Source organism: Eucyclogobius newberryi, unplaced genomic scaffold (genome assembly GCF_026437365.1).
Source record: "Eucyclogobius newberryi isolate DKJ021-1_F unplaced genomic scaffold, fEucNew1.0.hap1 SCAF_5, whole genome shotgun sequence".
In the NCBI taxonomy this organism is placed as follows: Eukaryota; Metazoa; Chordata; class Actinopteri; order Gobiiformes; family Gobiidae; genus Eucyclogobius; species Eucyclogobius newberryi.
The window spans coordinates 22,809,184-22,881,272 of record NW_027316167.1 but is presented as its reverse complement, the minus strand read 5'-3'; the positions used below and the strand labels follow the sequence as shown (position 1 = coordinate 22,881,272).

The 72,089-nt window shown below is 39.9% G+C and overlaps 2 long non-coding RNA genes across 2 annotated transcripts in view; one reads left to right on the top strand and one right to left on the bottom strand.

Moving 5' to 3' along the window:
* The window catches only part of LOC140381599 (uncharacterized), a 2,125-nt gene extending 138 nt beyond the window's left edge, over positions 1–1,987 (top strand). Inside the window, exons 1-2 of the long non-coding RNA XR_011931254.1 lie at positions 1–4; positions 208–1,987. The exon at positions 1–4 is cut by the window's left edge and continues 138 nt beyond it. This is a non-coding gene — a long non-coding RNA (uncharacterized lncRNA). The remainder of the gene's footprint in view (positions 5–207) is intronic.
* Positions 1,988–29,331: 27,344 nt separating this feature from the next.
* Positions 29,332–53,753, bottom strand: LOC140381566 (uncharacterized). The gene is made up of 3 exons (XR_011931252.1): positions 53,252–53,753; positions 41,935–41,969; positions 29,332–29,401 (listed from the first exon to the last, which is right to left on the bottom strand). It is a non-coding gene; the product is annotated as an uncharacterized lncRNA (long non-coding RNA).
* Positions 53,754–72,089: the final 18,336 nt, after the last annotated feature.

Sequence of the window (72,089 nt, the reverse complement as noted above, 5' to 3'; positions counted from 1 at the left end):
AAAGGTGGATGATCCCAACACAAAGACAGCGTGTCTGTTTGTTGTTTGTAGGCCTTTGACCTTAGGTTATGAGAGGTTAAGGAAAGCCCATGGGACAAAACATTTCCACAGATACAGTTGCAAATATATTTTAGAACAGCTCTTACAGCCTAACATCTTTAGCCCACACTATCAAGAAACATTTCTGATCCCTATTTCTCACATTAGGTTTCCTCTGCACGTGCCACCCGCCGAGTGTTACCTAGAGGGAGATAGTCCACTGTAGAACGGCTGTGTGTAGCACGGAACACTGCTACAAGACGCGGAGATGGCACCAGCTCACTTTGCCACAGTGAGAGACAGACCGCGGGAATCTCGAGGATTTGCGGCGTGTCTGCTGCTCTCTCGGGAAGAAGAGATTGTAAAAATGAATAGGTTTAAATTCGCGTGTGAGGGGAGTTAAAGGGGCTCGCAGATAATAAAAGAGTTTGGTGTAATTTGAGGCTTGGTACGAGGCTGCTTTGAGTGAGTCAGTCGCCTAGAGCCGAACAATGCAAACGTCAGTTTACACATTTATGCAAAGGCCTGATTGGCATTGCTCCATCAGTGACCGTATTGCGCATGGCGGAGCTGTATCAAGCGAGGAGCAGTCAGACAGAGGCCCGGGTGCTTTTAGGGCTCGTGCATCTCTGAAAGGGAAAAGGGGGAACTGACAGGGTCCGGGCTTTTGTGTTAGCACCAGTGAATTGCGCCTCTCTGTGGGAAGGATAACTGTCCACGTGCCACTCTCAATAGGCATACATCGACGAGTGGCATTGCAAATTCAACACAACCTGTGGCCATGACAGCCCGTGGATATGACAAAGAAAGGCAGAGTGGCTTAAATGCAAAATGCTCAGTGGATGTGGGGCTCATTAAAGCGCTTGACCATCACTAGACCTGCACCGAACAAAATGGTGAACTGGGGCGCGGGCAAAGCGCAATCATCGTTTTAACCACTGCTCCAACAGATGTAATGATAATGTCACGTAAACTCTGACAAAAATAATGATAAACAAATTTGAACCACGTCGTGTACGCACACGAGCCACGCGCACGCACAGAAATGGGGAAATGCAGATGTGGAATGTAGAAAATGAGCGAGTATGGCATTTAAAGATACGATACAAGAGAAGTCACATCCCCTCATGAAGAGCTATGGTCAGTGAGGACTTATTATTTTATGCAGCAAGAAAAATAAGGAGGCTGTGACTCATCTGTCAATGATAAACACACAGGAACAGCATCTGACTGTCTTTGGGAGAGGCTACAATAGCTTATAATGAAACAAAACAACACCAGATACAAACATAGTCTTCCACGACATGTGCCATTAAACTATATATCTTTTTTTTTGAATTTTCAGTGGGTTTATAGATATTCCCATGCGTTAGTTTGCAATTAGCACAAAATACACACGCACATTGTTTTAGCCTATGCGCGTTTCCAGCATGTTTTCCCTGTCTCTCATGGGTCCACGTTAGCACAGCATGCACGCGTGTTAAAGAGAAGTCGATGCAGCTGAAGCGCTCTTGAGTGTGATGTCCGGCTCCCTGTGCGTCTCGGGTGGATAGGGCAGCGCAGCCAGGTGCAATGGGAGCGCCCTCTTATGTTCAGGCTGTGACCACAGGGATCAAGCAGCGCATCTCCTCTTTATAGAGCCCAGCGCCTGTGGATGAGCTGAGCCTTCACACGCACTCACGGAGGACTCGCTGCAGCAAGTGATTGGGAGATGAAAAACCCTTGTGTTGAACGTAGTAGTGTAATTCCTGGTCCAATACCGCACATACGAGCAGCAAATCACGCAGCATTTTAGGGAGGGAACGCGCGCGCTGCGAATTTTAGCATGAACAAAGTGTCGAATTAAACCAAGCAAAAATTGTAGGTTTAGCTTATTAAAAAAATAAAGAAAGAATGAAAAAAGGCATGCAGCCACGGTAATTCTTTGTCAACAAAGACAAGCCTGCAATGGAAGATCAGAGCTGTAGGGTTGTTTTATTTGCTTTTATAATAAACAGGCTATAAACGGGTGGGAAACAACAACAACAAAAATAGCTTTGAGTGTTGTTTACAAATTTAATCAAGTTAATGTTTTATTTTTTTCATTTGCTACTTTTATTGTTGAAAGTACTCACTTGTAAAAATACAGATTTATTGTGTACATTAGAGAAGGTGTATAAGGGGGCTTGTTTTGAGTGTAACTGTATGTAAAACAACCAAATTGTGTAATTATATTATTATAATTATTTGGAATAAACTCCTGTCAATGCATGTGTATTGTGTTGCCTTTTGTATATTAAAAATATGTATATTTTTAGGTTGTGTGACAGATCCAAACACTTGTTTAATTTTACTCTCAAATTGAAAACCTGTTTTAAAATAAAATGCCAATGACTATTGTCATGGACCAGTGTCTCTTGTTCTTCCATGTGTGGTGTCAGTTCCTCGTCAGGGTGCAGGCTTTGGGCGGACGGTGTGAGCGGATGCACATGTCTGCTACTGCAGCTCGACCTGATTTTTGCACTGCTCTTGAGATTTGAGTAAACGGAGCACAGCGTCTGTCTGGTCAGTTTTATCCATTTACATGAGAAACAAGACGCATATCAATCCTCTGCTGCCATCACTACTTTATTAATGATCTAATGCATTATTCAGCCATCACTTTTCACGTCCATCGAAAGGAAATAAACGTGTAAGCATCACAACATCAAGCCAAATGTGATTCCTGAATAATAATAAATAAATACAAATCATTAGGCTATGCTATTATAGCCTATATGCAATATGTAGTGGACCCTATATGAAAGAAAGAAAGAAAGAAAGAAACGTTATATTGTGCCCTTTTCGGAGATAATATAAAAAACGAGTTGTTCCAGGGAGCAATAAAGGTAAAGAAAAAGCAAGAAGATGAAGGTGACACATTTTATTTTTGCCACAGACAAAAAATATAATAGAAAAATTATAATACAAAAATTATAATACAAAAAAATAACAGAAAATTATAACCATGATATGCATGAATATTATTGTTATTATTATTATCATCATCATCATTACAATTATTATTATTATTAAACAAATCTATTGCGCACTTACTAAATTATGCAATGGAACTATATTTTGGAAAATGAAAGCACAGAAATGTGGCTGGAGTCACATGAAGAACAATTTCGGACACAAACAAGCATAATTAGATTTGTGTTTGTTTAGGCTGTAATAAATTAATATGATTCTAAAAAAACTAATTAAACATCATAGGCCTACATGTTTTTATTTGACGGTTGGAATTCACGATATTTTGTCGATGTAAATTTATACTCACGTTTAATGACAATTGTTAATTTGTTTATCTTATTAGCCTAATTATAGTAATAATTTCAAGCAGGCCTTATATTGCTTAAACAGGCCGACCAATTTTAACGGAAGTAAATCCAAATAGTCTTGTCTCCGAATGTGGCTCAAGGCTGGTTTTATTTCTTCTTCTCTGTTCTTTCCTTCTTCTTTTTGTTCCCCTGTTTTTTCTTTTTTTTTTTTGCGTGCATTGCGTAGTTTCCAAAATCAGAGACAACTGACCAGTCCAGGCAGCTGCAGCGCGAGTGGTTATAAACCAACTCAAAGCGTGCGTGCGTCAATGTTCGAAAGGCCTGCAATATCCTGCACACGAAACAAAGCCAAGTGCGTTATTTCCCTCCACGTGAAGAAGATGCGAGTTAAAAACGCGACGAGATGGAACATGACAAGTGGAAATGACACAGAAGTCACGTTGAAGAGTAAAGCCAGCGGTCGAATCCAAGTCCTGCATCACAGCCTCGTGCTCCGCGAAACAAGCTTTGACTATGATTATTCAGACAAAATCAGAAAATAAAAAGGGGTCATGGTAAAAGCTATACTGTAATTGTTATTGAGACCTAGTAAATTTATCTTCAAATTAAAGCAACAGAAGGAAAAAGAGATGCTCAAAATGACCAAAGCGTAACACCAAAATTGTCAGATAATCCTGTTCTCCTTTTAAGATTTAGCTCTTGCACCAGATTTTGTAAACCACAGCAAAAAGACTGACCAGCCCAAAGCACCTGCAGTGAACACACAATCATTTCACTTGGTCAAAGCATCCTGTAGCAGAATTATCTCCCCATGAGCTCTGGTGTATGTGCCATAAACTCAAATAGCTAAATTTCAATCTCCAACAGTTCTCATCAAGCATAAGTACAAAGGTAAAAAAAAGCAATAGAAATTGAACTGACTAGAGAATTATTATATGAATGCAAAATAAATTTACACATTTGTCACAACTGTCTGAGTTGAGTCGACAGTGTTAAAATGCTTATCACAAGTGTATTGTGTAGGCACTTAAAATTACACCTGCATTCACAGTACCTGCACTTATGAGCCTCATGGCATGCTCCAGCTGTGATCCCCTCGGCTTTATGAATTTCCACATGTGTGCACCAGCCCACTGACCTCATTCCTGTAGTGAACTATCCCTCAAACACAAATAGTAGTTTTGTTTAGTTCAGGCACTTCCCTGGCTGAACACACAGAGGGGGATAGCCACTACACTGGTCAATAATGGAGGCAAATGGAAGCTTGTGGAGTTCTATTTTTCTTTGCTTTTTATTTAGTTAATGGTATAGAGACCCCTATAGGACATACTGGAGGTGGGTTACAATTTATCCGTATAAAATCCACACAAGAATCCAAAGGAAAAGTATGTTTAAGGTAAGGAATAAAAATATATATATATTACAATGTTAAATTTCAGTAAAATCTCCTCTTTCAAATAGAATGTGTTTCTGCTTCAAAAAATATCAACATCAAAGATAGGCCTTGAATGGTAAAAGGTCACCTACTCCCAGTGGTCAAATGAAAGTGATGTGATCTCTCCTATTTGTGACAGATGAGAAAAGGCACACTGGATCAGCATCAGCTTATTCTTATTTCACCAAAATAGAAAAAGCTTCAGTTGTAGTCATCTGGACTACAACTGAAGCTTTTTCTACTATGGAACACGCCTGGACGAATGAGGGATTACACCGACATTTCACCAAAAGCATATTTTTATGCTTCAGTTTATTAACCAGTAAGGCCTCGTTTTAGTTTTTACAGTTGATGATGACATCAATGGGGAATAGAGCAAAGGTATAATTATAAGTGCTAACAATAGGATCAAGGGCTTATTGCATATTTGAAAGTTTTACATGCATGTTAGATGCATATTTATTCAAATTAACCCATTTAAAAAATTGTTTCATAAATATTTCAAGGCATAGTAATAAAGGCATCCACAATCATTGCATTAACATTTTAGATGGTGTTTAATTAAAGAATTTATAAAGTATTCCTTTTGACGTCAACAGAAAGAGATTCAAGTGGTAAATTACACTCACAGAAGGATAACCTGCGTTTTGTCTGTCTTTTTTTCTTTCTTTCTTTCTGATCTTATGTTTTTATATGTACAAATGCATTTCCTCAGGAGGGTGCTGGGTTTGGGCTGTTTAGAATTGTAAATGTATTGCATAGGCCATCCTGTCCAATTACCTATATCTTTCATGTATGAAATCATGCATGTCTCGCTCAGAACAGGGGGGTGTGGGCACAAAGGGACCAGCTCAGAATACCGCCCACATGAAAAATAAGGTCCAGTGTCAAAGCCCTAAAGGCCATGGAGGGGAGCTGCGCAGCCAGACCTGCCCACTCCTCTTTTCACTCCACTGCACTGTGCTAGTGCTGACCGGCTGACCTATGGGCATCACCAACTCAAATTTCTGATTAAATACTTAATGACATCCACATCTGAAATGTTGTTTTCTTAACTCTATAGGAAAATGTTGCTGTTGTTTTTGTATCATGAACGGCTACATATTTATGGCAATTACACCATATGAGGCTGTTATGCTGTGATATTATAATAGTGATAGTGATAGCTGGACTTAAAATGCGCATACACATATATGTGTTCACATTAAAGAAATTGTAAGCATAGAGTGACATGCAAATGGTCTTTTTGACAAAAATAAATATGATGAAAAATAATTACTAATGATCAAAATAATTGTGTTTAGCTGTTAAAGTATTAAAATTAAAATGAGCCAACTGAGTACAGTTTGTAAGTACCAAGAAGCACCCTATGCTTGACCCCAACCCAGAGGCTGAGCTACCTGTGTTCAAAGTATAGATAGTCTTAAAGGGCTAATGGCACAGACAGCAGGAGCAGTAGAGACTTCACAAACTTACCTGATGATAGGGTTTTGGTCTGAGTCCACCACACAGAAGCCTCTCCGACACCGTTTCCGTTTCAAGTTTGTGTTTGAAGTCCTCAGGAAGAAAGGTCACGCCCTCTGGGTCACAGCAGGTTGGTCAAAGCCATGGTGAATGACAGTAGCTATTGCTAATGTCCAGACTTTCGTCGTCTTTGTATTCACAGAAGATAATTAAGTATAATAAAGCTATTTATGTGGTGCCTGGGCACCTGAAACATTTTGGTGAGATTCTCCTAGAACTCCAGGTAATTCCAGGGTTTCCAAAGCCATATGGTTTTTGATTTGGGGACTCCCAGGTCAAACGGAGAGCCAGTCAGCACAGAACCATCACCTGAAAGAAGGCACAAAAATAAACAGGTTAGCAACAACTTTGGAAGACATTAAAGAGTGACAGATTTATTCATCATGAAAGAGAAGCCACTATTTCAGTATCCCAACCAAAATACAACTTAATGAATGTCTCTCAAAGAAAACAAACCAAAGCAGAATGACTTCCATCAACATCTCAGAAATAATTAGCGGTTTGGAGAGAGCAAAATTAATCAATTTTTTTTTGTAAGTATAGCCTCTTGAGACTTAAAATAAAATTTAATGGCAAATAATTTGCTGTGAATAGTTTCCATTGTTATAAGAAAGGCAGAAGAGAAAACGTAAGTCTTTGTGTTCAGAACAAGACGTATTCCTGTATTGACATATTTAATTGACTGCTATGCAGAGGATCACTCGAATATGACAACAAAGTCTCTTAGACAATACATATTTATTTGCTGTCAATTCCAGTTAAAATGTGTAAGAAAGAACTTTGAATTCCTCATGGGCCTGGTGTGTGTAGACCGACACTTGTCATATGTTCCAATAATTCCACCGTGACTGAAATTTGGTTCAGAAAACAGGCGCGCACAAGCAGCGGGCGTTTGCGATAGCTGAAACGCTCTTTGAAGCCTCTTCTATTTGGAAACTGTGGATGATTATTTTTACCTCTATGGTTAAAACCCGTGTTTAATTGTTCCCAAGAGTTCTTACTGTGGTGGTGATTTGGAGCTCTGGGAGTAATATTTAAACGGCAACAAAAATAACTGAACTTGTGCTCTTTAGCCACAGGTCTTAACGGGTGACAGCAGGTCTGTCCAAGAAAAACATGTGAAAACAGTGTTTCATCTTCTCCAGAGTTGTATGTTTTAATTCCTCAGCACTCAGATAGTCCATATTGATTGTTTACATTTGTGGTATAAAGAGTACACAGATGAGTCCATAAATGATGTGTACAGTGGCAGGGAACAGTAGCAGCAGATGCTGTTAATTTGTTGTCTCAGTGCTTTAAAGGGCATGACTTACAGGTTTGTGGGAGCGACCTGTGGGAGTGAGTGTGTCGGATCAATAGCCCACCCACAGCAGAGCCGCGGGCCATCCCTGACCGGGCTATTGATTAGGACTGGCTCAGCTGCCAATAGCAATGTGCTGGATGTGACACCAGGCTTAGACAGAGCTGAGGAAAGGGGATTCTGAATTGCCAGTGGCAGCCCCACAGCACACCGTAGATAAAAGTCAATTCCACTTAACCAAATCACTGACAACTAAATAGTTAGAAGACAGAAGAATGCCACGAGTCTCTGATGGCAGCAGCTGGATGGCTTTGGGGATTTCCTCCACTCTGACCTGTGTCACAGAGCTCAATAGGCCATGGGAGAAACACTGTGACTTAAGCATGTGTGTAAGCAGCCTGACCTTTCTCTATCTGTCTAATTTAATCACTTTTCAACACATAAGTACACTGTTTTAGATAGCCATTAAGGTCAGGGCATACAGATCTCCATATAGCATCACAGCTGTAATGGCAGACATTCACCCATACAGCTGTATATCTGTGTTTTATAATATTGTTCATATCCCTCTATATTCTGAATGCATTAAAGTATACTGCAGGCACTTGTTCATTCAGCCTATTAATAGCTCCATATGTCTATGTAATAGCTGAGTGACAGAAAGGCAATATTGATGACTTCATTACAGGATTGTCAGAGAGGATGGGCACCGCCTGGAGGTCACTGTGGTCAGACAGTTGTGCCCATCAGCCATCAAGGTCATCTTACAAAATGTAGGAGTTTAACAAACAGCTAGCAAGCCAGCTACTTCATTGACTACAGTTGATTGATTAGTTTTTGTGCTTGTTTACGGTTTTAAAACAGAAAATGGAATATGTAGGTCGTCTGGGAAAAGTAGAGTTTAGCATAACAAATCCCAATTAAATAAAAGAAAATATATGTGAATAATAATAAATATAATGATGTCAATTGAAAAAATAAAAATAAAATACATACATAATTTACAAGTGGCTAACAAAGAATTGTAAAACAAAAACAGGATTAACATAACTTAAAATTACTTTAATATATATTTTATAGTTGCAGGTTTAAGCTTCATAATTATTTTATGACTATAAACTATTCCAATTGAAATACTTTTTCTTCAACCATTTAGAATTAGAATATATGAATAAAAAGCATTCTTATTTGTCAGCTGCATGTGCAGTCTGGGTTCACGTCTGTGTAAAGCCTTTATGTACATACTAAAAGAGTACTGACGCTCGTTAGATCTTCTCTCTCGGCAGTTGCTTGGCACCGTTCATATTAAATCACAATAATGGCAGATGAGCACTCACACTGCACAGACAGACGCCTATTTGAAACTGCTTTTTACTACACTTTGTTCCACTTAATCAAAAAATGTGAAAAGATAACATAGTTTTTTAAAAAATCCCCGATAAACGGCAACCATTGCATCTTTAAATAATAGATGATCCACTGCCTCTTACAGACAGGAATATAACTGAAAATAATTGAAGACAACAATGTCCTATAAGTGCAGTATTCGAGCAGTGCTGATTCAGAGCCCTTCAGAACTTCAAACATTCACTCATAAACTATGGATACTCGGTGAAAGCGAGGCATGCGTCTGTTTACAATTTTCATCTAATTAAAGATACAGCAACCCGGTCCACCTTTGTTAAAGTTGATGCGTGTGTTTGTTAGACCTATCCGCAAAAGTCTACCACTGCACAAATTAGGAGCAGAATACCAAACAAAACAAACAATAACAGTCAAAGATGATCTGCAGTCAAGGAATAAATATTTCACCTTCATCTGCCTGTGTCTGACACACTTTCACTCACGAACAAAGGATTTCTAATAACTAACTTGGATTGAAATGGATAACCCTTTAGACCTGTATTAATTCACAGAGAGATGGAGGAAAATTACATGTAACTTGCAACTTTGAATAAAATGTAGCTTCCAGAGTGTGGACTAAAGGATATTATAACCTAAAGAACAGAAAACAGAGGTGTAAGTACTCAAATTGTATGTGAAAATAAAAGCGTGATTATCAAAAGGCTTCAAATGTTTTTCTACTACAACCTCTGCACTGCTTACTTTATACAGTTTATAATCTGCGTTGTGCTATATTATTATTCTGGCTTGAAGGGTTTCTATAACAGGACAGCTTTAGTGTGAAAGATGACTTGAATAGTAATGGTTTGACTTGTTCATTGACACTTGATTGTCTTGTTACAGCTGTGTGTATTTGATTGCTGAATTATGATTTATATTGTTATCTTTAAATGCGTAAGGCCAAATTTCATGGCTTGATTCAAAAATACTCAAGTACCAGTGTACCAGTAAACAGTAAGTATTTGACACGGATTATGAGTACTATAAAAGTGTTAAATGGGACAACTTTGACTTTAACAGTAACATTTCCAATCAATTCCTTAATTTCTCTAGTGAATTTTATGTATATCTTTCAATATTGTAACGTCCAAAACCTTTACGCAGAACGTCACCATTAATGTCCTAAAAAAAGCCCTCAAACCATATGATTTTTTTTTTCTATTTCTCAGTCCGGTTAAAAAAACACATCTGTGCAATAGATAGTAAAGATACTTGCTCTCAAATGTAGTGAAGTAAAAGTAGATAATAAATTACAGATAGCTAAAAACTTTGAGGCCAAGCAATAACATCTGGGTGCAGATGAACAGGTGGTGGTTTTAGTGAACAAGTGTTATAATTGCTTCCTGCTTCCGAAGAGAACAGGCGCTTTCCTGCTTGCTCCAGCTTTCTGTAGCTTCTTTCCTTATTTATTTTGCTTTTTAATCAGTTTTTGTCTTCCAAAAATGTTTTATTATGATTTTTTAAAAAGTCATAATTAAAAGCGTTTTTACAGTTTTAACAACATATCAACAAGAAATTCTTGAGCAACAAGCACGGATATTTGCTTTAGAATATTTAAAAAGACTCCACTATAGAATTCCAGTGTCATCCAGTGGTAAGAAGTCCTTATTTTTACAAGAAAAACTGCTACTTTCAACTTAAACCAGAGTTACTCTGTGTTGTTACCAAAACTGTTTTAAGACCAGGCTGTATTTTGGAACAAACTCGGTGCAAAGCCTAAACGATACAAAGATGTGATGTATAGTCACTTAAAATACAGCTTACAAACTGAATTTTTACCACTTTCAGAGACTGAAGTAAATTAACAAAGGAAAAATGTAACGTGGCCAAAAGGCAGCAGACAGAGAGAATCTGTGTCAAACGCCAAGGTCACTGAGACTGCTCTGATGTACCAATAAGTCACGTGATGCACTAAAAATTAAAACACATTATTTTCCCAGCGTCACAGTGAGTGAGATAACGTCACTCCTTCCTAATGTTTTGGCCACACATTGAGGAGTTAAACAGCTGATTGTGCAGTGGATATACAACAAGAACAGACTGAAGTTTTGAAAAGAGACTTCTTGAAGTTATTCGACGTGCTTGATAAAACTTCTTCCAAACTTCAACAGGAAGATAAACAAGTTTAGCCGGCTGCTTCAGCTGAACACATGAGTGTGCACAAGCTGTGCCTGTATCCAGGTCTCTCCATGGCCTAGCACCAAAGTACATCTCGGACATGTTAGTTCCATATGAACCATCTCAGACTCTGAGGACTTCAGAGACCGGTCTCCTGCTGGTGCCAGAGTCAGGACTAAACATGGACCGGCCTCCTGCTGGTGCCCAGAGTCAGGACTAAACATGGACCGGCCTCCTGCTGGTGCCCAGAGTCAGGACTAAACATGGACCGGCCTCCTGCTGGTGCCCAGAGTCAGGACTAAACATGGACCGGCCTCCTGCTGGTGCCCAGAGTCAGGACTAAACATGGACCGGCCTCCTGCTGGTGCCCAGAGTCAGGACTAAACATGGACCGGCCTCGGCCTCCTGCTGGTGCCCAGAGTCAGGACTAAACATGGACCGGCCTCCTGCTGGTGCCAGAGTCAGGACTAAACATGGACCGGCCTCCTGCTGGTGCCAGAGTCAGGACTAAACATGGACCGGCCTCCTGCTGGTGCCAGAGTCAGGACTAAACATGGACCGGCCTCCTGCTGGTGCCAGAGTCAGGACTAAACATGGACCGGCCTCCTGCTGGTGCCAGAGTCAGGACTTAACATGGACCGGCCTCCTGCTGGTGCCAGAGTCAGGACTAAAGATGGACCGGCCTCCTGCTGGTGCCAGAGTCAGAACTAAACATGGACCGGCCTCCTGCTGGTGCCAGAGTCAGGACTAAACATGGACTGTCCTCCTGCTGGTGCTCAGAGTCAGGACTAAACATGGACCGGCCTCCTGCTGGTGCCAGAGTCAGGACTAAACATGGACTGTCCTCCTGCTGGTGCTCAGAGTCAGGACTAAACATGGACTGTCCTCCTGCTGGTGCTCAGAGTCAGGACTAAACATGGACTGTCCTCCTGCTGGTGCTCAGAGTCAGGACTAAACATGGACCGGCCTCCTGCTGGTGCCCAGAGTCAGGACTAAACATGGACCGGCCTCCTGCTGGTGCCAGAGTCAGGACTAAACATGGACTGTCCTCCTGCTGGTGCTCAGAGTCAGGACTAAACATGGACCGGCCTCCTGCTGGTGCCAGAGTCAGGACTAAACATGGACCGGCCTCCTGCTGGTGCCAGAGTCAGGACTAAACATGGACCGGCCTCCTGCTGGTGCCAAAGTCAGGACTAAACATGGACCGGCCTCCTGCTGGTGCCAGAGTCAGGACTAAACATGGACCGGCCTCCTGCTGGTGCCAGAGTCAGGACTAAACATGGGGAATCTGTTTTAAAAATCTGGAACAGTCTTCCAGAAGATGTGAGACAGGCCTCTACTCTAGCAATGTTCAAATCTAAGCTAAAACAGTTATTTTCTTTGCACTCTTCTCTTTTATTTCTACTGATTTGTGATTTCTGTCATGTCTTTGGGATTTTAATGATTTTCTTTCTGTTGTGTGAAGCACTTTGAATTGGCTTGTGTACAAATGGTGCTCTACAAATAAACCTGCCTTACCTTACCTTACCTAGGAGGTGAGACGTTTTACTGAATGTTAATACAACCACCAAAAGCAGCAGGTAGAGTACATGTGGATCACTATGAATCGGCTTCTGTCTATATCATAAGCCATTGTTTGACTGTATAAGGCTATATGTGAGGAGCAGTGAAATGAGATGAGAGTTGTACTGATGAAGGTGAGGTTTCCCATTTTCCCTGGGTAAAAAGGTCAACACGACTCTGTGTGTCTAAGAGGGATAAGGCCGACCTGGATGATTAATCACTGGACATAATAAAGGCTCACACCATGAGCACCGTCCAGCTGATTCAGGGATATGATTGGGCCCGATTAGGAAGCAGAAATAATCACTCCAAACGGCGCATACATAGGCCACTCATAATGACATCTTCTGATTGGAGCTTGGAGACGATAATAAGGATGGTCTTCGAAATGGACTCCAAGATTATTCCTTTAACTTCATAAAAACGTGGCAGCGGGCCTGGTGCAACAGATTTGAGGATTAAGACAAAATGACCTTTCACATTATGTAGCCATGTATAAAAGATGAAGTTTACAGAGATTCATAACAGATCTTATCAATGGCCTGAGCCTCTGAACCACCTCTGAACAGCACAATGCTCTTTGAGATGGCCATACAAAAGGCCACTACCTCCTGGTGAGGGATTACTGCTCCGCCCAACGCACCCACGGCTGGATATAAATAGAATAATGTGTAATGTAAGATGAAAAATTGTCGGTTACGTGAAACTTAATTTGCATTCGTGGTTGACATTTCTTAAAATGCATATGCCAGGTTAAACTACACTTTTCACTACTATGTAGTAAATGTAAAAAAATTCCCCAGTTTTTCTGACGTTTATAATTTGACCACCAGGTTGGGCATCAGATGTGAAATAAGCACAGGTAATTCCACAACTGTTACCTAGCAACCATATAGTAAAGGTGGACAATGGTTATGATTTGATGAATAATAATGCTTGATAACACTTTTATTTTGTCAAATAATGATTTAAACTGTCAGTTGCACATCATCTGCATTATCGATGGAAAGACAGATGACACAGACAGAGGGATTCTGTTTTAGAACGCTGCACTACTTCCTGTATTTTAAATTATTTTCTTCAAGTTTTCTTCACAAACTACCACTTTACTTATATAAAGCTATGATAAATATTTACCACAGGGACTAATAGCACCAAACTAAGTCATTAGAAAATAGGTGGATATGTGACCTATTCCGTAATTTTGCATTCATTTGAATTGTGAAATCATTTCATACATTATCCTTTTTACTGACAACTTACCCTCACTGGCTATAGATGTACCCAGACTCCTAAACATTACCACACCAAAACACACTCAATTGCAAATCATTAATGTTCTTGTTTTGAATCAGGTCAATAATCTCTGTCAGCTCAAACCCAGCCTCAGTGTCTATCAAAGCTTCACATCTCACATTTCTTTACAAAAAACAATATCTGTAAAAATGGCAAGGTGTCAGTTGTTTCAAATGCAAACCAGGATGTTTCAAACATCCTCTTCAATCAAGTCATATTGTGTTGGAACTACCTTTGTCTTACAAGCAGAGTCACCTTTTTAGTCAACTCCTGACACAAGTCAAATGATATAACCTTGTATTTGTGTTCTCTCAAGCATATTTAGTCAAATGAACCAGACATGGACTACATTTTTGCAAACTTTGAGCAAAGAAACATTTTCCAGGTACGAGACGAGTGGCCAACTTCTCAGGGCGTCTCTGTTGCAAATCATACAGCACAGCTCTGCAGTGACTTATTATTATAACCTCTATTATTTTCAGTCATAAATATTCAAATCCAGATCTTCAATCCCTGCTTAGAGAGGAGAACAGCCAAAAACAACATACAGTTTCCCCGGCTCTCACTCTATAGAAAATCATTATAAAGATTAATTTCCAAATCAAAAAGAATGAGAAGCTGTAGTGGAAACCAGAATTATTGTTGTCCAAAGAGCTGCAATGTTTCGTTCTTTATTTGGTTGAGCATTTTGACATATTTAGAATTTGCTGCTTGGCTGTGAATTAATTTTGCAGTTTGAATATTAATCCCGATTCAGCAGTGGATTAGTTTGCCATTGTCCCTTCTCCCGGAGCCCTAAATAAAGGCGATGACACCAAGAGGAAATCTATACCTCTTTTCCTTGTGAACAAAGGCCTCTGCTTCATGGATAACACTGTAACATGCACTTCCTCACACTATGTCACCATCAGCACTCCTCTCCATCGCCCCCACCAAAACTTTGCCATGCAAGGCAATCGTGCCCTTAAACGGTGCTTTTTCTTAGCTTGTACCATGCATTTCCAGAGTTTATCAAAGAATACAATGGGGTTATGCTTTCCCCATTATTCTCCAGGCAAGAACAGTCATTTAAATGCAGTGGTACTGAAGCAGGGCAAAGCCTGCTGCCTCACTATGGAACACAGAAAGATGAAAATGAGTTTTAAAAATGCACTGCATTACTTTGTTGACCTTTCCTGTTCTTATGCTTTACAAACAGCTGTGAAGCTCTTTCCTCTGGGCTCTTTGTACTTCAGAGACTGGGACTGATGGAGGCACGCCACACTAAAATGAAGGCCTTTTGCTAACTGCCTCCAATATGGAGCACAAACACAACCAACAAACAATTTTACTTTATCTGAGCCTCTAAAGCTGCAGGGGAAAGTCTACAGCACAAAGATATGATGGAATCCTTTAAGGCAACTAGTTTAATATAGCCGTTGTTACGCTACACAGAACTATATAAACAAACATGCATTAACATGGGGACCCATAAAGAAAATAGTTCTTCCCAGAGTTCCCATCACAACTAATATGCTTGAAATTATAGCATAAAGAGTATGTGCAATAGCACTGCGTATAGAAATATGTTGTAAATGAACATTCACTGCCCAGTGACAACAGCATTACATACCTGCAAATGCACACTTAGGTTCTATCATGGATTTGTGAAAACAGATGAGAACATTGAGTACTAGATGGGCTAAATATGTGGGGCCAGGCTCAATAGCATGTGAATACTGGCATGTAACTGAGAGAAGAGAGGACCCACAGGATGGATCGAGGTCGGGACAAGGAGAGGAGAGAGCAGACAAGTAGAGGTGCTATTATGATAAAAGAAGTGGGCTGGGCCCAAGGGTCTCAGACCTGCAGCCATTTTCATGTCATTATGTTGTTAATCAATCTGGGTGTGTGTATGTCTGGGTGGGAAGCTCCTCACAGTCTGGAAGGGGTTAATGGGAAATCAATGTGAGGGATGTGCTTATGAGCAGGACAAGGGAACGGGACAGGGAGAGGACAGGAGATCCAGGGGCGGGAAAGATAGCAACAGTGTTTCCTGTGATAGCACAGGACTTCCCAGATGTTATCTGTCATTCACAGCTGCACTCGCAGCACAGATGTTTAGGCTCAGGATCCATCCTACTGCTAATCAATATGGGTCAAGTGCATGCTAATATGTATCATCAGTCAGAGCACAGCAGACATGTATGTCTTCTGCAACAGGGACATGTCACCAGGAGGGAGGATGTTATGTATCTACATTTAAACAATTACATACAGTTTGAAACGTTGATTATTTAAAAAACACATGGACCTTATGTTGTTTCCACATTATAATGGCCTGGCACGTCTGTTCTACTTTATTCTGTTCTATTTTTACGTCTTTAGTCCATTAAGAGAAACAAAAGCAAATGGTGATTTTGCAAGAAAGGTAAAATAAAGAGATTGAAAATGAGCCTTGTGTAGTTTGGTGGAGGCCTGGGGCACTCAGAGGCGAGTGGAGGAGGTGAGTGTGGGGGGAACCCAGAGCAGGTCCCAGTGCAATGATCGTCTTTGTAGTCTGAGCAGCTAGAACTAGCCAGAGGCTTGTGCTCTAACCCCTAACACTCAGAGAGGCTGATTGGGGAAATTACACCACAGAGCAATAATTAATCAAGTAAATGCTCTGCTGCTTTGATTCAGATTACATTAACATATTATCAATAATGTATTAATCAAATACAAACAAACAGCCCTGTGAAATGGCATGGTTAACTAACACAAGGCTCAACCTAGAGGAAAACTTGCATGTGCATGTTTAGCCAATTACTCTCATCGCAGCAGAGAATGCTGGAAGCAGCTTTTCTCTGAGCCCCAGACTCCTCTCGGCACATATCTGTTTCAGTTCATCAACCCCTGTCTTCATCACCCATTTCATAAGCTTCCACCAAGAGGCAAAAATTATGAATTCATTTACTTATCCATAACAGAAGCAAAATGCATCAAGGCGAATAAATAAACACACTCCTGATGAAGCAGTAAAACACAATAAAAGTCATTTGTGCAAAGCTGCTGCAGCTCTGATTCTCAGAGAAGTAAGTGGATTGGAGAAGATACTTTGTCACTTTTATCATTTTAGCGAGTTGGATCTAGTGTGCTTTTGTATTTCCTCTTAAATGCATGTTGTGTTTCTCTTTGATAAGTTCTGTTGTTTAAAAGTGTTCTTACTTCGCTCTTTGTTCTTTGGGGAACTTCATGCCCAGGGATTTTCTAAACACAATTCATCAAAGTGGAACAGCGCTCGTTTTTATGCATTCCTAATCCTTTTTGCTGCAGATGAGAGATTTGCTGTTCAGACTCATTAAGATTAAAGCATTTTGCTGGAGTTATTTAAGAATGCAAAGTTCCACGTGAGACCTCTCAGAGTTCAGAACAGAAGAAAATCCTATCGACACGCTTGGGGCACCAAGGGCTCATCTTAGCCTGTGTATTTGGTGATTGAGTGATAGCATTAGCAATGCTCTTCCCTTCTTCATTATAGCCCACGCAAATTCTTCTGCTTCCCAACTGTCAATGGGAGGTCATTTTTTCCCACTTGTTATTGCAGTTCTACCAACAGTAGTTATTCAGTTGGTCATTCCGGATTATAGTACATGGATGATGCACAAATGCCTTTGCCTATATCTTACAGTGTTAGATATAATTCTGATATATAAACTGCCATGTGTTCTTTTTGTTCAGAGAGGAAAAGTATTTCATCCAATTGTATCCATAACAACGTCCCTTCAAATATAGGAACTACAAATTATGTAAAAATATGTCTTCTTGAGATTTTTCTTTTTTCTAACGTTTACTTTGTATTACTTCTTAGAGAAATATTGTCATACTTTGTAGATTCCATTTCCTGGTTTTGGTAAGTACTCCTACTAGTATTCTGGAATATTCCGTTTTTTGCACATTTGCATTTCTGGCTCAGGCCTGTCCAAGAGCTCCTGCTTTCTCTTCAGTCTCGGCTCTTCTCCCAAACTTCTCCACTCAAAGTGTCGCAATCTGGTTCCATTTTAGTGTTGGCCTTGAGTGTGTAACAGAACTCCTTTCTCGCTCCCCTCCACCGCATATTTAATCCCTGTGCTTATGTCAAACTTCATTACAGGACACTGTAGGTAGAAATAACAAGCGGCCTGCAGAATGGTGAGAGAGCAGAGAGACATAGAGGTGGAGTGTGTGAGGAAGAAACCAACCACATTAAATCTGTGGATTCAGACGCAGACAATGACCAAACACTTGACTTTAATGGAGAGGAAAACTTTCAACCAAATAACCAAAACTAGTCAAAAGCAAAACACGTATTTTTGTGTGGATGTCAATAAAGCCTCCCCACGAATACACTCAAATAAATGTATGTTTGGTTTTTAGTTGTTTTTATTGCATTGGAAAATATGAAAAACAGACATCAGACAAATGAAAAAAAAGACAACAGAACAGCTTCTGCTTTTCAGAACTATGTATTTGGGCCTCAGGACTGCTGCCATGGACACAGAAAAATTGAATGACACAAAATGCACCAACAATCAAGGACTGGACTCCCATTCGATTAAATGGAAAAGAATCTACATTTAGACTTAATTTGATTAACTTTTGACTAAATTGGAACGTTTTCTTTGGGTTTTGTATGCCACGATTTCCCCTTCTTTTTCTTTATTATTTGCTGGATGTCAACCGTTTTCTTTGGTCTTGTTAAAAAAATAAAAAAATAATTAAAGAACAGCTGCTGCTGCTGCTGGGTCAGAGTTTAGGCACCGTGATTTACACAGTTTTCAATAGTCGTTTTAACAGTTTTAACGTTTTACAATTTAAAAATCAGGTGAGTCAATGTCAACCAGAACAATCTATTAGTTCAATAATTATTTTAATAAAGTCTGAACCACGCTGAACTGGAGCTGAACAATTCCCCTGTGCCACACAAATCCTCCAGAAATAATCATTATGGCATGTCAGTCACAGCTTTGACAGTGCCTGTGTATTGCACATAAAACTATTTACTCTGTAGAAGTGGAACAGTTGGGGGAGAGATGTTTAGTCTGTCAGTTTAAAACTATTACCTCAAACTCTGAAAATATGAGCCGAGCCTGTCGTGCATCGAAACAGAGACAGCACTGTGAAGAACAAACCTTTGAAAAGTCTAAATCAATTTTTAGGGGAGTAACCAACAAACACTTCATCGCAGCCAAGAAAGGGGGAACAGATTTATTTTTTTATTTTTTTACTTTGAAAAGCACATTCTTCCATTTTTGTATACAAAACCATCATAAACCCAGTATAAACCAATCATTCTAAAATTGTATCTCCATGTCTTTTATTTAGCTGGTCATAACAACCAGCAATGCACTTTATTGACACTTCTCGGTTAGTGTTGTATAAAGTACAGATCAGAAAACATGGAGGAGCCTTCACTCTCACTGTGAAGCACATGCAGTTATGACCACAGCAGATACACATTTGACCAGCAATGGAAAGTAACAAAGTAATACAGTTTTTAAAAATCACCACATTTAACACTTGAACAGTTCTCAAACTCTGTGTGAAATAGTAAACTGAGATATTGTGGCTTTTACTTGAGTAAATGATATATCACAGTCACAATTAGTAAGTGTGAGGCATTTTGAATGTGACAGGGATAAAGACAACTCTGGTTGTTTAAAACAAACTACCCCTCTATCTATTCTAGGCCACAGTGCTGTAGCCGAAGCTAGACCTTTCCAAAGTGAACTTGAGTGTCCCGGGATAGACCCTAAGAGGCAGAGTGGTTCCCATGCCACTGGTGCAGTGCCTGGTGCACCACACAGGAGTATTTATAGCAGGGCAGCTCGGAAGGGCCAGGAGAGAGGGCATGCTTGTTTTCCTTTCCATTCCCAAGGCTCTGGCCTCACATGTGGGTGTTAAATATACACTGGGAGCAAATGCAAGAGGAGGCAGTGGTTTTCCCCCTTAAACACAATGTCCAAGGAAGCATTGAATTAATATAATGCAATGAAATTTATGAAAACGATAGATGAAGATGACAAAAATAAAGTATAGCGCAAGTTTTTCAAATTTTTCAAATTTGTTATTACCTTTGTGGGATAGTCTCTGTGTAAATATTTTGCTCAGTTTAACATCAGTCTAGTGGCAGTTTGTGATGAAAAGTAAAAATATATATAATTTACAATTACAGGACATATAGTGTAAAACCCCCTGTCTGTGTCATCAATTTACTCACAACAACCAGTATATTTTACTGACAGTTTAAACAATCATTGAACAAAACACAGGGTTATCAGGTATTATTATTTGTCAAAACATAACTATTGTGTAATTTATATGTTATCTTAATGTTAACTACATTTTAGTGACATGTTTAGTTTAGTGCAACTGTCTTGTTGTCGAAGCTCTCAGCATGAAAATGATTTCTGCATCCAAGTACGGAGGGCCTGTCTCTCCTGCTGCCTCTCTGCACACTCTGATGTGCGTCTCTCCTGATGGGCTTCCAGGGATTCACCACTGACATTATTATCATGATCAAAACAGAACCTATAAATACTGAGCACTATGATGAATATAACAGCGATTATGGGGCAGCTGTAATTAGATGAGGAAGAGAAAAGAAAAGGCTTATTGAAGTTTGCTCTGTTTTGGTGTTTGGGAATTTCTTTCAACCTTGTGGCATAATGTATAAAGGATTACAGAGGCATTGGCAGAGTAGTAATCAGCTAGGTCTCTCTGAAGGACTCTTGAGGCCTCTTCTGTGCTATTCTTCACAGTTTTAGTTCACTATTCCGTCTTCAGTGTATAGAAAGCTCCAGGATTGTGTTTTAAAGCATCTGCATAAGATCGTTCCTATTATTTTTTTATTTAAAAAATCAACTTTTTCGACAGCATTTTACTCCATACAATATTTGATTACACACTTACACTTGCATATAATAAATGGGAACCTGAATTGTTTATTTTGACTGCTTACAATGTTGTACATTCTATGGTAAAAGTTTATATTATGAAAAGGACCTCTTATTGATTTCAAATGCTCATTAAGTCCAAATGGATGCACATTTTTCACAGTCTAAATCCCAACTGCGCTGTGTCCGTCCCACTCAGCTCTTGCGTCACAAAGATTCCACAGCCCTGGCCTCTGTTTTTTCATACTTGTGGGAAAAGGGCCATTCATGTTTCCTTGGATGCTTCACACATTCCTCACCCAGTCTTCACTTTGTGGGCCCTCAGAGAGCGTCACCCAAGAGGAGGTGCTCTAACAAGGGTGTGACTCATTTTGAAAAGGAAAATAAATTTTAGGTAGATTATTTAGGATGGAGTTGCTAAGCATGGAACAATGAAGGCACTAATTACTTTTCCCTGAGTGTGATGAGTCTAACAGGACACACAGTTTCCAGCTCATTTCACCTCTCCGGACACAGCTGGGAATAACAGATAACTGAACATCTGGAGGTTAGAAAAGTAGTCCCACGTTCTTGCTTAAACTCATTCCAAACTTTCTGAATCATGCATCTGAAAATACAATAGTTCTTGTTAAATTACATAAATAATAAATAGAATTTAAAGTTAAAGTCAAAAGTTCATATTAATTTTCTTACGCAATTCAATTTGTTGTGATAACATTCAAAAAAACATTGGATTAGTCATATTTACTGCATGTTTTAATAATAAAAGAAAATCTACAAACAGTGGATTCTGTTGAGAGTTCTATCTGATATGGGGTAATTATCTTATAATGCAGAGCACATACACATTTTCTGAGATATGTGCAACTTTGGTCCCATCCTAAAATTCCTGACCTCAAAATCTCAAGACAAAGGTAGTTAGTCTTGATTTATGCATACTTCTGCTGAGGATAAAGAGAGCAGGACACAGAAGCAAAGCAATTAATTCTGATGCTGAAAACATTATTAATGGTAATGTTTAAAACATCAAAGAGCGTCTGACAGAGACACAGCATTTCACTCTGACAAGACGGAGCAGAGCTCACAGGAGTCAGGAGAGGTTAGCCACAGGGGAAAGGGAATTTGTCTCTCCATTGATTTTAATCACAATTTCCAGGAGAAGTTCAACTTCAAAGTGTCTTTAGTGGCACAGAGTGGACTTGACAGCATGGTAATGTTTTGGCTGGCACAATCTATCAGACATCATGAGGGTAAACAATGCAAGTGAACGCCTAACAAAGCAGATGTCACAGTATTTGTCCTTCATTCTTAAGTTTGATCATTACCCAAGTTGGACATAGAAGGTTGTGGACATGATGTGAAGCAACATCAGAGAATTTGAATCCAGTGTTCCTAATGAGTGAGTGGGCAGTGAGCCCCTCCTCTATGTGTGAACTTCGCAGTAGCTTTGGGCAAAGGGATAAAGCTTCTTGCACTCCCACATGTTCATTTACCCCCCACCATCAAACCAATTGAACCAGGGAGTCTGAGGGGAGCCACATTGATATTCAGTACACATCTCCATCCCCCAGCCACAGCCATCCCCACTGGAAACATTATTTCATTACATATATTATGCATTCAGCATAAGGGAGTTGGTGAATGTTGAGTGTGCATGTGTGTGGGTGTGGGCAGCTCAGATGTTTCTATCTTCTGTGTACATGGCTGTGACAAGTGCGCTGTAAAAAGAGCTTTTAGGAAAAGTCTTTGGGGTCCACTCTTTACATGGTATTGGGGTTTTTTGAGGAAAAAGACAATACTATTTTTTTAGTTTTTATGTAAATAGTAAAAAGAAAATTTGTAGTTTTTATGCAATGGTAATGGGATTTTTGTTATGTTTACATGAATATATAGTGTGTTCATTTGGGTTTGTGAGTGCAATGTGTGATGCAGGGAGGTCCATAAGGAGATAAACACAAAGTTGAGATGGGCCCATACAGACTGAAAGTGTTCTCATGGGCCAATGGAGTTTGGGCCCTGGTCCAAATGTCCCCAGAATGGATTTATTTGTTAATGTCTCATTATAAAAGCCCTCTTAAAAGCGCCTACCACCGTCTGCTCCACTCTTTAAGTGGCTTAACAGAAGATACTCTTGTCTGATCTGAACTGGAATCAATTTGGAAACGGAACCATTTCACCTCTAATTAAGCACTTCTCTGTCTTTGTGACATGCTGACCTTTCCATAGTCTTGTCTGGAGCAGTGAGGAGGACCTGTGAGTGCCTTCAAATTTAACTCTGAAACTGAACTGAATCATTCAGTAAAGATAAGGGATTTTGTTTTCCTTCTATTTGAGAAAACAGTTGGATCACCAAATGTCATCAAGGCTTTAGGATCATGCTTATGTTAATATTTGGTACAGTATCTATTCATATCTATAGATATCTATAGATACAGCTACCCTGGGTAAGACATTTACTATATATCTACATATCTATATATATATATATATATATATATATATATATATCTAGGCACAGCACACGTATGCCAGGCTCCTAGTGCAGCCGGCCGCAGTGTCGTGAATTCAAATCCCAACTCAATTTACTGCATGTCCTCCTTTTCTCTCATCCCCCATTTCCTACTCTCCTCTCCTGACGAATAAAGCCTACAGGCAACTAAATCTTAAAAAAACAATAAGAGAAAAGTGTGACCAACAAAGCTTCAATGAACACAGCACACAAATGTACTGTAACTTTGCAAGAATTGTTAATAACAGATCTAAAAGTTATAACTCTTCTGGTGGTATTATTTCTCACCTTCTGATATCTCGTTTTCATTTGACACAGAAACTGTCCTGAGGCAGTTTAATCACTCAGATCTACACTTTCAAACCAAAGTTTTGTATGACGACGGAGTGCAGCTGAGATCAGCCCTGAGTCCAAATCCGGCGCTCTCTGACTCAGGCGACCTCTGAAGTGTGGGACGGAGCCGGGCCTGTGGAGTGCGAGCTCACCTCCAGTTCAAGCGGATTCCTCTGCCCTTTTATTTGCTCTCGTTTGGCTGCAGAAGGAACGTGCTCCACTCTGACCTGGGGGCACTCATCCAATCAGCTCGCTATCTGCTGCAAGGGCCTCTGTAATAGTGACATTTTTCCACCTCGTCAATAAAGTGGTGAAAGCCACCCTCCACCCGCTACTTGACCATTTAACTTCTTCCTGAAAAGGCCCTTTCTTTCTGTCTGTCTCTATGTCTGCCTGAAATCAATAAAAAGCAGAGCAAGGAAAAGGAGGCCAATCCAGTAGTCGCAGCATTAACTGGCACTCTGTAACGCTGTACTACAACAGAGGCAGGGCCAAGCAGAACAGAAATGCTTTGAATCTTTCCCATTTGTGAAGCATATAACAAAGAGGTTCCATTTGCCATCAGAGGTGAAACATACAGCTCGCTAAGCAAAAGTTATTCTGAAGACCAAAAACAATGTTAACTAAGAGTGCATGGATAGTTACAGAAATTGATTTTTATTATCCTGGGAAAGGTCACGTCATTTCAGCACCAGTGTTTTCCCTTCAAAGCCCTGAACTTTAGCCACAAGAACAAATATAGCCAATTCATTACCTTCAGTGTCTAGAAGGAGCCTTCAACCCTGAACCATAGAACAAGTGTGGGTGCGATTCATTTACACCGGAAGAGAGCCTTGGCAGAGGTCTATGCTCTCAGATTCCATCTAGTTTCTTCTTCAAAACCTTTTCTAAAACTCCCATATGGGACTTTTGCTTAGTACTGTATAGATGTATGGTTATTTACTTCTTTGTCTCATATATCAGAATCATTGACACTGCCACATTGAGAGTGACTGAAATAATGACATTAGACATTAGAGTGAGAACAAAATGCCTTGTTTACATCTAAGCCAGAGCCAAAATGCACTTTGTGGCATGATGAATACAAAGTGCAAATGTGAAGTAAATGCAGTTAAAAAGATAAAGGAAACATTTCACAAATAGATATAACTTGTGTTTTATACCAGAGCAATGAGGCAGGCCTGGAAGACATCTGGAGAAGAGAGAATGGTGAACAGCCACACGCCACTCCATGACCACAGAGACAACATGATGAGGGATTTAACGTCATTACTACATGCACTGGTAATGAAAGGGCGGAAGCCACTTCTGAAAGTGTGAGAGTAAATTACTGCTACTCAGCTTCTGTCTGGTTAACACTTTCTCTGCATTGGTCACATCCTAAAGCACGTGGTTGTTTGTGTGTGCGGGAAAGAAAATCCTAACCGAAATGGAGCCAGCAGCGAAATAATGCAGACAACCAAAGTTATTCCCTCCAAGCACAGTAATAACAAAGCAGAAAAAGAGGAGCATGCAGTGGGTTGGTGCCAGTATCAGGGGAGGCCAGCTCCAGAGGACTGAGGTCTCTGGGTCACTGAGGCAGCGCGGTCTTATGGCTCACAGATGTTCATCTGGTTCAGCTACAGTTGTCATTCAGGGGAAAGTTACCCCACACTGCAATTATCTTTAGCTCTGTGTAAAGAAACATCATCAACTGAAAGACATATGGACATAATGTCTGCATGGCTATTATAGTTAGCCCATCTGTCAGTTGTATGACTACCAGTAAATGTTGAAAGAAGTACCAAATGAGTAAGTAAGTACTTTTTAGTAAGGAACTATGGAATGATGGAAAGTTGTGACAGTAAAATCAGGGGCCATTGTAAGTGCTCTTTCATGACATGCCTTAATTGACTTGTGTTATCGGGCTACATACAGTATTTAGTATGAGTCTGGATGTGCATTTAAAATCCTTCATTCAGAAAGAGAGAATCAGAGAAGGTTCCTCATCAAGAGCAGGGCTGAACCCAGTGCATTGCAGAATGGTAAAGATACACTGTGGAGATAAGAAGGCTAGGAAAATCAACCGCTGGGGATCATTAGACCGAGATAGCCTCCCTGTTAGTAATTTATGCAAATTAATTTCTCGGCTGTGCCCCAGCTTGCCAAGCATTCATCAGTAGACAGCAAAGAGGTGAAACCGCCTGCTGCGCCTTGGTGGTCTAAAAAGTTTGCACCGCAGACCAGAGAGGGCTGCAGCATACTGAGCAACAATGACACAGGACACAGAGTGTGCCAGCCTTCTTCCTGGCAAGGCGGGCAAATGGCAAACCAATCAGGATGGATCTGGTTCGCTCGTAGGCAAATGGTGTGGCATTTTGGTCCTTTCGTCACCCCGCCTCCCTCTCTACAGCACCGCAGCTGCTCAGAATGATTTTACAAACATTTTGCCAGTGGATCAATAGCTGTATTGATCAGCCATTGTGAGAGTGATTCGTCTAAAACCCTGAGCTGCCTGAAGCTTAGCAATGGGAGGAGCGAAAGAGAGAAGCTGCAAAGGATGGAGAAAGAGAGAGAGTCTGCAGCCACAGTGAAAGGCAGAAGAGGTACAAGGAGGAGAAGGAATCTGAGAGCACAGACCAAGGCTAAAGGCAGGAAGGCTTCGGACGCGTTGCCAGGCCACAGGGACTAGGGACCAGCCTGTGGTAATTGCTTTCTCATTAAGGGCGGGAGGGTGCAGGGCGGTTAATGATAGCGACTTAAACGTGTGCTAAGTGACAAATGGCGGAGCGGCTTGAATATGTACGTAGCAAAAATTATTAAGTATGCTAAGAGCTAATAGGCCAAGTATGCTAGGTGGCATCCATGTGCATTGTTGCATGTATGTGGTCTGCATGGGGCTACTCAGAGCTAAGACATGAATGAACTGAAACGCAATTAAATAATGCATAACCGCACTACTTAACTTCTGTATTTGTTGTTTGTGCTTTGTTTAGACCTACTAACCAATGCACCTGTTATGAACGGCACGGTTCATCTGGAGGAAAGTTTGGCCTTTTTTCAAGACAAGGACTCACAGCAGGAATATCCCTGAATCTACACTGCGGACATACTGCAACATGGATACATTTATCTACAGACAAATGTGTTTGATTCACATGAAGAACTTCTGGAAGTGTTGGCAAATGATTGCAATGGAACCAATTCTCTGATTTTCTGGATTTTGTAAATATGTTTATTCAAGAACAATAAGAGTTCAATGCCCGGCTCCTTCCTGCAGGAGGTGGAGTTCGAGTGGGACCGCCCCCTCATGATAAAGGGAAATCAAGTTTTCATTGATTTTTTTTCTTTGCAAAATGGAGACCAATGTGGATACAATGCTTATTTACAATCCAGCTTCAGGGAGAACCTTGAAATAAACCTGACTTGGAACAAGGCCTTACTGAAAGTGTTCAACTGGTCCCAAACATATGGAGAAGAGACAAACGTCCCATCTGCAGATTGTTTATTATGAAGTTCACCGTCAGCTCTTTGTGGTGCAGTCGTATATTTAGAGTGTAATGTACTATATTTATTGGCACATAAAACAACAGCAACAATACAACAGTAACTTGTTCTACACTGGGAAAACTTCACTGTGAAAAACATTGGGGCTAAGCCCAATAAAAAGCATTCTCTGTTTTTACTATTGTGTTTGTGCGCGTGTCTTGTGAAGGACTCTCTATTGATCCTCAATCCTGGTTAATGGATCAATGGTATTTAAAGTACACTGCATTGCAGTAATACTCAAACTATGGTCATTGACTGATAGGGTCAGTTGACTGATAACTTTTTGAGAAAATAAGTATTCATGTTTTTCCGCTTGGTAGCCGAGTGAATATAGCACATACGCCAGGCTCTGTGCAGCGGGCCGCAGCGTTTTCAGCTCGGACAGTTTGCTGAATGTCCTTCACGCTCTCATTCCCATTTCACGCTACACTGTCCTTTCCAATAAAGCTTTCGGGCCCAAAAATATAACGAAATATTAATGGGTTAGCTGGGGATTAGACCTACTTCCTGCTTTGTCCTTATTTAGTGCATTAGACAAGATTAAACTGTGGGGGAGATTGAACATCCCTGATCTCTATGTCTATGTCAATGCTACATTGTCTTAATTACTCCATTTAAGAGTATGTTACTTTCCTGATGTCGAGTCTGCCACCTGCTTGGCTTCGTGTAGATTTTAATACTTTACCAGGAATATTCCACATTGAGGCCTTAAACGTTTTTATTTCTTTAAAAAACACATTGAAAATGCATTATTACAAGGTCGCTTCTCAAAAGATCTGACTTGTAACTTGGCCTGGTGGTAGGGCCTGCTTTTCTTCATGGAGATATTGTATGTGAAACATTCCAAGCAAAACAATGACATATTCATAAAAACAAGGAGGTGGGAGACCCTCCACCAGAAAAGTTACACAGTGCAACTTTAATAACAAAGGCAAATATATTAACACTTGTGAATCAAAAGTTATTATATATATATATATATATATATATATATATATTATTATTTTTTTTTACCTATATATTTTGTGATGAAAAGCTGCTATAGATTTAATACTACCACATCTGTTTCGTATTCAATCCCACACTCACATAAGTGCTCGCGTGGTTTCCTATTTGATTCCCCTCTTGCAAAATATAAAGCCTTGGATGGTTGCCAAACAGTAAATTAGGATCTTCATTAGAGACATCAAATCTAAATTACAATTCAATTAACAGAGCAGCCAACCTGAACTAATCAACCAATTAGCCTGTGTGCGTTCGCAGAAAAGCTAACAAAAGCACACAGGTCCCCAGGGAAAGTAGTAAAACACTGCAGGAGAGTGACAGTACAAATGAGCCAGCAGAGACACAAGTATCCAACGCTGGCAGATGGTGAACATGCAAATCACTGTCACACCCGCATTCATAAATTATTGGAAAAATACATCAGTTGAAAATAAAACACTGAAAGAATTTCTTCCTATAATCAGGACCAATTTGGGGTAAATTTATAGAATCAGGTATAATTTACAAAGCAGTCCTTAATAATGATCTCATTAAGTTTGTGTAAATGTAGTAATTAGCACCTAATCAGTTTGAGGTATCTAAGTGGCTCATTTCCTCAAATGTTATCAAATTCATATTTCAAATTATATTTTGTTAATGCTTTGTAGCCTTTTAATAGTAGTTCTTAATTCAATGCCAGCCTTTTATGAACTTTATATTGAATGTTGTGTCATTACATTAACATTCAACAACTTGCTGTTGAAAAAATATATTTGATTGCAAACCCGGAATATTGGACCAAAAATGAGAAAACTATTTAATATTGCACAGCGTAGATGAAATATGATTGTACAACCTTGCTCTTTTTGTGGAGGGAAAAGAACATTAACATTCTTCCAATGTGAAAGAGGACTGGTTGGAAATGCAGTCACATAATGTTTGACAAATAGTGTTTAGAAAGTTGAGTGAATTTGTGTAGTTTGTGGCCCCAGACTTGTTTGGTCCATGTCCCTCTCCTCACTGGTGAGTGCAGAGTGAAAAGCTTTGTGTTCAGCCCTGTTCAGTGTGTTGTGTTGGGCCGTCTGCAGCAGGCACACGCACCTTTGGGCCACGGAGAGTCTGGGAGGCAGGCTCTTCAAAACCCCTCTGTCACCGCTGCCTGTCTGCAGCAGCCTACAAAAGTAACAAACATGACATTAAATACACAGACACCGCCACTTGACAGTCAATGCACAATGGGACAGAACTTGGCTGCATCTTAAGTGCAACTCTGTGAGCAGCCTTAGCTAATGTGCAAATGTTTTGATTTAGGTAAGCAGTTTATTCCATCTCTTTGCAAATCTGAATACACATTTTGCCAGGACCATTGTATCCATTTATGTTTTGCTGTGAACATGGTTTGCAAACAGAAACAACTCATCTGATATTAAAATTTGATGAAACATTTAATCCATTTTGCCAGATAGGGCCGGCATATTGGGATCTCATGAGTAAAAGTTCAAAAATAATGATAGATTTTTGTTTTGCCATTTTGTATAATGTATAGTTTATACTAGAGATATGCAATAACCCATCAATAAAATCATCTTTTTAATTGAGCAATCTAGAGCCAATATTTTGACCCAGAAATTGATTTAAAATTGGGATTTGAAGCAGGAAATTAACATTACAATAAACGTTAGTTGTTTTAATAACACAAATTAAAACCAACAAGAAGAAGAAAAAAAACGCTTTGATCTATATATGGGATGCCCAGCCCCATTTTATATTTTATTTAGAATTGATTTAGTGTCCAATCTTTTTTATGTGTATTGTTTAAGCAAATGTCTGAACTAAGCTAATTGTGCCATCACTAATTCATGTTTATTAACACAGTGATGTATGACGTCTCCACAGCAGGCTCCAGTTTGATTGTGCCTGTCATGTATGGCTTATTCCGCTCTGGTACAAGCTGCGGGGAACATGTCGAGAAGTGGCTGGTGCAGTGGGTGCGGGGCATATGGTGAATCCCACAGCAGTGCCAAGTGGGGTGTGACTCGAACATGAAGACACAGCATGCTGACGGATGATGTTATGATCCCAGTGTTGGAACCATGCCAAAGCTCCCCAGTCCCTCGTGCCCCAACCCTTTGCTATCCTAAGTACCCCTGGGCAAATCGCACAGTTATTGTTTACAATGCCAGGCAATTAGCACCACTTAAGATGTATTTAGTCATGCTCTAATGTGCGGTAATTAGCTTGAGGCCCAAACAAGCCCCTTTGCATCCCATCGCTTTGTCACTCACATCACATGCATGGGGATGAGACAGTGTAGGAATGTGAGGAGAAGGGAGGGGAAAACACTGGCTATTGCAGCTGACTGTAGCAGAGCACAGCCAGAAGGATTACAAGGGCCCTAGCCTAGCCCTCTCTGGATCAGCATTTTTTAAAGAGATCTTTGGGGGCCTGTTGGCTGAACGCATAGCAGGAGGAAAGGGCAAATACAGCCCAGTTACACTTTTATAGAATAGTTTGTGGAAAAACACCCCTGACACACACCTCGGGCCGGCAGCGCTGTTTGTCATAGGGCTCAGGGGGCTCGGCCAGCCTGTCACATGACCACGCACTGACCTGAAAGGGCAGACTCCTCATCCAGATCTAGCCCCTCCCTCTGCCTTCACTGCTCCCCCATTCTGTTGTCTGGGTTTGTATACACACATGCAATATCTAAGAGTTTAATTGCAAAAACAAAATATGTCCAATAGTATTTTTCTTTTTGTTACCGTCTTCTACAGATGCTTTCACTGGGGATAATGTCTAGTGTCTCAGATTATTTTAAAATGACACTTATCTGTTTTTGCGAATGAACTAAATGGATACAAATCAATTCAATACTAGTTAAGAGTTCAAAATCACAACAGCAGTAACCTTGATTTAACCAACAGAAAGTTAGGAAATGAAACAATGAAACAGTCATTGGTCAATAAAGATCAGCAAATAAGCCAACATACTGTATAATGTGATAGGACCTCATACTTTATATAAGCTAACCCAAAATTATATCTCTTTGTGTGTTCCAAATACAGCAAAGCACAGGCTAACAGCAGTGCCTAGCTCAATATATGTGAGCAGCTGAAGGTCAGAGCTGCATATGCATAGCCTATACATATGCATAAATAAAAAGCCATCAATCTTCACTGGTGAGAGGAATAAAAAAGAATAACTAAATATTCAAACTGCATGTGGCGTCGTATTCAGCACATGCTTCTCATCACATAAAGGCAGCAAATAAAGGATGCTGATGTGAGACGTTAGTGTGGCCATTTTGTTGTTTAACTGGTAACTGCGAGATGCTCTCTAATCATCGCACAAGTAGGCTTGCTCATGTAACCATCATCTAAAATTGCTATGCCCATCGAGAAGGATGGTGCTATAAATGAAATATCACTTTCCATTTTATCTCGTAGGACAGCGCGATGCTCCGAACCAATCAGAATCTTACAAGCCAACCCATGACCTTTTTCATCTCAATATGACTACCATTATCTTGCAGAAAATTAGAAGTGTCGAGCTATTGTTCGGCAGCGACAGGGGGTGGAGGTTATTTAAAGATAGATGCTCTAGTGTTCATGAGCCATGCTGCAATCACATAGCAGCAACATGCAGCACTCAAGACACAGAACACAGGGCTGCTGTTGTGGCGGTTGATGTGGCGGTGGACGCTCACGCGTCCTCACACAACAGCCAACCACCGCTTGGGACTGGACTCCTGCATAAACCTGGTATCATGTATGACTCTGGGATATGACTCAAGACTACACCCTTGGATTTAAAAAGGAAATAGGCATGATTTGAACAAAGATTAGGTTTGAGCAGGCTTTAAGGCCAAATGGATCATATGGCCAATTAATGTGCAAATAGATTGTATTATTTTCTTAAAGGGAGTGTCTACAGAGCCGCGGCGCGCGGCCGAAATTGCTAGGCTATTTTGTGACGCGGCTCCTGAAACTGCTGGGCTATTTGACCGCGCCGGGTTAAGGTTAGGGTTAGGGTTAGGGTTAAGGTTAAGATTAGGGTTAAGGTTAAGATTAGGGTTAGGGTCAGGATTAGGGTTAGGGTTAGGGTTAAGGTTAGGGTTAGGGTTAAGGTTAAGGTTAGGGTTAGGGTTAGGGTTAGGGTTAGGGTTAGGGTTAAGGTTAGGATTAGGGTTAGGGTTAGGGTTAGGGTTAGGGTTAGGGTCAGGATTAGGGTTAGGGTTAGGGTTAGGGTTAAGGTTAGGGTTAGGATTAGGGTTAGCCATGAGGCTATATGGCCGTGCCGCTCTGTAGCCACGGCCATTCTTAAAATGTACAAAATGTACAAATAAAACAATAGAATTTGTTTGGTGATTAAGTCTGTATACATGCAAACAAATGCTCACATCACCAACATTAGTAGTGAATACAAAAGTTTAAAAAACATGTACGGGTTGCCTTAAAACAGCAGGCCTGTTACAGTTATAGCAGCCTTAATATGGTTCCAAGTAAATCAATACATTTCCAATTTTAATGTGACCACCATGTTGCATGCATAATGCGTGCCACCGAACAGTTGTGCTTTAAATGTGTTATTTCTCTGATTGGTTGGTTCTCTCCATTTCCTGTTCATTGTGAGGGAGCACACTCCATTGTCTGTGGGTCTGTGGTGCGGCCCTCACTGGGCCCTCTCCAGGGAGCACTGCATCTTTTATTAATCAGGCCTGCGCTACAGTCCGCTTATCTAATTTAGCAGCCAGCCTCACGTCCTATGATGGGCTGCTGTAGAGAGGGACAGGACTGTGGGGGTGCACTGGGGTGCAAGGTGGGGGCTGGTCTACTTCCCTCTTTATTTTTTGGGTGCAACCGGCAAGAAGTGGAGACAGACGGGAGGTAGCCACTTATCATACACCCCGTCACCAAGTTTTAGAACTGAATCACAATACAGCAAATCAGCGTCTACTGACAAGAAAAAATGAGTCTGGCCCCCATATGAAAAAATACGATTGTCAGGAAGAGGTGACACATTGATTGCTTAGTATGCGCATCCAGAAGGCTGGGGTTCACAGGCAACCTGCCTATATATATGTAGAAGAGGTGCAGCAGTGCACAGCACAGCCATGAGGGGATGAGAAATTGAAATGCCATGTTAGATTGGAGCTCCTTCCACAAGCCAATCTAGCCTAGCACATATAAGATGGCCATATCATGGTATAGCCATGTGTGTAATGACCAGCATGCACCGATGACTTTCTGAAGTGGTGGGATATACTAAATGAGCAAAGGCAGAGAACAAATACTGTATTATACTAAACAACAAAAAGCTACAATGCAGCAGCATATCTGGGGCTTTAGGTGTTTAAATGTCCTATGCCTCTGACCCAGACCCCCACCGTGTGTCGTAGCTCCGATGAATCAGTGTCACCAGTGTTGAGAGCACTTACTGTCACCCTGTGCCCCGGGCTGTAGTACTGATGGACATAAACTATAAAATATCAGCCCCCTGGGGAGACATCGCTCACACACTGCCCCACAACCACGAGGGCTGGACTTGGTCAGCGCGGACTATGTTTGCAAGTGGGCTTTGTAAGCAAAAAGATGCTCCTTGTGGGTCAATGTCAATGTCCTCAAGTAGTGTGGACAACTCTGTATAACATTTGGAATTTACTAAACTGTTTTCAATATTATTACTTATTGTAGGAACACCCCCCGTCCAAACCAATCAATACAATCAATGTGTCTGTCTGAGGACATGTGTCCAAAATAAACTGTTAAGTGCTCCTTCTTCCTGCCCCTCTATGTAATCAGTGTAAGAAGAGGTGTGGGTGAAGCAAAGACACTTCTCCACACAGGACCCTTGACTTGAAGTTTTTGTCCCCTATTACTGCCCCATAAAGTCAAGGTAATGTGTGTTTGTGCATATTAATAAATCTAAGAAATTGTTTCTGTATACTATCAGAGCAATGCATTATAGAAGAAAAAGAGCTTTCATATAGACAGAAGATGAGTAACACAACATATTGCTGAACAGAATGCATAAATTACCTTCCATAAGTTATTTGTAACAGTGTAGGAGGGCGAGAGTGGACCAAGGTAAAGGTCTCATAAGTCCTGCACTGGTCTAATCACACAGCCACCACTAAAACTCATGTATAATTTGTGCTAAGTGTAATGGCATCTGCACTTCATGATTATGTGAGTCTTCACCTATGCCACTGTCTGAGGCAAAGAGCTGACAGTGTCCTAATGAGGTGCCCCAGAGTTCAGCTAAAGGAGAAGAGGAAATATGGCACATGTAATAAAGAACCTTTTAGGTGGGGTGAATAATTATGAAAAATATTTAGAACAAAATTGAAAGAGCGTTTTATGTAAGTTATTTATTTTACTTTTTTATCAGCATGTTAGTCTCTCATGGCTTCTTCACATCTAATAAACAACATTTTCCCAGCTGTTTAATATCTTGCAAGTATGTGACTAATGTGTACTGGCTTTTTTCAGTCTAAAACGTTCTTATTTTGCCCAAGGATGAATAATAAATCAGCTATAATTACATAAAAGAGCTAGCAGCTGAATGAGGCAGTGGAGTTTTACCCCATCTACTTTTGCTCTGTTTCCGTCTATCTTCCTTTTCTGCTTCTCTCTCTCTTTAATTGGGTCTGGTAATTAGTTTCTCTGATGGATCTGGAAGGTTTGAGGCATCCTCTAGCAGTCATTAGTCCCTCTGAAGGAGGGCACTTTTAAAAGCTCCACTCTGTCCTCACATATCAAAACACCAGACATGAGTCCAAGATGAGGCCAAACTTGATCTCATCAAGCTCCACATAACCATGGAACAATTATCTTTATTGTTCTAAAAAATATGATTAAGTTTCAACAATTAAAAATATGAATGGTTAAAAGACAAAAAAGATGTATAGAGCTATAGAGCTATAAAGCACTATAGAGCTATAATGCACTATAGAGCTCGGGATGGGTCAAAAAATGTAAAAAAACCATGGAAATCCACAATTTTTGTTGCCGGTGTGCCAAACATCCTGAGATACATTATCCAAAACAATGTAAGCAAACAAAAAGCACAGTGGAACAACCCAATAAGCAGCTGGGTCACTACTGGTAAATGCGTTTATCCCACTGTATTGTCAGAATAAGAATAAGTTTAGTATTTAGTAGGATCTCAAGGGTCTTTTCAATAATGATAGATCGACATGATTATGTCACTGCAACAGAAAAGTGTTGAAACATATTAGATATTAAATGTATAATCAGACAAATGGGAAATCTCTGTAAATTAATCACAAAACTGCAGAAATATCAAATACAAATACAGATGTATTTCTAATCAATTCTTTTGTAGCATTTTTCTAACTGTAAACGACATACAAATATACAATATTAAAATGTTTCATGACTTCAAAACAATATCCACAATATTGTCGACATTTTGATATATTGCCCACCTCTAGTATTTAGTATCTTCAAATCTGCATTGATTTAACATTAGGCCAGGTATTAACTTAAAACAAACACTGAAACTATTTACATAGCACTAGATGTCAGTTCATCCAGGTGAAACTGAAACAGCTTTTTTAAAGAAAGAAAAGAAAAAGATATAGTTTATCTGCAACACATGTAACATCCAATCTAAAATGTCCTTTGGCTGCCTGCTAGGCCCGATCAGGCTGTCTAAAGTCTTTCTTAAGATGCACACACGTCTCCAGACCTATAATATACAACCCCCCTCAAGCATCCCAATACCATTTCCCCCTTTTACCTCCTCCTCCCCTCTCTGCGCTAGCCAGGCTACACTACACTAGACATCTCTCCCTAATCAGCAGCCTCGTCTTGCTCAGACCCGTTGCCATAGTAACGTGCCGGCTGGTCGACATGGCAACCATTCTGAGGTCCACTATTAAATGAAGAAGAAGAACGGAGGGAGGGAGAGATGGGGCGAGCGGAGTTGGGATGAGAGAAGAGAGAGGTGGAAGACAGCTAGAGATTGTCCAAGATGGGGGAAGGGGGCAGTGATGGGGTAAAGGGGGGAAATGAAAAATGTAGTTTAAAAAAATTGTCTTAGAAGTGGGAGGGGCGCATGAAGGAGGGGAGCGAATGTGCGATGGAGTCTGAGCATTTTCTTTACTGTTATACAACTTCTAAAATGTAGGCAACAGTTCCATTAAAACAATGTATTCAATGTTTTAGCTAGCACATACCATGAATATTGTAATACAAATGTGATTTGTGATTAGTCTAAACAAAAAACTAAATAAAAAACAAATCAAATTAAAAAAAAAACGAATCAAACTATATTTGATTGCCTTAATTTAAAAAAAAATGAAGGCAATCAAATATTTTACCAACAGAAAGTTTTATTCAAATGTTGTATTCCTTTTAAATCATTTATTGGTACATAAATATTGCCTTGTTGAAAAAATAATGATAAAAAATTCAGGATCCCTTTTGCCTTAGTGTTCTTTAAAATAAAACTCATATGATCATTTCAAAATCATGTTCGCTCCCTAAATTCAAATCAATGGCCTTCTCTGACTATTCCATCTTTCTACTTATTTTTCTCAGTCACCTCTGTGCCCTGTGCTGCACATTTCATGCTGCTTCATTACACACCTTCTTGGTCCTTGTGGATGCCTGTGTCTCACTCACTGTCTGATTCTATAATGAATGAAATGCCATTCCATCAGGATGCCCTCACAGCGCTGACACAAGAGCATGTGTTGCGCTCTGTGACAAATTCCACTATGAATCCAAGTCCTCTGATTGTCCCCCGCGCATCCGAGGAGACATGGCTAATTGCATGTCCACTTAATGCCATCAGTCCTGTCCTCCCCAGTGCACTGTTCACAGTCAATTAAAGTGAGCTTAAACAGATGGAAAAAGTGCGTCATTGTCTTAATGCAATTACTGAAGTGTTCCCACAAACAATACAATAGCACAGCAGTGAAAAAACAAACACGATAAAATGTATCTAGTGATAAATCAAATATCTTATTTCTAACATGTTGATTATTGTATTGTATGATGCCAGTGTTTATAGAATGTCCTTTTTTACAGATTTTTGTCCCTCCATAATTTAATAACTCACTGCACTGTTCACTTTCTGCACTACATACATTTGTGTACATATTAAGCCTATTTTTTTCTTTTATTTTGTATCATTTTATTTATTTTTATCTATAGCTTATTTATTAAGCTATATATAGCTTAGTTATTTTTATTTGTTCATGGTTTTATGCTACACCGAATCACAACAAGTTCCTATGTTTGTGAATTCTGTTCATTGACAATGGCAATAAAGCCTTTCTGATTCTGACTTTCAATATTTTCATTTAATTTTAAACAATAGACTATTTTAAACAAGAGGGTGCCATAAAAATAACAATTGTTATTTATCTAGTGTCAAAATGTGAGAAACTCATATGGAATTTAAAATTAAAAGTCATCATATTTTTGTAGCATCATTTACCTACAACAGGGCTAAGCTTAACTTGATTGTGAGGTTTTAATATGTTACCGTGTGTGTACATTTCTAACCCTTAAAATCAAATGCAGACAGTAACTTTGTTCTCGTGAGTTTTTAGCCAATAAAACTTCACCATTTTCACAGAGAAAACACTAGCAGTGAGAGGAGCTGGTTGAGCCTTCCACACCCCACACTTTGCATTGTGAGCACAGTGTTGAGCTGCTGTCCCTTTATTTGTTTATACTGTCAGAGAGCAGGGCTGTAGCCTCTATGCCCCGGGGCTGGCCCTCTTTGTGCCACAAAGGCCATGGCCATATGTCTGTGCACACAATAATAGCTAAAGACACAAGTGTGACGCAAGCACCGCTCCTGAGCTCAGCAATTAGTGCCCCTCAGTGCATAACTAGTGCACTCCTCTGCACACATACAACACACTTATAAAACACAGTTGTCCTGGCTCTTAATTTAATGCTTCATCACCTTAATAATGATATGTTTACCACATAATTTCCCCCTCATTTAGAAAGGTGCACATCTTTCAAAATCCTTGTACAAAACATACATAAACAATAAATATTGGTTCATGTTGAGCTTAAATTTCTAAACAGATGGTAATTATTGTTGCGGAGAAAGTGATATGTGTGCAGCTCTTTTCATGGGCTGCTTTGCTTAAGGCCAAACTGCAGACCTTTTGTAGTTTTGGACAACAGTCTCTGTGCCCCCGGGCGTCCTGGGCAGATATGAATTAGAATGTGCCTCATGCTTTAAACAGTTCTGTGGTGAACCCCAGCTTTACTGGGTGTGTCCAATCTTTTTAATGTGGCCACATCACAGTGGACTTAGATATGACTAGAAATCGCACAGCTGCTAAACATACAAAAGCTCAGCTATTACATTACCAGATCTATTTGGTTAGTTATAACATCGGATGGCCTTCCTAGTATTCATTTCTACAATCTGAAAAGTGCCACAAAGAACGCATTGTTCAAAAGAAACCAAATGCAAAATCTGTCCCTTAAAATATAAAAGAAATACAATAAGACAATGTAGTTTTTCTCACAGTTAAAAAACACAACACTTACGTGGCAGTATGTAACGGCTAAACTCTGAACTACTTGACTAGGACCGCTCTCTTATTTGGTCCCATGCACTATCACAACCCGATTCTGACACCACATGCAAAAGTCCCACTGCCCTCCAAATCCCCCCCAATTACAAAAGGTCCTTGAGCTGCAGTTTGGCCCCCTCTCCACACAGCGCCTGCTTGATTACTGAGTGTGGGACGAGCTGCGCGGGCAATCAGCCACACAGCTCAGAGGACAGGAGCACTGGGGGAGAGGGGGGGGGGTTCAAATCCAAAATAGTGCAAAAAATAAACTAAAAGAGGGACCGGTGGTCTGCAATTATAGGCCATGCAGCAGAGGCCCTTCCTCTGGCACTCCAAAGCTGCCGTGATTGTAGACAGAAAAGGTTATTAGTTTTTATTGGAGGAAATAGATGCTGGTCGACTTTAAATGGTGCTGTATTGTTGGGGGTGGATGAGGGCCCCGTGACCCAGGTGTCCCATGAGTGTCATTGGACTGGGACACGCTGAGAACATCATATGTGATTGTGAACCCTAGTCTTCATGCTCCTATCAATTTGATGCATTTAAGTCTGTGCAATTTGTATGTCACAATGACATATTTTTGCTGTATATATTTTTTGTACATATTGCATACTGTTTGGCATAATATTATTTCATTTTATAATGGTATTATAGTAGTATATATGTATAATATCTACAGCTTGATTTCAACAGTTTATTTACCAAATTTCACCTATATGTATAACAACTGAATTAGATAACACATATACATTTTAATATTTGAATTGTGTATTTTATGTATACATATAAAATATATTTGTCTTATAATTGTTTCTTTAAAATGTTTCAGCCCAGATCTTGCAAAAGCTTGTTCCTTGGACAGATTTTTGTAACATTTGTAATACAGTATATTATTACCAAAACTAATGGATAAAACATTTAATGAAAGTGAGAAGAAATTACTATAAAAAGACTATATCTTCCCAAACAATACCATTTCAAAATGTGAACACAACCAGCGCGCGGCGCACATGTGACAACATTAAGTGTGGTTGTGGCAGCTGCCTGTTTGCTCCTCGCTGTGTAATGACTGCAGCACATTTCCTGTCACGAGCGCGTGGATCTCTGGGCTCCGCGAGGATACAAGAACACCCAGCCTCCGTATTTGCCTTTGTGCTGGTCCACCTGTATGTGTACTCTGCCGTGTGTGGCCTTTTTTCAGCCAATGTAAGCTATGATCTGGCCACAGCGCCTCAATGAAGTGCTCTCCTCACAACCATCAGCCGCTCAGTGTCCAGTGATGGGCAGTAATCAAACAGACCGCTGACGTAGCGCACAAATGCTTTTTATGATTTGGACTATTGTATAATACAAAGCCGGCTCACTTAGGTGTATAAAATGCAATTACTTAGATTATACATGCGTGTCAAAAACATGTCACTTAATGTCAAAACAGATGTTACTGTATGTTAATGCCGTGATGTGGGTGTGTGCTCGTCTCATTGTGCTGGCTGCTCATCCTCGGCCTCATCAGTATTCTGAGCAGGTAGACTGGCGCTTGGACCCACAGCTCAGTAACTAATGGAGGGGCTGATGGGAGCCTGATGAGGACCACAGGGTCATTTGAACACACAAATACACAACATCCACAAATACTAAACTATGCTCATTTCAGACCATATCTGCACTCATCATGCAGCTACAAAGCAACTAAGTTAATTACATTGATTGTTTAATACTAGATTTTTTTTTCTTAAGTGCACATGGATAAATTTGATCACGTCCCTATAAGTGAGTAACAATTACAGCGCCAGGCATCAGTCTCTGCCTCTTTTCTTCTTCTGCTGTGCTTCAGATTTGTGCTTCTGATGCAAACTTTTCCATAAGAAAATGTCTGTGACACGTGCAACAGCAGACAAATGCACTTGTTCTTGTCATGCCACTGTAGTATAGGCTTCATAAAGAGCTTCTGTTTTCGGCTATTAAGTACATTTTCATTATTTCCATTTTTCTCCTCCCCTTCCCTCTCCTCTTCGCATCTCCATCTTTTTGAGCTGTGTTAAAAGAGCCGACGTCTTGTGACCCAGGAGCCTCGGAGGCTCGAGGGAGAAAGGTAATGGGCCCAGCCCCGGAACAGGCGCTCTCTCTGGGCACGCTGGGGCTACTGGCTGCTTTGATCCAGTAGCTCCTGCTCAGGTCTCCTGACGCCTGGTGAGGAAATTCAGAGGAACAACTGGAAGAGGCCTGTGTTTATTCAGGCCCTTTAATGAGGAGGGAGACGGATTATCAGGGGCCGAGATCTACAGAAGAAATAGAGGGAAAGAAAACTGCTGCTCCTTCCAGATGCTGCTCTGCACTGGTCACTCTGAAAGAATCTGAGAGGAAAGAGGGAGGGAGTGTTTCGAGTTTCTGTCCAGATGTGGAGCACAGGCAGATGGGGAATAGCCCGCAGACGTGTGTTTTCTTTGGGCCAGAGGTTAGGAGGTGCGGGTTTCCAAAGCTTTCAGGAATAAGCTTTGCTTTAAGCAATTTGTGCTGCCTTAAAAAGAAAAAGAAGTCATTTCCTGGGGCTGTCATACAAGCTCTAATGTGTTAGCTTTTAAATGTTCTACACATCGCTTCATTGTAATCCTCATTAAGTAGCAGAAGCTAGTGATGTAGCTACAGACGTAAGTGTCCTTATATGAAAGAGAAACAGAAGCTCCTCGCTCTGCAGTGGGATAAGATACATAGGTAGGGCCAGAAGAGACTCAACTGCCTCATGTCATGTCGCCTCTTGACCCTTCACCAGAGACTTCCCAGATCAATACACCTCTCTATTGTCAAATCATTTAGGAGAGCATCAGGGTCAGACACTGGTCAGACAACCTCACACAGAGGTCAGATGTCAGTCTCCAACACACATTTACATGTCTGCTTCACACATCACATCAAAATCATTATTACTCTTAAACCGGGGATTGAAATTTGTCATACCACAAATAAAAAAGTTAATTCATTTGTACAATAACAAAATAACAAAAAAATATTCAAGGCAGATCAATGAAGCTCCTTTTCAATACTTTGTCTTTGCCTTGAAACAATAAGAGATTTTGTGTAACGGTATAGTTTTCTCAAGAGCAATGACAAAAAAGTTGAAAGAAACACTTACCAAGAGTAAAACAGACCAAAGCTTGCTTCACAGTCCTGGAAAACACATAAGAGCAGTGCATCAGTGTCCAGACATCAGTCATCAGCTTCAAACACTGTGTGAGAACTAAAAGTGGACAGCACATCTCTGAAGGTTTTCTCCAATCCTTTTTCACTGACCAATATTAACTGCCCTGGGGCTATTCCTTTATGGCAGAATCTGATGAATGACGAGAAAACTTGAATCTTGAAAAAGTAAAGTTTAGCAGGTTTAGGATAGGAGGATTGTGTCTCCTGCAGCTTTAATTGATCATTTAAAAGAAGGTAAACCCTAATGATATATTTCATTAGAGTACAGCGCGTATTGTCTATACAGCGTACAGTGACACAATGCAATAGCCTCAATCAGCCTTTAACCTCTGCCCTCAGACAAGGTAAAGGCATTCACGGGCTGACTCTGGGTCAGTTGGAGCCTGTATTTTTGGAGCTGCAGTGGCTAGTGTATGCACTTTAATAAGCGGGCTGTGGGTCAGGCAGATTTATGGGCCTGTGGCGCGATGGAGAGACCGGACTCCCTTGGCCTCCAGCTTCCCTCTGTGCCATTACGCCAGAGTGAGATATAGTGGGATATTGATCCCAATGCCACTTCATTTCGCAATAACTATTACACGATATTCTCCCCAGGCAGCTCGCGGTTCCTGATTTATGCTGCCGTGCTATTTACATTAGCAGTAAGTGTTTTTCTATATCAACGGTGGAGGGTTCTAAAGCCATTCAAATGAACATGTGAACATTCACGTTCCTCTTGTCTACATTCCATAAGCTGGCCTTTTGGAGCAGGGCACAGCTTAACACAGCAAAGGCTAGTCAAGGGTTATACAAATAAACATGAGAACAACAACAGGCCTCACAGTGCACATCAGTCTCTGCATATCTCATTCAAAATATAGCCAACTGGGCTCAGAATCATCTAATGGTATGCATTTTTATTTCAATGAGTGTTCCACTTGATGAGGACAGTCTATAACTAATATAATGTAAACAACTGTATATAAAATTATATTAGCAAAAAAATAATTTAAATCCTGCTTCTGTGTGTTCCCCACACGAGCCGTGTCAATGGCACAGGAGGAGCCATAAATGGGGACGTGCCATGTTTAGATCTGATATACCCACGGGCAGCTCCCACTGGGCCACAGATGCTGTCACAACACAGTGCCATGACAAACAAAACAAAAGAGCTAATGACCCTTAATTGCTTGGAAGCTGTTTTAAATCAGATGAGTGTGGCTTAATCTGCAAGTATGTAAATCAAACTCACCCTCTCAACCCGCCCCTTTAGAGCGATTTACCCCCCTAAAGCGTTTTCCCCTGGCACCATCAGGTCCTTTTCTCACAAAGGGGGTGGGGAACTGTGCCGGCCCGCTGCCAAGAGAGCTGGCAAGCATGCTAATGTGACGGAGACACTTGTTGCGACAAAGGATCGCCTGTTACATCAGTGTGGGGTGGTCACGGGTGTCACACACATACAGGTACAGTCAGAGCCTGCGTCAGTGCAGTCGTTCAGAGATAGTTCATTCACTTTGACTGTACGTAAACAAGAATGCACATGCATGAGCTCTTTGCATGACTATTTACATATGTCTGTGGTCCAAATGCAGGGGCATCTCATTAGCCTATATGGAAATATTTTCAGTGGTTAATAAATGTCAGAGAGCAGTCAAAAACATTAATAGTAGACAATAATAGACAATGATAATAAATATTATCATGAGGTCTAAAAGGTCGTAATTATTCTTACAATATTTATTTTCTATTTGTACTATGAACTACAATATATCTGATTCATGTATATATAATATATATACATGAATCAAATATATTTGTCTCATATTTGTCTTCAGAGATGTCTCTGACTTGGACAGGACAGCTGTGTCATGAAACAGAGAGAGCGAGACATTCGGGAAACAGTCGAGCCCAAGAAGCGCAACAACAACCCAAAGTGAACTTGCTGTGGCTTTCATGAGACATTTCTGCTTTTGAAGAATTAACATTGGACGTCATAACCAAAGAAGGATGTAAATGAGAGCTCAGGCTTCAGGCTGCAGTGTGTAAGTCTCTGGCACCAGTTTTACTGTCCCGAGTACAAGTGACATGTGAGTGATGTTCCCTCCTCACCCCCCTCACCCAGGAGTCTCAACGCTCTCACCCCAACCATTAACACCAGCCCCTAATGCATTTCCTATACCTGTATGCTTTCCCACTATATAAAGTCTCTGATGATTTAAACACTGCAACAAACCTGTCCCATTTTCAGAGCCACATTATTGATAGACTGTCACTTTGGATTGCTGCTAACTGCAAATCGTTATTTTATGGTGCATTTGTCAAATCTGATGCGTGCCTCTTTTTTTTCATTTTGCCTCATTTTACATTTTTGTTTTCGAAATTTCTATATAGGCAATAACATTTATGAATTATTCTTTCACAGACATGTCATTATCTGAAAGGTGGGAGAAGAAAAACTAAAATAACAACTTTATGTTATTTTTTTGTCTCCAGAGTGCCATTACTTTATCCCTAAATTGTATCTGAACACAAGGCAGTTACAAAAAATAAAAAAAAATCAGTATTATCAAATGCGCATGCAAAGCCACTGTAATTCAGGTCATCAAAACTTAAAGATGAGATTTTTCTTGTCCCATTCCTATCCACCTTGCCACACTTTGGACTTGTCTATAATACTCTTAACCTAAAAATGAACTACGGTATATCCAGCAACCTAAATTTACTACATCTCCCATAACCTTTTAGATAAATTGTAATTGGAAGACAAATACAACGTTTTAAAAACACAAATACTGCAGCGTAAAAGTGCAAACAATGGGATCTAATAATGACAATGAAGTGTTGGTGAAGGACAAGACAGGGTCCACCAGAATGAGAAAAGACTGGGTCAGAGGGAGGCCATTGAAAGAAAGGCTGTGCAGCACTGAGGCAGCGGAGGAAACAAATGAATAAATTCATGGGCCACAAAACGGGGAGAAGGCTGGAGGAGACGAGGGGCAGGAGTCATCAGCGGAAGATATTTTATTGTCCGAACACAGGCGATGCACACAAAAGCACGGACAAGATTCAATTAAGTATCATATGCAGTGACATTATTGCCATGGTTACGGGAAAGGGGAAAATATTAATCAAGTGTGCACCAGCAAAGGGGGAAGACAGACTTGGACAGATAGGAAGAAGACAGAGGGTGGTAAAAGAAGGAGCACGTTAATGGCTTGTGCCCTATGTGTTGCCTTTATGTGTTTTTTAATGAAACGTTCCAAAAGTCTGTCCACACATTGATCTTTTAGAAGGCAGCAACACACTCGCCTTTATCAGATGCTGAATTTCCAATTTCCTTGCCTGAAATATGATTCAAAATAAAATCTAAAAATGCTGCTATAAACCAAGAAAATACTGAGATTTAGAGTGAACCAAAAGAGAACTCATTTCAAACAAGCAAAAACTAACTTTTTTACTTCCAAAAATATTTGTTTTAGCACAATCTCTTTAAATTCTGGGTCAGAAAGCATGTGCTCAAATGTCTACTCCTTCTTTCTAAAATGAAAACTATCCCTCTTGCGTGAATTCATTAATAACTAAACTTACAAATGATTGCCACATGGAAAAAGGATGTTTACGCTTACACATGGGTCTAAATAAATCTTCAAAAAAATAAAAATAGAAAAAAAATGCCTTGCATATGCTTACAGAGAAAAAAGAAATTATGACAATCATTTCCCATCATTTTCCATTATGATGTTACTCTCCGTCACATTTGGCGGCGCACGGCAGAAGGGGAAAGTTGAAGATTGTTCTGTTTGATGAAGCTGTAGTGTGTTTGCACGCTGTCTGCAGGGACTGTCTTGAAAACAATCTATCTGAAACTTCCCCGCTGAGCAAAATGTTAAATAAACAAAAGCCGGGATAAACAAAATCCCACTATTCCAATGTCACTGAGAAGAAAGGCAAGATTATCATGCAGCAATCACAAAAAGACAGAGGCAGGAAGAATTTGATCAATGTTTAAACTTTGGGTTCAAGACAGGAGAGGTTATTCAAAACAACTCATTTTATTAATTACTAATGTTCTCACTAGAACATTTCACAGCAACTTAAAATAAAAATAAAACTACAAACAGTTCTAGTAAGTAGAATTTGTACATTACATTATAAGTAAAAAACAAAGCAAACAGTAAGTATAGCGATTGTTTATTGCCCTATTTATTAGTGATATTTAAAATAGCAGTATTTCGCCATATATTGTCCTGCTTGTTTTAAAAGTTTGGGTGATTCTTAGTGTCGTTATTAAAAGGGAAAATGTCTAAGATCAGTGCAGTTTGCTAATGTCGCTATGAGCACTTCCAGAAACAGTGAGAAGTGCAGCCTGAGCCGTCGGCAGCTGATCTACTCCTCCAAGGTCATTAAGTGTGCCACCTAAGGTCACATGATTAATGAGTGACAGAGCCTCTGCTGCAATAACATGTTTGAATGTGGCCCATTAATTAGACAGGGGAGCCACAGAGAATAAATGGCCAGGGACAGCTTGGCCCCCTCACAACCTTGTCCTTTCCAGACGCAATTTTTCATGTTCATCGGGACAAACACACGAACAAGTAAAGCACTGAAGCAAATGCACAGTGTTTTCATTCCATTTAAGAAAAGTCCATAAAGATAACGGTACATTAATATTCAAGTGTTAAAGACAGTAGTTTTAAGGCCACGGGGTTTTCTGAGTCCAGGAGCTTGTACAATAAAACAAGAGAAAGCCTGTGCCTCACTGTGGTGTGGACTGAACTGGCCTGAGGTCGATCTGGGATCCAAACATCCCAACACTGAGCTGCTGCTCTGCTTTTGGGGACTATGATAAGCACTGTGCTTTACTAAGGCCAATCTCTAGGAGGAAATGAAACATTCTGAGTCCACAGACACAAGCTTTATTAGAGACAACTGCTCCAGCTCTCAGGATCCATGTGAACAAGTTTAATTGATGCTGTACACTGCTCAACTGGACACTGAAATGCCACTGTTTAACACTACTGCAATGTAAAAAAAAAAAATTAAATTCCAGATTAATCAACGTAATGCAATTTCAATAAGTCAATTTCTTGGAGTGGCCTTGTTGATTTGAAACCCCATCACCCTCTGGTTTATTTTCACCTATATCAAGAAATGTAATGACTACTAAGTATATTGGGCCATAATATCAGAATGCTCTGCATGCCCTGCATGCATTTCAATCTTACCTTGAGGTCACAGTGTTATGAATAGTGCCACGGGGGTCATTAATCACAAACATCACATACATGTGTATAATACTGGAGGAGGAGAGAATGGACAGAGGGCTTGAGCAGAACAGTGGTCCACCCAGCAACATAAGGGCCACACAAATAAAGGAGTATTTATTTTATGAACTTCAGTGAATCAGAATACTGCTCGCACTGTAAGCATAACAACATGTATTTATGTTTAGATGTGTTTCAGAAATGGATGACAAACAATCAGTTCTGGGCTGTAGGAGGTTTACGCATGAATATGTAAAGACAATTATTCATGAGTCAGCTGATAATAAACATCATTTTGAGAGGTACTGACATTTTTTTTTTTTTTTACAAAACTAAAAACTAGTATCTAATCAAACATTGGGAGAACCCTTGACCCATCTGTATCAAACATCTCTCTGGAGATTTGATATACATCTCTCAGCACAGATCTGAAGCTGTAATGAATGCTGTTTGCCCTCTGATATATTTGTAATATTCAAATCATATCAAATATGTCCTCCTTCAATAATTGATCTATCTCTAGCAACATAAGACATGCTGAGCTTTGGCACAGACTTTTCTGGCCCTCTGTAGAGCAGAGTGTGTGTGCAGACAGGAGCAGCTCCTCATTGTGATGCACTTGGCCGGAGGTACAGCGCGGGTACCACGCTCCACTGAACCCTCGGTGGAAGCCAGCACCACGAGCTGCCAGGTCAACACTGTAAAGCTACATGCAGCGTCTCTGGGTTAAAATGGAAATGAATGATAATAAACAGTGAACTGCTCTATGTGATTTTTCAAGTAAAATCTGTCTAAACTGATGATTTATTTTTCAAATACACATGAACAGGACATGTCAGCTACAATACTCAGCAACTCTGTGTTTGACTGTATTGGATTAGAATGTGTTCATTAAATTTTTTTTAATAATTGGGCTGAATAATAACATTCTTTCTTTCTGTATGGCAAGGAATACAATGTACAATAGGATTATGGTCCCAGAATTATGGACAAATTCTTAATACATTAAGTCCTTCTTTTGCTTTGTTTTGATTTTTGAACTTGAATATATATATATAAAAAAAATGCATCAAAAATTACAGCCATTAATATTACTGTGAGAAATATGTATTGTTTAAGTAACAACACACCAAAAAAGCACAGGCCATACCCAATACAAATTAAAAAAATAACTATGCGTCTAAAAAGAAATAATGTAAGGTACAGGTTTTCCAAATACAACATGGCGCACTACAAACATACTCGAACGTAATGGACTGAATGTTTTTCATCCCTTTCTTTTGACCAACAGCATCTCCTGTGGTGGCTCATTTCCTTAGTGCAAGAGGTCCCCCACCTGTCATGGCGGCCGGGGCTTGAGGGGGGCACGCAGCAGCCAATGCGAGATGGAGGCGAGGAGCAAAGTAAAAGAGGGAAGCCATGCTGGGAGAAAGGAAATCTTCCATGAGCACGAGCTGGAGTGGCTAGAGGACATTTTCACGCTAATGGCGACCGGGCCAATTGAAATGACTGCAGCGCTGCATGATTTGAAGGTCAGGAGACAGCGGATTATATTCCAGTGGTGCTGAAGGGGGATTGGACGAGTGGAAATGGTGCCTCCCAACCATACACCCACACCCCCCCGCCCCAATACCTCCATCCCATCCACGCACCCGTTCCTTCTCCGATCCTGAATTATTGCAGAATGGCCAAGATGAAATCAACATAGCACACTAGCACACCATCATTACTCTTAGACGTTGTATACACACACACACACACACACACACACAAACACATAACAGTGCGCCGGTCCGTACATCATCATGAGAAATACTGCGCAGGGGTATTCACAAACTAAACAACACAACACACCATCTGGCCTGGGATAAAACGGCATATATCTCCACTGGCTTTATTTACAGAGCAGTGACGCAGGACAACACATAAGTATGAATAATAAAAAAGACTTGTAGCAGTACTAAAAATAATTGTGTGTTTTTCTAATCATTCTTTACATTTTAAACAATGGCCACACCTGCCCCCCACAGGAAACATTGATAATACCAGCATTTGTGTGAGGTATTCAGAATTAGAATATTGTGTATGTTTTCAATCATTTAGAAACAAAATAATGAAAAAAACGAAAGACTCTTGCTGTGTAATGCAAAAATCTGTAAAAAGTTATATATTTCTGCACTTTTGTGTTAGATTTTACATTTCATTCACCTTAAATATGACATTTTAGACTATTGCAAAAATCATATTGTCACTATTGATATATATTTTTTTTTAATCCAGATAGTCCTTTTTTAAATATCTCAGTCTCCCACTCTCAGCACAATGTTTATTCTGGGTTAAATGTGTACTGTAATACAAAGGTTTGTGAACAGATGCTTTACCTTTGAATCAGCAGATCTTCTATTCTATATGCTTCAAGTTCTGTCTTTTTTTTTCGTAAATCTTTGCAGATAAAACATGTGTAATTACTAAAATGACTGAGAACCCGTCCAAACACAAGTCTAACGTAAATCTAACCCCAAAGCCTGTTCAGATCTGACAAGGCCAGAGATTCAATTTTCCTGGTGTCCATGTGAACGCCCTGTGTTGGTGACACAAAGATAAATCTATAGCAGCATGGTCGTCTTTGAATAAATAATGATGGAAGTTAGTCCCACATGAGGAGACCATACAGTGATTATGCACATGGCTGCAATAACAAGCTCTAATCACTCACACAATACGTCTTCCACAGCGCGATTACAGAGGATTTCTTTTGTGTCATTCTTAGAGAAATAAGGCAAACCCATGGAAACATGTCATTCATGTAGTTAAAGTTCTTCTATTTGTATATACGAGTGTGCTGGTGTGTAATTTTGGCGTAGGCGTGATTGTTGTTGTTGTTGTTTTTCCAAGTAAATCTTAAAACAACGGGCCAAAGGACTGGAGATGGAAAATATCTATCTACTGTAATAATCTTTACATATTTACATGCAACATGTTCATTAATATGTGTTGTCCTTTTACAAATGAAGATGTTTACTTTTTGTTGTGTAAAAGGGACTTTTAAATGTGAGAAGATGAAACACATCACTGGACAGAGGAAGTGTTGTAGTGTCTGGAGAAGTTTATTTACACACGCTACATAGAGACATGAACCCTCAAGACATTGTGATAGTATTGTCCATTCAAGTCTAGTCGGGCTACGCTTCTGTTGTGGGGAGTGTTACACTGCTGATGACGTAGGCCAGATATCACACACTGACACAGTAAGTAGCCTTGGTCTCTATCGGGAAGGGTAATATTCAAGTACTATCTCATTAATGCACTCATCACTCATATGTGTAAATAAAATAAGTTTTACATATGTTTATAGTAAAGTTCTAACACACAGCTATAGATTATGTGTAAATGTAATTATAGTGTTGATGTGTCAATGTGATTTATATAAGAAAAGTGAAAACACAAAATACTAGGTCAGTATTCCAGTTGGTGCAAATGTAGTCTGGACAAAAACAGGGATGAGCTTAAACTCAGAGGATTCCCTTCTGGTGCTTGTGGTGCTCGTGGTCTTGTAAAACTCTGTCGGAGATAAGAGGCAGCAGAGGCAGTCCAGTCAATCCACCGCATGTTAGAACGCCTCAACATGTTAAGCTTTTAAAGCAGGTATTAATCCTGGATTTTCAGAGAGGGGCTAAGTTCACCATGTTATCATGGCTCGAAGCAGACCTTCAATCAGACTGGACTAGCACTGCTAACTTCACTCACTGGAGGCAGCGGTGGAAAGTAACAAAGTACAAAGTACAAAGTAAAATTTTGTGTCCTTTTGTCCTATTTTTTAGCTAGCTTTACTTCACTTTAAGTACTTTAAGTACATTTCACAACATATATTTTGACTTGGTTTGAGAGCATGAAGTATCTATACTTTTTTTACTACAATTGTGAACTGGACTAATAATGATTAAGTACTTTTCTCTATGCCTGAAATGGCAGAGGGGTCATTTTTAGTATGTTCACAGTTCGGGTTATGTCCTAACTTTTTGAAATATACACAAAGAAACAACTAGAAAATAATGTATGTAAAACAAAAATGTCTGTCACATTTGATGCTGTATATACTTCTGAAAATCTATGTGAAATACTTTTACAGTTTTACTCTAAAAGTGTTATTTCAGTACTTATACTGTGATATGTCATACTTAATTTCTTTGCTCCTGTGTCTGTACTTTTACTTCCACCATTGCATGGGGGATACAGCATTGTGCCAAAATATTGTGAATCATAATTTCAATTGCAGCTTTGTTAGTCCTTTATAACAGTGAGGCAAAGGGGTTTTTGTTTTCTCTCTGTGTGTGTGAGTGTATCTGTCATATTCTAGGAAGTATCAAACAGACAGTGGTTCTGGTGGAGTCTTAGTGACCTCTATGGCCAGCATTAGGACAAATCAGGCCGTGACAAAACACACTGCCAAGCCTTTAATTACAACATCTAACACATACTGACAAAATACTTCTAGCCATGCATGTTTACAATGGCATTAAATGTTTCTACAGCATGGCACAAAAATGAATCGGCCAATAGGAGCACACAGGAAGTGACCATGTGACTCCCTCCGTGTGTTCCGGTGTTCTATAAACACATTTTTCTGACAGGAGACAGATTAGCTCTTGTACCTTAACAATAAAAGTGTGCCAAAATGTATATACCACAAATTAAATAATGCAAAACTATAACTGAAGTGTGTATTCTAAAGTGTGTATGCAAATATCATCAGGGAATAAGAGCAAGAGTGTGTTTTTTAAGTTCTTTATGTGTGTACAAATATATCCCAAAAAATATATAAGTCCAGTTGAAAAGGAACTGGCCAAGCTCACCAGACTAAAACATTGATATTTGAAAGACCTGCCCAGGGCCATGTCAGCTCTGTGAGTGGACAGATAATTCTCCCATCAGCACTTGTCCACTGCACATAATTACAGCTCAAAAATCAACACTTATTAAGAGTGGAGGAGTTGTGAGTGGAACTGCGTTACAGGCTGTATATGTGAGTTAAGGAGGGAGAGGGAGTCCAAATGGATTTCAGCCCCAGAATAAATCACTGTCGCCACAGAAACACACCGACAGCTGTGATGGATGGCTCAAATTTTTGTGTTGATGTCTTTAGTATTGCTGACAATTTGGTAGTCCTGGCTTTTCCACTTCCAGAGCATGTGTGTAGTTATAACACAAATTTGAATTCTCCTACACACAACAAGAACAACAACAACAACAACAACAACAGCCATACAGCTTGATGTGTTCGTAATAAATTTAGAGTAAACTTAGTAAAGTACAAAAAAGCTGAATTTGTCATAATTTTACAAATCATTTAGTGTATTAAAGTGTTATCTTATAGTTTAGATATTGTTCTGAAAAGAAGTTGAACTCCATCTTGTGTTGGAGCACTATTCTCTGATTGGCCAGTGTGAAACCACATGATTCAGTGACTCATGTCAACAGTGTATGAAAACAAATTTTATATTTTGGTTTGGAATATTTTAGACACTTCTATCAGGTCACATACAAGGGCTTGTCACAAAAGTAATATGTACATTCATAAAACCATACGACTTTAATAAAAGAGTTGTCTACACATATTATATATATATATATATATATATATATATATATATATATATATATATATATATATATATATATATATATAATTATATCAAATACAACTTGATAAGACTAAATGGTCTATACAAAAACATTAGGCAACAGCGTTATGTAAACTACACTTCCCACCACAGCCTAACTAACTGTCAGAGAGGCAGTCAAAGTTGGGCCGCACACTCAGCCCCCCACGTGCAGTCCATCTGCTCCACCGGCAGCATCACAAAAAAAACACTTCCCACAACTTTAAACAATCAATACTTTCTGAGGCAAAAACAACAGCACTGTCCCAGCTCCCCTGTAACTCCAGTCAAACTGCAGCGTCCACAGCACAATCCACACAGCACACATTAAAAAAGGTTTACTGACCTTGCTGCCTTTTCCTCTCTGTTCTCTGAGGTGCAGTCCCCTGTTTTGTGCTGCTGCTGCTTGATGTCCTCTACTCTCCCCCTATAAGTAAGTCATGCAGGAGCGCTGCCTCTGCTCAGCCCTACGCTCTGTATAGTCTGATTTCACACTGCAGCCTAGCCTCCTGTCCTGAAGGGGACGGTCAATGCGCTGCTTATTTAGAAGCCGGCGCGCACTACCTGGGCTTGTAGAAGCTGTTTAAAGCACCAGGCAACATCCAGGGTGCATAATACCCCCTCTTCATTCTCTCGCTCGTCTCAGTCCTCACATGCACAGCACTGGGGCTGCTCACACACGTGTGTGTGCACAGACACACACACACTGTCAGAGGTCTCTACCTGGCTCACAAGGACTGGCTGCTCCTTTCTGTCTCCTGCTCTGTAAGTGTTTAGAAGACAATTTCAACAAGGGATTGCTCCCAATCTACACGGCTGATCCACATGGATGAGTTATAATATGCTTGCCACTCTCTCTCCCTCTCTCTGCTCCTCTGTCCCTCTCTCTTCTTCCTCTCCCCCTGTCTCTCGCTCACTCTTTGGCTCTTGTGCGCGTTGTTTTAGCCTATTATCGAGCCATCCTTGCATTCCGTTTTCACTTCAGCACTAAAACCTCCCCCCTCTAAATTTCTCTTCTTGCATGTGCATGAGACTGACTCCACCTGAATGTGTATTAGAATAATGCATTATTTATTGCAAAGCAGCATTAATTTTTCTGATATGGCTGTGGACATGTGAGGGTGGGGGCAGTCCATGTGATGTGTCTGTTTGGGGGACTGTGGGGGGCAGGTGTGGGCACAGTCCTGTGGGAGCTGGAGGAATCATTTAAATAGTGTTTAAATGTTGTGAGATGAATATTTACAGCTCTTCAAACTATTTCCCAAAACATTGAATTATCACTATTTTATATAGTGCCTGGAAAATAAACAAACTAACCACAATGTTGTTGCAATTAGTCAGTGTGTTAGGAAAACAAATATTTCTTTTTATAATTAATATAATATAATCTATAGAAAATATATTTTTTAATTACGGATCTTTAATTATTTCTAATACTGTTCTTAGTAGTAATATTTTTAGTAATAATAATTAGTAATAAAACCAAATGTTTTTAAAATTAAAAAGCTAATTTCTAACTTTTAAACTTCTATCAAAAGCAAATTTTGATTGTTGATCAACTCTGTGAGAGTGTGAGAAAAGTTGTTGCTAAAGAGTGCATCCATGGGAGTCAGTGTGGGCGTCACTAAAGCATGAGTCTTGACTAAGACTCTCAGTCACCCAACACACAGCACACTTCAAAGATGTAGTTGTTTCTTATAGCTTAAATCTTAAAGCTGTAGAACATTAGAAAGTAGGAGTCAAAGACATTGGAGTCGATTAAAGTGGTCTCCTGCTGCCTGCAGTGTGCAGCCTGTTAACTTCACCCCAGGACAGCCTCCACTGTGCCCTCTTCTGTACCTGCCAAAACGAACTGATGTGCTAGTGCCCAGCCAAGCCTTTCTATCAGCACCATTACGACTCGAGAGGAGACCGAAAATTACTCTATTGGTATTAACACTCTATCTCAATCATTTTAAGACTGTAATAATAGTGACATTTTCGTATATTATTTTTAAAAACCCAGGGAAGAAAAAAAAATCCTTTGCCTAATGCTATATTGAAAGAAGGAGAGTGAATGGAGAGGACAGTGATATCCTATGAGAGATACAGTATAATAGACCAGCACCTCTAAAGTAGCACACCCATCAGCTTGTAGTTTGTGAGCAAAATTCAACAAGAAAGTTAAGTATTAATGAGAGGTTTGGTCTAACTCACCACAGACCACTGTCATTGCATCTGCCTTCACTTTCTACGCTAAATATTTCTCTGTATGTAATAAATCACCATGAAATTAGCCACTGCTCAGCTCCAGCCTCCTCTGTTTTCAAACGCTCAATTTGACTGAATGGCACTAACATGTATTATTAATAAGTCTGAATTATAACTCATTTTCCTCTTAAAATGAAGTGTTTCAATCACATGTGAAGTGCTCATCAAGCCTGCCTGTGGAGTGAGTGTGGAAGGATACATTATAATTGCAGCCAATTCTAAGAGGGAATTAAAAATATATAGAAATGCTAAAATATTAAGCATTCTTCTCTGAAAGAAAATGTTCCTTGAAAATACCGTCCAGCTGTATTGGAGTGGTAAAAAATATAAATCTTACACTGTAAAACCCAAATCTCCTAGTCTCACTGAAAATATCTTGTGTTAAACTAACAATGACACATTATTTTTAGTTTTATGTTTTACATATGAAGAGTAATGTAGTTTATAAATATTTTTAATATGAATGCATTGTGATTTATATACAATTCAAATGCCTTTTTATGAAAAAGGATATGGATACATTTATGGTAAGTAAAAAAATGTGTAAATAAACTTTATTTTAGGACAATCAATTTGAGTTTTGGACAAACTGCTTTACTCTAGCTAGAATTTTAACTACCGGTACACACATCGTTTTAAGCCAACACAAACAGCTTATACTGTAGTTTTTCCTTCCACATTGTTTTTACAATGAACTCTAATTCCCATGATGCCCCTTGAAAGTGTGACCTTGTGCAGTGTGACAGGATAGGCGCAGCATGAAGACAGGACGCCACTTATCATCAAGGGACGAGGTGGCTGTTTAATTTCACACCAGCAGTGGCTAAAACCCCTGTTAGTGTGGTCCAGCACAATGCCACTGACGCTAGGGAGCAGATGTCCTCCTGAAGGGGCGCAAAGAGGAGGGGCGCAGGCGGATGGGCACGTGTATGTGTGTGTATGTATGTGTGTGCATGTGGGGGCCCCACAAAAGGACACGCTGGTCTTAAGACTGCTTTAAACAGACCAAAAACATGTAAGGAAACAACAAATATAAGTCAAAAATATATATTTATCATGTGTATTGACTAGCCTGGGTTCTAAACTACTACTACTCCTATTACTACTACTATTACTACAACTACTACTACTAATAATAATAATAATAATAATAGTAGTAATAATATTAATAATAATTATTATTATTATTATATTAATAATAATAATCATCATAATAATAATAATAATAATGTAATAGTACTGGTTCAGAAAATACATTATAATTAATATCTATATGTTCTCTTGTTGCTTGTCATCATGCAAAATGTTTAATTGTTTGAAAAAACGAATTACACATTTCTAAAGAAAAGTGACAGGACAATAACCTTCGAGGTGACTTCAGACCGCAGCCACACAGCCAATATCACTGTGAGTGTGATGGGGTTGTGAAGATCCCGTCTATTGTCTGCGCTGATGAACTTGAGCTCTGGTCTCCAGCCCTGGGGTCTTGTCTTGTCTAATCCTGAGTGCCCCTGGCCTTCCCCCACCCTATGCCACCTCCCCCTACCTGCCTCTCTGCTTGTACACAACACACATGTACACACGCAACAAAACACAATATTTCAATTGATGCCTGAGATGGCTCCTGCAGTGACCGGCGCCTCCCAACACGACTGAATATAAAGCGCAATAATAAGCTGCTGCCTACAAAATGGCTTCCCTCTCAAACATGGCTGCTTACTGATGTCCAGACGGGGACCACAGACAAAAATGTCACCTCGCTCGTTTTTACCAAAACTTAAATTTTTCATGCCGTTTCATTTTTGCCCTAGCCCGTAAATATCTTTGATCTAATGTTTGCAAAAGTAGGTTATTACTTAAGAAACAAAGGGCTAGAGACATATGGTTTTGTGTGAGGGGAAAAAAACAACATATACATTCAAATATTATTTGAAAAAGTATCATTTGAAAAAGGAAAAGAAATGTGGAAAAATAAAATAGGCTAAAAGCGCTGGTCCAAACCAGTTCAGAATTGAGCCACAATTTTTTAAAGAGAAAAAACACAAATTACAGTAGGAATGACTGCAATTAATCTGACTTTCATAGTTTTCTTATTCAGAAGGAATACTGTAATTATTGGAAAGAGAAATTTACTTGCAACCCGTTTCTTCCCCGTACAATGTTAAATTGCATCCCTTTACATACTGCATTCTTCCTTCCCAACCCCCAGTGTCACTTTTCTCTACTTCTAGAATTGGACTATAACGCTGAATGCTCCCAATGCATTTTTACCTCTTGGTTTCTATTTTCATAACAGCACAACACAAGTTAAAGAATATAAATGTTTATGTGGAGAATGGTATGTCAGTGGAGTGGAGAATTTGGGGGACAGAGGGGAGGGGGACAGGGGTGGAAGACGAACAGCTAGTGTCGGACCTCATTGCATTCGGTCACATGTGAGTGGACAGTGGTGCAGCGTCAGTGCTGGCAGACCGGCGCAGTCAGAGGTGGGCTCATGTGCCACAGTTACAGTGGGATAATGAAGAGCAGGGAGCGCCTGTTGTTGGAGGTTGTTAAGTGTTTAAATCAGGGAAAGCAAGAAAACACTGTGCTGCAAGTTTTCATTTTTTTAAACTCAATTTATATATATATTTATCTATTTTCTTACTAAATTACAGAACTATTGACTTAATTTCCCCCCCCATAAAACTTAGTGTCAACATTAGTTTATTTTACTACATGGTTGGTAAAGAAAAGGACAAAACGTGAATAGCAGAATAATAAGAATATTTTTTTTGAAGGTAATTGAAATGTAAGAAAATGTATGTGTGTATGTATTTTGTACCTGTATTAAACATATCAAGGTCAGCACATATTTGCTCTCTCCAGGCCCTAATACATAATAATATAGTATATTAAATATATATTAATATTACATGTATCATTCTACATGAAAATCCTTTTTTACGTGACATGCCCCCAGATTCCCACTAATGACAACTAACAGGTGCTATTTTCTCACCTGTACATCCCCTTGCAAGATGCAAGTTTAATCAAACTGATATTTTTTATTGAAAAACAAGCAATTAGTTTAGCTGTGGCTCTGCTGCTAAAACACGTTAGATATTGGCAATCGTTAAAAGAGAACGTGTTCTAGAATAAATATGTGACAGTGAACTTGGAAAACCACACTAAAAACGATGCATACAGTTTTTAACAAATTTTGGCATTTGTATTTTTGGTGGACAAACAAAAGACTGGGTATGAATTTTTATTAATTGTTTCTGTGTATTTTTATTCTTAACTATCTTTTAGTTAGTTATTTTACATAATAGTTAGCTAAATGCTTAGCTAAATGCTACTTAGCTAAATGAGATCTTAAAGACACATTTTCATCTTGAAGCTGACAGCAGCAATGACAACAAAGACGCTGAGTTGTGATTCGAGCGTATCAACTTGAACTGCAGGGGCCACAGGCAAAGCTGGAGGTGCTGGGAGCTGATAACATGCCAAGCTACAAATCTACTGATGAAAAACATCCCCCAAATCTAAGTAAATAGAGTGTTGTGGTGCACGGGAAAAACTCACTTTGGTGCCATATTTGAGGAATAAAACAAGATGGCGTCAGGAAGGGGAGGGCCGAGGGCGCTGACCTGACCCGTCTGAGACACAGGGCAGTTGGGCGACTCCTCCACAATGTCCCTGAGGTCCCAGTGCGTCCCAGTGCTGTGATAATGACCTCCATCTGGCCCTGATGGCAGCAGACAGCAGCAGGCTCCAGAGCTCGGTCCAGTCAGTGCAGTAATTGGTCAGTGAGTGCTGAATACTGACCATCCAAGTGTCAGTCACTCAAGGTGATTCTGACAGTCTTTACACTTCAGGGGAACAATCCAAGAACATGAACAGGTTTTATTTATTTAGGAAGCAGAAGTATGCTGGAGGAAATATATATATATATTATACATATATATATATATATATATATATATATATATATATATATATATATATATATATATATATATATATATATATATATATTATGTTTTCTTTTACTTTTTCATTTAAATGGCTTGAATAGTTTAGGGTTGGTTTTGACTGTGAAACATCACATTCAAAGCACAGGTACAAGTTTTCCTAAACGGGCACCATCTTGTCTCTACAGATTCTATTATTAGACAACTGACCACAGTAAAGACTTTACACACTCAATGTTTTCCCTTGTGTGGCCAAGCCACAAAATATATCCAAATTTAATAATAAGGTGTAGGCGCAGAACAACTAATAAGAGCCCTTTTAATGTAAAAAAGTATTAACAGAACATGATGCCTGTGGTTCCTTTGAGACGGAGGACAAAAATCTTACTGTATATTTTTGTGGCAGTATGTTGTGCGGAGTATGTGGAATGTTAAAATATGTAAAAGATACAGCATCAGAGTTAAGGCACAAAAAATGATTTATGTTAACAATATACTGTGAGTAAATAACAAAAATGTCCTTCAAAGAAGCTCAGTGTCACTGCAAATGCAAAGATACATTTGCCCTTGGAGTACAAGGGAGCCATGTGTCGAAACTAGCCCTTTTGCCCTTGACCTGAATAAAAGATTCTTCGCATGCATGTTGATCATTTGTAGACATCAAACAGTCATTGGTGCATGTTTAGTATGTTTTGTATGTGCGTTTATTTTGATAAGTCTAGTAAAGAATATTTGTTCTCCATACCTCTCAGTAGAAGTAACCACCAATGATCCACTGGGGGAAGATTTTTGGTTTAACTTCTTCTCCAATCAGGCAGATTTTGACAGAGTCTGTCACATTATAAAGTCAGAACATAGTTACAAGAATTGTGAATGATACCTATGATTGAATGTTATTGAAGTGGTCAGCAGGTAGCTCATTCCCTACAGACAGCCCTGGGGCCTGAAGGTGGTCACTACTATCCCATCCATTCTGAGGGGAGATACATGTGCCATTGCAAATGCATGACCGCACTTTCAAAAAGGAGAATGGACTCGCAGCATCATCGCTTATACCACATCTTGGCAAGTATCTACTCACAAACACACCAGTGTAAACCTCCTACTAAATTAAAAGTTATAACAAATACAAAACTCACAGTTTTAGAGACAATATTCACAAAAACACATTCTAGTCTCATCAAGCATGTAAGGTTTGTTCTTGGCCCTCATGGCCCAAGCATGCTAATGAACCCCAAGTGTCAAATGTCAAGTCTTGGTAGAAAGGGCATTTCAAACTGGCCACAAGATGCACAAGAACATCTGCTGTCCGAGCATGGGAACCATTCAAAGTCAAGGGCAACAAATTCTCAAGTACTGATCCGTTCTATGAAAAGAAAGGGAAACGACTTCTGATCCACTAACTGATCAATCTAGTAAAATATATTGAATTTACTCCAGCATCACAGACACAAGCTAAATGACAAAATTCACTAATTAAACAACATTAAAATAAGTAACGAAAATTGTATAGGGTAGGTTCCTCCACTATAATTGTTGTAATTGTAATGTTTTTTTAAGTTTGAGCGTTCGGAAGGCAGAGTGACCTCTTTTGCAACAAGACATTAGATCCATTTCATACAGTTACACTGCGATCTTAGAGTGATCCGCTCACACTGAGCTCTGCAGACTAACAAAATGATTTAAAGGAAGATTACATGATGCGAATAGTTAGATCAATACAATGGACGTTCTGGGTTTTCAGGAGCATTATGGGGCTGAGCTCCAGGAGTCTGCTGTATACACAGACAGCTGATGTATGTCTCTTCTCTCATCACCACATGTATGCCACATTTCCCTGTCTGCCTAATGCTGCTGATCTACACCTGCTGGGCCTGCGGTGGCTTAGGTATGTGCCTCTCACTGACAGCATCAATCACTCAGTGGGCCTTGTTATTACCATTTTAAAATGCAGTTAATAAGATTCCCCGCCTATGGCCAACGCCACATGGATGCATTGAGGGTACCACTGTAGTGATTAATAAAGTGTTCACTCTAAAATGTATATATCAGTGAGAAATAAATTAAATAAAGATTTCCGCTGAAGAATCAGAGAGGTGCAATCCACAGGACTGGCCTGCAGAGAAAACACTCTCAGGTGAGAGGTGTAATGGACACAGTCAGCTTAATTTGACTTCAACTCACATGTCAAATTGAAAGGTCCCAAAAGCAGCCTTAAACACAGACTGACCAATCAGAGCTTAAGTGTAACCTTTTGCCAAAGCCTTCACTAGCGCAGGCGCTCATGTACGTGCCTCCTGAGGTCGACTGTGTTTCATTGGAAGTGAGAATAAACAAGTCAGGGATGTTGTGTATGCAAATGAGATTTAAGAAGTCAGCTGCTTGGTCAGTTTAGGGAGTGGTGGAAATGCAGGCGTAAAAACACAGCTGAGGAATTTTAATGTTCTGCCAAAAATGTTAATCAAACACAATTTCTTTGGCAATATCAAGTATTCTAGTATGTTACAATAGGTTGACCAAAGCCTCATTGTCCGCATTATATTGAAGGCTGTGGCATATCATGTGTCGATGAATGGGGAAGTTGAAGGCAAACGACAGCTAACACACAGCTCTTCTCCATCTGCTCTAATCACATGATCAGGGCGTCAGAATCACATCCACAGCTCAGGGAGGGGCCGAGGCACACGCAGCTCGCCACCATTTTGTGAGAGTACCTGGTCCTTTTGTGTGAGTACCTGGCTCATTTGTTTACCTGTTCCATTCTAGCACATTCCCGCTTACTTCTGTGACATGTTTCATTTCGGTAGAAGCTATGAGCTGCGCTGTCCCACACACACGGCTAAACATTTACAGGGTGGGAGCGTGCACTGACTGCGGACCATTCACATTTCATCTTGTGTATTTTCTTCCTCTTCTCTGGGCTGAGCTCCCGGCAGACCCTTCTCCTCCCAGCCATCCAACATGTGAGCCGCATATGGTGCACTGAAATTGCTGTCTGCAAGAGCATGCTTCTGTCTGTCCAGACTTCATCAGAGGGATTAAAGAATGGTATGGGGAGCAAAGAAAAAAATCAAAATAAAATAATGAAAGCAGAGCTGTGGCTTTCTGGTATTTTTTTCTGCTTCCAAGCACAACCTCGCAACCAATCACACCCCTGTGTTTTAAGCAGGGAGAGCAGCAGATGACAAAGCCCACTGTCCAGCTGTGTTTTTAGAGAAAGGTTAGGTAGTCCTGTGCTTTGCAGCAGACAAGATATAGTATAAAAGAAACCAAAAAGGGACAGCCTCTGTACAAATGTTTACAACTAGAAATACATTCAAATGTGTCAAATATACGTAAAGTCAACTGAAAAAGACAACTTGAATGCTTCTAATATAGGCTCAGTCTGACCTCAAGGTTAAATTAAATGTAAATAAATAAATAAATAGATACAGATACAGATTTGCTGTCAACAAACACAGTTTTATTCTGTCTAAATAAAGGCATGTTAAATGTCCTAAAAGTAACAACTTTGGCATTAAAAGAACATCAGGAGATTCAGCTTCCAAATTGTGTTATATGTGTCCAATATAAGGTCTTCTCTGGATAAACAGTAAATATAAACAGTAAATGTATGATATTTGCTCTATGATTTAGCAAACACAACATGTGGTCTTGCATTTGAAACAACAAAAGACAATCTTGACATCTTGCCCAACCAGTAGATAATATTTGCAGCTGAGAGACCTTTTTCTTTTGTTCCAGGTTTTTTATAAACCCAAGACACTTGAAATTTAAACCTAGTTGAAGAAATATTATTTGCCACAGGGCAAGGTAAATCTCTTGGCAGTGCCTTTCAAAGGGTTGCCCTGGGTTTGTTTACAATTGATCTTATTTAAAAGTGGATTTTTTTGTTTTACTTTTCAAAGACATACTTTCTGCCATGATCTCGTAGGTCAAAGGAATGATGAATGTTATTTTTTTATTTGTAGAAAAAGAGTGAAATAATCAGAAGGTAATAACACAAGGCCCTGTTGCTGCTCTGGCGCTGCCCGTGTCTCCAGGTTGCACATGTACAATCAAAAACATGTGTGTGATAACATCTGAGGATAGAACTGAAGTTCAAAGTCATACACCCATGGTGAGAGAGCAAATAAATAACAGCCAAACGGCCTTAGATTTACATTCCTCTGATTTGCAGAAATTTGACTAGAAAATATCAACCAACAAAAGAAAAAAAGACAAAGTATGTATTAATATAGGATTATTGCTCTGGGGTAAACATTGAATTGAATAGTTTTGCAACTTTTGTGGGGGTTTATCATTTCATCCTTTATGAAAACAAAAGAAAGAAGAGAAGATAGTGTAGGGCCCCCAGGACAAGGTATCCCACTTGGTCTCAAGGGGGCAACATTTGAGAAGGAGGTCAGAGATAGTGGAGCCAGTTTAAAGCAGGGGACGAGAGCGGACAAGCTGAGAGCACAGCAGTAAGACCCTTCATGTGGACTACACCTGAGGGAGCCCACGAGCCACCCAACTCCACACTACCATCACTCACAGACTTAGACCGTAGCACAAGTGTGTGGGAAAACATCACAACACGTCAGAGGTCAAGGTATTGACACTGAATCTAAATATTAGAAAGAACAATCAGTGGAACATAAGACCATTTTACAAGCTGAAGCATTAAATTGAATGTATTATAAAGGTATGAAGGTGTACCCAAAACATTGGTAAAAAATAGTAATTGAACGCAATTTGATGTTCAATGAACATTTGCTTGAGATCAACGTAACATAATAAAATGGAAAAGGGTGACACAGTACATTGAAGTATGGTTCCATTTTGAGTGTACTAACTTTGCTGTGGCCTCAGTGCCTTTAAATTAAATCATTCCATTGTTTCTTGCTGGTGGAGGGTCCTTGGGGCACCTCCATGTCCCCAGAAACTCCCTCCAAGGCTCTTGGAATAACATGCTGCTTTGACTATCAGATCAATAGTTGTAAATGACTTCATCACTGCAAAGAGTAAACTTTCTGGACAGAATTGGTCCCTCTGTTACACCTTGAAATGCCCGGGCTGCATGGAAGTCCAGTCAAAACATGGCTTTATGTATTTTAAATAATAAAGATAAAAAAGAACTACAGAGCTTAAATAGTATATACTGCATTTGTCAATATATATCAGTTTCACAGAAGCCTAACATCAGTAGAAAGAAGGAAACCCCTATTGATATCAATTTTCAGCTGATCCTTTGTTCTTGAGAAATACGGGGTGATGTCAGTTCACCTCCGAGCCTCTCTACAATGCCCCTAAAGCCTGGCTGGATGGGACTGTGTATTGGGTGCTGGCAAAGCGCTGGTTAATGGGGGCACAGGGCTGTGGATTGGCAATGTATTCATGTGCATGGCGTGGCGTCTGGACCCAGGGTGACACTTCTTCATTCACTGCCTCAGGCCAGGATTAGAAGAGCAACCGGCCTCCCAAATCCAGCCGTAATGCAAAATCATTTTCATATTAACCTCATCTCTCTGCGCTGGGCCTGACGGTGGACAGGCCTGCTCTTTTTGGTGCTCAAATTATCCTCAATTACTGCGAAAAGGCCAGGCGAGGGGACATCACCTAACCTTCACCATCTGTTAGGTTCAAAGCGTTAGCAGTGGGCCAGACCGCCTGTCTTCAGCATCCTCTGACCTTTCCGCCTTGGCCAGCCCCTCAACTATGCCCCCCCTTTCCCTCACTCTCCCACACACACACAGGCGCACACACAATAATAAGGCCCACCCCTCTATGGACACAGCTGGGAAGTGCCCGCATTACATGAGGGGGAAAAGGTTATGTCATACTTCTAAATATTTATATGAATATTCAAAGTTATGTACAAGCCAAGAACAGTGTCAAGACATGCGCTGAGGTATAGTCTCATAAGGATACGCCTTAGCATGCATGTACATTTATTACTGCCTTGGCCTGAATCTAAAATGTGATTCTAATGGGTATTTAATTTAAATTCTAAAATTCTAAAACAAAAACAAAACTTTTGTGGTAAAACGTATTTGGAAAAGATGCTCATTGGTATTGTGTTTTATGTTTATTATTCATCGTTTACTCCTCAACATTTGGTAATTTTAAAGTTAGACAAAATTGCAGAATATTTTGTTTTGATAAATCTTCCTCAATAATAATTAATGCACTATTGAAATATTGAAAAGGTATGTTTCTACAGTGAATGTGCCTCTTAATAATGCAGAGTTTTCTGTTTGTTTTTGTCCCATGTGTTTTAGCAGTTCCACCGAGTCCATTTTGGTCTTTCAGTGTGCCTGGCCACTCAGGAGGCCCCTCTTTCTCAGGTCATCTGGCAAGACCTGATGTCTCTGAAACAACTTTTAATAAGTCTGGTGAATAATAGATGAAGTGTTGGCTAAAACCAAGCAGCGACAAGCCAAAGCTGAGGGCAAGCATGCAGTGCACACAGACAACAAGCCCTGCCTCCACAGCCGCCATGTTGAGTGTCCTGCATCGCCCCCGCTCCAGACACACACTTTCAGAGGTCAGAGGTCATGGACTTGACCTTGTGGCCCCCAGGAGAATATTCACTTGGTTTAGAGTGTAATTTGGGATTCATGCAGCATGTAGCCCTGTCTGAGACAACATTATGCCTCATTATCTGCAGCACTCACTCTACTTAAACATTCACAGTCCTATAATCACAATATCTGATGGACAACATTATTTATTTTTATTAGTTATTTTGCTTTTATTTAAACTTAATATTACCACTGAGATGAAGAATATTTTTTTTCAGTGGAGTCCTGCCCCCAGAGGGAAGCCTATTATATTTGTACCTCACAGCCCCATTTTTATATTCATGCAATATGTAAAAGACCAAACTGTTTGTGGGGTCGAAAAAGAGGAAATCTTTAGCTGGCCACTTTATTCAACAAAAACAGTAATGAAGTCAATTAATGAATATCAATGTAAGTCAATGAATGAATATCAAATACACTACTACTTTTTAATACACTACAATATTAAAAATAATAAAATCGTCAAAATATGAACAATATGTTTTGCCTCTTATTGTTATAAATTGTTTTATTGTATGTTAAACGTTAAGAAACGCTTCAAATGTTAATACATTTGATTGAACAGGTAAATACAATGTTCTCCATGCCAATGTTCTTTACTAGAAGAAAAGGTTAAATCATAAACAAGAGGTATTGTGTTGCAACACTGTAATTTCCTCATTGCGGGACAAATAAAGGTTATCTTACCTTATCCTTATCATATCTTGTAATGAAGTACATATTCTGCCTAAACGGGACATTTGAAAAGCTTGTCACTTGAGAAGTGAATGAGGACTACCGCTCAGATGCAGGTTTAAAGAGTGATCATGTCCATTAGCGCTGTATAAGTGGGTCCCTGTGGAGGACAATTTTGGAGAGATCTTTCGTGATAGGAGTATGCATTAATATTACATTACAGGCAGTATATCACAGGACTTCTGCTCACTCACCTACAGAGCATTTTCCCTGATGGCTCCGTACCAGGTTAACATTGCGCTGATGCGTTCACTAAAGAAGAAAACGTGGCGTGATACCGAACGAGGGGCGGAGACAATCAAATGTGCAAAATTACAGAGAAATCTTAAAAAGCAGAAGAGTCAATAAGATAGTTATTTAGGTCACATATTTGTATGAACACGAAAGAAAGTGACACATGCCTGAGGAAAGGCATTGTCTGTGTGTACGGGTGTTCGTCACATTGTGGGGACTGAAATTTGTAAACACACTCGGCCTAGTGTTCGTGTGTGCGGGTGTGTGTGTGTCCGTGCGCGCGCGTGTGTGTGCATGTGTGTGCGCGCGCGCGTGTGTGTGCATGTGAGAACGTGCGTGTGCACATGAGGGAGAGTGAGCACCCATGCATGTTATATGACGCGCACAGACGGGATGCACGAGGGGTGCACTTAAACTAAAGGATGGCAGGTGCAAGACTGCGGCAGCCTGTACTGCGGGGCCTAAAGCCCTCTATTGTTCTACGTTTACTTTAAGATGCACTAAAAAGCCATTTATACGTTTAGCTACTTCACGCAATCTTGGGGTGCCTCCTGCGCACGCCTTGGCACGGTGCCATTCTGCAGTAGAATTAATGCTTTCCAAACACGTGTCATTAACAAAAAGGAGCCAGTCGTGTGTCGCTGGCAGACTTGTGGTTCTCATTTGAATGTGAATAGTACAAGGCCCGCTTAGCATAAGGAGGCCGTGTGTACACAAGGAGCTCGATTTCAATTAACACCCCTATTCTCTGATAATCGGCTCTAATTAAGCAGGTTAATCGCTTGGATTAATTGCCTTGAGGGTTTCAACTGTTGAGGAATTTGGCAAGTGATCAAATTGAACCTGACAAGTATATTCTGTCTATTTAATATTCATGATAATCTAATGGGACACTTGTTTGTGGGGGAACAATTAGGCCCGAGGATGGAGCAACACGGCCATTGAACAGGTCAGCTTTTGTAATGTAATTTTTGTAATTTGTAATGGTTTGTCGGCTATAATTGGCCTAAAATATACAACTTAAGTGTTTACGACCTTGTTTTTTTTAACAAACTCATTAACACCAAACAATCATGTTTTGTCTGTGTCCTTGATCTAAATGCCAAGGAGCTGGTTTCGAGAATGACATCATGTAAATCACAGGAACTGGTGCATGGTCTGCAGTCTTACATCCAAAATTGATGTGCCACAAGAATAGCAACTCGAAACATCAATGCAGGATGTAAACGAATCTACTCGGCGAGTCCACTCCATCATTAATCAATTAACATTTATGAAACTATAGAGGAGAAACTCCGGGACGGTGAAAGCCATCCCACCAGGCAAAGAACAAAAAGGGAAAATTTATTAATTGACCAAATGCTTCTATTTATATTGGTTACAGTAAGAAATGAGCTCCTTCTGCACTCCGAGCAGTGCCACCTTATCCATGAAGGGCACGGGCCTCAAGAGTCGCGTGTTCGGAGAAAGCGGGGAAACTGTAATCTCTCTTTGATACCACACAATGTAGACTGAAGCTCTGATAGGCCTCAACTGCTTAAACAGCTTCATGAGCAGGAGGCCTTTTCAGGAAAAAGAGAACATGTAAAAAAAGAAAAAAAAATCCCTAATTGTTTATTTATCGTGAGCCTAATGCTTTGTAAAATATTTCTTATTTATTGTCAATTCTATAACAAGACTTATATGTTCAAAATAATAATAATATTAATAGGCAAAAAAAAAAGGGGGGGGGGGGGGGGGGGGGATGATGTCTCTTCGGGCCTAAAACAAAGCATTCAAGATAAATACACGCAGATCATCCGGGCAGACGGGGCTGAGTTGGTCACTGGGTCACCAGATTTGGCATATGTCCCGCAGCGGCAATCCCGACGCGCCACGCCCCCCACACCCCGGGACAGCCCCAGTGAAGTTCAAGGTCTCTGCAGCCACTGACCGTCCCCGGACTCACGAGTCGCAGCTGAGATGGCGTCTGGCACCACGTCTCCGCAGTGACAGTAGGCTATGGCAGCAATTGACGAAAGGTAGTCCTATTACATACACAAAAATTAAATAAAGAATTTCTACATTTATTTATTTTTATTTTAGGCTTTTGCTAAATACTGTTATTTATTATTGTTGCCGCTATTATTATTATTATTATTATTATTATTGTGATTATTATTAATAATAATAATCACAATAATTATCATCATCATCATAATGATAAAGGCTGGACACTGTTCACTTTAACGAATTTGGCCTATAGCATATCGTGGAGTTCGTATGTAACCAGTATTGTATTAAGCTTGACATTATTAGGCCTACACAAAGTTTAAAATTCAAGCTTTTATGTGGGCAAATTATTAGGCCTGAATTACAGTTATATTAATTTGACAATGAATAGGCTTAACCGATCGTGATAATTAGTATGCAATTCAGTAATTAAAAGCCTATTGTTTTTTGCGCAGTGAACGTCAACGTCCAAAGAAATTAAGAATTTAAATGAAGAGGACTACAAAAAGGGGGAAAGTTCAGATTCTTCTTTTTCACACACTCACAAACTGTTGTAATAATATTAATAAATGTGGAGTTAAGAGTAAAAAATATTCGGCCTAATTTTTAAAAAAATTACATGCCAAATCTACCAATGAATTAGTTAAGCATAATTCACGAAAAACTGCTAATTATTACAGCGTAAATGTACAGTAAATGCAACTTAATCAGTCATTGACAATTGATAGGATCCAAAAATATTTCAAGACACAATTGATTTCTGTTAATATTCTGAAAAATACGTATGTAAATACAATTTTAACTGCATATATCAAACTGCATTTTATATATTTTTCTCAAAAGTAAAAAAAAAAAAAAAAAACTAATAATAATAATAATAATAATAATAGCACTATAAGAAAAGAAGGAGAGCTTTTTGCCATTGTTTGTAAGGTGAAGAATGCACTGGGGCTTTAGGTGGCACCAGGTGTGGGTGTAATAAGTTCAGCACTGGACAGCTCCTCCAGGTCCAGAGCTCAGGAGATCTTGTTTCCTGCTCATGACAGACAGGTCACGGACTATAGTCTCAGTCTGACACATAATTGGGGATATTGATTATAGGTTATCATATGCCGTGGGCCATTTGGAAGATAATGCTACAGGGGTTAATCCTGTCAGCCATTAACCTCTGGAAGAGTATACTGGTAAATTAAGTTTGAAGAAACTGCTAAATGGGTCAACTAGCATAATCTAATAAGAGCGCTAATGTACTTACATTAGAGTGAAGCGTTAACGCCACAAGTTTATGACAACAACATGCAGAGTTGACAAAAAAGTTAAATGATAGGGAACAATATCCACTTTAAAAACTAAAGTGAACCAAGCCCATCCATAAGTTAAAAAATGACAGGCTTTTACAATAGAGATGCTAAAATAATAGAATTTATACAACAATTCAACACAAACACTAAAAACAAGAACTGATATGTAATATGAGTTGGAAATGTAAGGCCAAGTAAAACATGTTTAATAGCATTATTAATAACTGTATAATAAAGGAGAATAAAACTGCAAGTGTATGACAAACATGGCCATTTTCTACACATTTCGCTTTATTCCATGTACCATCAAAACCACAAAACAGAGGAAAAAGCAAAGATGTAACCTTTGAGAAAGTCGATCAGAGGTGCAGAAGCACCTAGTACAGCCCAAAGCAGTAAAGACAGCCCACTTCCACTTCAAAAACATGACATTTGCCACCTGTGAGCATCAAATCTGTCTTTGCAACACTACACCTGTAAACTGAGAAACCCACACAATGAGGATCACGAATAAAGTCAGATATTTTCACTCCAGCAGAGACTATTAAAAGTTACCCAGCAGTGCATGTGCATGAACATGCAGCATGTACAGTGAGGGAGAGTCAGAGGAAGGGGTGGGAGAGAGAAGTCGCATGAGTGAGCAGTGGTCAGCAAAGGCATCAGTCAGCAAAGCTCAGCTGACCGAGTCCAACACAAGAGGAAGTACCAGTACCTGTTTGTGATCCAGCGCAGAATCAGCTCACAAGAGAGTTACGCATTAATTATCCTTCAGAGAGCGGGTCACTCATGAGCCACCTCACTCTACGTGCCACAGCCAGTGGAGCAGGATGGACACAGGAGTCCAAGAGCAGAGACACAGGAAGAAGAGAAGGACTCAAATGCTGCCCTGCCCTGACGCCATGGTGCCTCCATAAGAGATGGATCACACTGCCGGCCTCTGCAGTGACAAGGAGCAACTGCCGACAAGTAGCACAGCTTTGCCTAGCCCCAGGACACACAGAGCCCCGTGCACGTATGGCCACTGCACTCACATGCACACACGTGCATGCCACAGAGACGTGCTCACCCGCTCATCCAAACTGACACATTTAAATACTAAAGCTGCTTTTGGAGCAAATCTTTTTCCTAAAAGTACAATTTCACTCAAATAAATAATGTCTACTTCTTTGGGTCAGTCAGATATGAAAATAATTTGGTGTTTAAGAAAGCCTCATTAGAATTCGTAGACTGCCCTAGCACATCTGTTGGGTTATGGGGTAGCTGAAAATGGACAGCAAAATGAAAAGGGTCAAAAGTCTGGCACAGAGACGCGAGGGCTGATTACACACAATAGACAATTGAAGAGATGCATATGAGCGGCAGCAGTGTGGCTGGCCTCTGCACCTTCAGGGACCACTAAGCACATGCACACTCCACACACAGAGATCTGCCGTAACCATTCAACACAGATTTACATTCATTTGTGAATAAATGAAAAAATAAATAGATAAATAAAAGTACTACAGTTATACTTTACCAACATTTAATACATAGTTGCTGACTGCCCTTTTTTGTCACTATTGGGGAAATACATTTGAACGAAATTAAAATATGGGCAGTGATGCTTGTGTTGAAAATCAATTTGCATTGAATTAAGCACATATAAAGGCATAGAGTTATATTCACCACTGCTTTAAAAAAATCTAATTTCCCAAATCCAGCTGCCCTTCAGCCCACACTGAGTGGAAGGCTGTCCTTTTTATGTAGATAGCTCCAGATGGACAGAGCTCGGCAGACCCTCACAGGCCTATGGCTGAACTTGACTCCCAGGCTACAGCCCACAGATGGGAGGGAAACCCTTCACCTTTGGTGAACCCTGCCCCCGACGTCATTTGAGATTGAATTGAGGTTGCTCACAGTAGCTCTCATCACAGATAGGTGATCGATACAAGAGAGGGCTTCCTCAAACATTGTGTCAACATGTGAGCACAGGTGGACATGTGTGATCAGTGTGTGATCAGTGGAGTGTAGAGAGCCAGAGCTCTTCAGCTTCACAGAAGAGACGGAGAGCGGACCCTGGGGGGCCATACACAACAGAACACAACATAGAGCTCAGAGCAGCAGAACACTCCTGCAGCACTGTCATGTCTCTTTCCCCATGTGTTTCTGTG